General features: G+C 42.5%; 1 protein-coding gene across 2 annotated transcripts; it reads right to left on the reverse strand.

The window, feature by feature from the left end:
- Nucleotides 1–4,687: 4,687 nt before the first annotated feature.
- LOC131592501 (mothers against decapentaplegic homolog 4) lies at nucleotides 4,688–34,183 on the reverse strand. Of its 2 annotated transcripts, XM_058864049.1 has the most exons (11): nucleotides 33,890–34,174; nucleotides 24,051–24,416; nucleotides 22,965–23,139; nucleotides 22,524–22,553; nucleotides 20,761–20,976; nucleotides 18,641–18,751; nucleotides 16,827–16,877; nucleotides 13,235–13,418; nucleotides 12,116–12,284; nucleotides 10,806–10,944; nucleotides 4,688–9,651 (listed from the first exon to the last, which is right to left on the reverse strand). In XM_058864049.1, the coding sequence occupies exons 2-11, from the start codon at nucleotides 24,297–24,299 to the stop codon at nucleotides 9,440–9,442; spliced, it is 1,536 nt and encodes a 511-aa protein (XP_058720032.1). In that variant the 5' UTR covers nucleotides 24,300–24,416; nucleotides 33,890–34,174; the 3' UTR covers nucleotides 4,688–9,439. The 2 variants fall into 2 exon arrangements, with proteins under 2 accessions (XP_058720032.1, XP_058720034.1); XM_058864051.1 differs by lacking the exons at nucleotides 4,688–9,651; nucleotides 10,806–10,944 and having other exon boundaries at nucleotides 12,128–12,284; nucleotides 13,138–13,418; nucleotides 33,890–34,183.
- Between the last annotated feature and the right edge of the window lie 37,906 nt (nucleotides 34,184–72,089).

Consider the following 72,089-nt stretch of genomic DNA (forward strand, 5'->3'; position numbering starts at 1 on the left):
GTTTTCATTTAATATAGATTAAGTGTTAATAGAATTAAGGATAGTCAAGTTTTATAATGTTTAGGCTTGAATGTTTTTAAGTTAAGTTTTCTAACTTAGATATTCTTTTAAGGTTAAGTTTGCTATTTCCTTTTGTCATATGTAATTATTGTTGGGTTTAGATATTGTTTAATTTAAATTGTTTTATGTTTTGTTAGAGACACTTGTTTAAACTGCCAAGTATAGTTGTTTTCCTAGAGAGAGGAGGACGGCCACAGCTGAGACAGCTGTGATGGAACACTGGTGAACACCTGCTTGTGAATAGAAGTGAATGCAGTCTGTGACACCATTGGGAGTTCTATTGGTTGTTGCAATCTCTGCAGTTTTTGTTTTTCATAGCTTTCTTATTTTTCAGTGTTTCCAGAATTTTAAGAAGATGTATCATTGCTGAGGATCAGCTGCCATAGGAGAGACTTCAGATTAAACCAACTGCTGCATGGTTTAATTGGTCTGGTACCTAAGGCTCCTGATCATTTGCTTTGTACAAATGCATTTTAACAGTTTGTTGTGCTGTAAGCATCTCATAGCTGCTACTATTGAGAACCTTGTTTTAGAAATGAGTTAAGAGGCATCTTTCCAGTTTAAAGCCAGGCCCTGGCCAAGCCTTGACTTTACCTGGACAGAATGTTTGCCAACAGATCCAGATATTTTCTGTACCAAAAGAATATTTGAGTCACTTTTTGACTCAGCAATTTGACCCTATTAATATGACAGCTGGATCAATTTTGAAGTGGGCTTGGAGAATCATTTTCCGGAGGTGATGATCCAGTCCTTCACTGATTTTTTCTTTGTTTCTGTTTGTTTGCTAACTATGGGATGCTGGTGCAGTGTTTTAGTAATTAATAGCAGTTTTATACTATATATGTTATTAATAATGTTTAAGATTTAATTGATTTTTACCTGGTATAAGTTCTTATTAATTGTGTATATGGTTTTGTGTTGCTGTTTATAACAGAAGTACATCTCATTTTTATTTTTTTTAAGAAAAACGGGGGAAATGGATGCCCCACAAGCATTTAATTAGTGTAATTTATTAACTTCAAAGGGAGAAGTGCCTGTATTTTGTTGGCAGGTTCAGAAGGGTCACCTGTTCTTCTGACCAGACTGTGTGCCTCTGAACACACGAGATCCAGTGAACAGAGATGTCATCACACAGCCGTGCTACTCCAGACATGGATCAGAAGTGGACCTTTCAGGACACAGTTGTGTCTGAACACTATACAGACAGTTGCCAACAGAAATTTTATGTTATTATGATGTTGTGTCTCTACCAATTTTTCAGGTATCCTTTGTTTTAAGATTTAGAAGGATCTGAAGAACAACTTGAACATCAAAGCCCTCAGTCACCGATCAACTGCCAGCTGACATCACGGGAGCAGTGAACATTCCAGGACTGAATCGAGCTGGAGAAATTCTGTAGAAGATCTAAGAAGTGTAGAGACTCTATCTAATTGTATATAAAGCAAAGTGTAGTTGTGTGTTTACCCTTTCAGCAAATTGCTTTCACGCTTGGACTGCATATATACTAGAGCACGTGTGTTAAAAGTAGTTAGATAATAGTTTAAGATAAAGTGTTTAGCCTGTGTAGTAATTGTTATGTTAGTATAGACTTTTTGCTCTTAGCACAAGGACATGGTTGTGGGGAGTTTGAAGGCATGTGCTGCTTAGATCTTACTGATCATTCAGCTTCCATCCATAAGCAACTACAACAGCTACAGGATGGGTTACATGCCCTGAAAGAAGGTAGTGACCCCACTGGAAGTTGCTTCGCCAGCTGGGGCATCACTGGTTGGTTGAAGTCTCTTGTGTGGAAGGGGGACGGACTTTACTTATAGTGTTAATTGGGATGACAGTTTAAATTGTATGTTATCTTATCGAAAGCCTGGTTTGTGCAAAAAGAGAAAGGGGGAATTGTTGCTATATTTTATATATTAGTAAAGGCCTGTATGCACAAACCAGCCTTTGACATAAGTCATGATATTAAGGGCTAAAGTCCTTGAAACCTTCATGCAGAAGAGAGAGTAAAGTAAAACAATATCCTTGTGTGTAAGAGAAAAAAATGTAAACTGTGTGTGTTAGCCAATAGTAGCTTGCTCTGCCTGCAGACCCTGTAGAACCCTATAAAAGGTGTGCTAAAGATAGAAATAAACAGCATTCACAATTACTTCTGTGAAGACTGGTGAACAGCTTGGGGGTCCTTCAATACCTATTTGTCTGACCAGACCAACTGCCTCTGAAAACATGAGACCCAGTAAACAGAGAAGTCACCATAAAGCCTTAGTACTCTCAAGATCAGAGCTGCCAAGACACAGTTATGTCTGAAAACTACAGTTTCCAACAGAAGTTGTATGTTATCATCATAATGTTGTCTCTACCAATTTTCTTCAGTTATTCCCTGTTTTAAGATTTGAAAGAATGTGTTGTATGAATCTTTCTGACCACTCAGTCTCTATCCACGAACAACTAGAACAGCTGCAAAACAGGTTACACACCCTGAAAGAAGTTGATAACCCCATTGCAAGTAAGTTAACCAATTTGGACATTACTGAGTAGTCAAAATCTCTTGTACTAGAAGAGAAACGAATTCTTGTTATAGTATTATTAGATGTAGTTATTGTAAGCTGTATGTCATCCTATATCCCTAAAGGTCTGAAACGAATCGCGTCCAAAGCCTGGGTTGTGCAAAAAGAAAAAGGGGAAATTGTAGGAGAACATTTTAACAAAGCAAGAGCAGGATATTTTAGTCAAAGCCTGTCTGCACAACCCAGCTTTCAATCCAGATGACAATTCCAGGGACAGTGTCCTTGGAATTTTCCTGGAGCAGCGAGAATGAAGAAAAACAATGCTGTTGTGTACAAGAAAAGGAATAATAAACAAAATGTATTAGCCAATAGTCGCTTGTTAAGCCGTGCAAGCCCTGTAGGACCCTATAAGAGTGTGCTAAAGATAGAAATAAAGCAAAGTTCACTTTTACCTCCATGAGGACTCCGTGAATATTCTGAGTGGTTTTCCATTATTGTGATGGGTGAGAGCCCAGGATTCTTTTGAGAGTTGGGGGCAAAGAGGGTTGCTTCCTTCCAGTGAAGCGATTCATCTCAGTGGCCACATGGCACGATCCCTCTGATGAGAGATACTGTTGCCATGTGTTTTTTGCCCAGTTTTTTTTTTCCTTTGGCACCATGACTGGAGGTTACTGGCTTGCTTCTCTGCTTCTCTGCTGCTTGGAAGCCCAGACCTAGTATGTGCCATGCCAGGACCCAGGAGCACCCCATTCCTTGCTGGGGCCACTCCCTCTGCGCAGCCCAACCCTGGGACTAGCCATTGCCAGTGAGCTACCCAGGGTAGCGAATCCCTGCTCAGTCCCGCTGTTCTCTACTGCTGCTTCAGGGCTTCTTGCTACACTTTAACCTGACATACAGACATCATGCAACTTCTGGCACAGTCCTGGAGTCTCTGCTACACTTTGTCACCCTGGGTCTGCTTGACTCTGACATTCCAGCTTGCTGCTTCCGAGATTCCTGCTACAGCCCATTTTGCCATCTAGAGGGGCATTGAGACTGCCCCTGGGGGTTTGCAAAGGAAGCCCCATTTCTTTCTCTTACACTGGCTCACCTGCCATTACTGTGTGGAGGGATAGCTGAGCGTCCATTCTTTCCCATCTTGGTCAAGTCCACCATTACCATGTGGTTCCCAAGCTTGCACTGGAGCATCCCCTGCAGCCATGGGGGAATCATTACACCTGCCCTACTTAGCCAGGAGCCAACAGCACCCTTGCCAGCTGTGACCATAACTACATCAAAGGGGAAAGTCCTTGACATCTGGGAAAATCTGGTTTTGTTTGTTGTTGCTGCCATTGTTGTTTGTTTGCCTTGTTATACACACACACACACATATATATATATATAAGTAAAGAACTGTTATTCTTTTTCCCATATCTTTGCCTGAAAGCCCCTTAATTTCAAAATTATAATTTGGAGGGAAGTGGGTCATATTTTCCATTTCCACGGGAGGTTCCCACCTTCCTTGGCAGACACCTGTCTTTCAAACTGAGACAGTATATGTTTTTTCCCTTTCTCTCCCCATGGGATGCATCTGCTTATGGAGATGAGGAGACACAGAGCATTACAGACACATCACCTACCTCCTGCTTTATTCCTACATTGCATGACTTGTGGTGGTTGGTATTTGATACATTTATTGGGAAGAGCTCTGCAGCCTGACTGCAGGAGCAGGTAGAATAGAGCTCCTGTGCAACTTTTAACATGGGATGGCAATTACTCACCCACACCTGGCACTCATTCTGATCTCTGATACTTCCTCTGAGACCCCACCACGCACACACAACTTGGCTGGTGGCTTAAATGAAGTAATTTCCATTAACATGAACACCCACAGAACTGTTGTGCCCCACCAGCTTAAGGCAGATTGGACATTTCTACACTGGAAACTGACCTTGGCTTTGGGTTTGATACTAGTTGTACCCAAGATTCTGACATGGGACTCTGAGGAGGGACCCTCTGGAATCACAGCCCTGCTCCAACAAGCTCCCCTAGTCCTGACACAGTTCAAGACTGCAGCTAGCAGCTCCAACACCTGACCAGAAACAGGATAAAAGCTCTCCACTGAATGAAAGAAAGAAGCCAAAGACTTGAATCTTTACCTTTTTTAATCAAAAACATACTCTGTAACAGAATTTCAAGAAAGTTAACTACAGTATATTATTCACTAACTAGGTCGAACGAAAAACATACAGTAAGCTACGAAGGAACTACTGGGAATTCTCTTGACCACTTATCAAAAGGCAATGGCTGAAAGAAGAAATGCTTAATTAGGCTTTCATGCTTTAAAAAACCCCTCTCACAGCAGGTTTTGTGTTGTGGGTACTTTGTAGCTCTCAATCCAGCTGAATCACTTTGTCCTGCTACCAAATTTCACCAGAAAGACACAGAAAAAAGTACAGGAGCAAGAAAGTGCTATGTGGTTTTGGTGAAGTATAAGTTATACAAGTCCTGCAAATTTAGGAGCGATGTATCACCCAAAAGGCTCAACAGCAGCCAACAGTGCCAAAACCTCTTGAGATATTGTTGACAGTAGTTTTGCTTTCACAAGGTCTCACCAAGTGAAACTTTCATGTTGCTGAAAAGTCAAGTCAATTCTTGGGGACCTTAGCAGCACCATATGCAGCAGCTTTGAGTCAGCATGGTCGCACACCTTAGATAATTTTCAGAAACACACAATCAAGAAGTGTTTTGAAAGTGAATGACAATAAAAGGAGATGTTCAGCATCCAGCTCCTACATGACTGGTGGAGAAGCACTTTCCATTTTTGTTTCCTTGTCCAGGACCAAAGTGCCAATGAGCTGCATCAGAGGTTAGAAGCATGAGCACACAGCTGGTTCACACACATGCCTATGACAGGCAACTTGCAAATCTCAGTCCCAAGAACGCCATGGTCCTCAAAAACCTGATACCAGTCATGGAAATACTCCTGTTATCAGCAGGACCAGGCAAGACCACAACTTTTAAAGTCTTTCAAAACCAAAAGAAGGGAACCTCTCCAAAACTGCATCCTTAAAAATATCTGACAACTAAGCATCTTAGAATTTTATAGAGCAGATGTTAATTAGCATGAGGCCTGAGAGGAGGGGGGGAGGAAAGAGGATTTCTTAAATGAAGTCTGAATCCCACTTAGATGAAGAGCCATGTGGCTGTCTTTAACTGGTGGCGTTAAAGTGACCAGCAATCCCAGTCACTCTGTAACAGAGTAAAAATGCGAATTGAGGAGATGGTCCTTTCTAAAGCACTTACTCTTCAAAGAGGAGATTAAAGATGCCTCAATAAAGACCACTATCAAGACAACATTTGAAGGGTTTAGAGGCAGAAGCCCCTCCTATATACACTGATATACGAATTTTGTAATGGTTCCTAGTAAAAGAACAGAGGCAGTTGTTCCTGAGCCACACAGAGAGAATGCTGTCATCAGAAGTGTTAAGAGAAGATGGTCTCAAAGGTAAGGCACAGGAGTTGGACATAGGTTCGATGACTACTGCTGCTACAGACCTGTTTGGTGACTGGGGGAGACCACTGTCTTGTCTGTAGTGTAGGTCCCTCCCTAGAAAGCAGAAGGGTACTTCACAGGTCTTCAATAGGCCAGAGCTGTAAATGAAGTGGTTTATATCAGCCAGGGGCTCCAGGTCTCTGAGCACATCATTCTCATCAAGCCCAGAAAAGTGATGAAAGGAACAAACACTTTCAACCACCACTGTTTAGCAGTTATGGCTTCTTCCAAGGGATTCCTGTAGAATTAAGTATTTTTAAACCATTCCAGAGAAAAACTTTTCTCTCACACATCTCTACCATGTTAACCTTAAATGCCCTCACTTTCAAAACTAATAGTAACACAGATAAAGCAATCTAAGCCTTCTGGTGTTAATCCCAGCTCACCAGTACATGAAGTGAAATTACATAGTATTCCAGCACAATGTGTTTTTTGAGGAGCGCATATAATCAAGGGTGAGAAACACAAGACGCGATTTTGGAATCCTTGACATTCCTGCCTGCTGCATGTATAGGGGTCATCATGGCTATCAAGTAGCTGTAGCTCTTCTTCAACTCTCAGAAAAAGACATAAATGCAAGACTCAAAGATTCAGTGTGCTGCCACTAAAGGGTTTCTAATCCATTATGCACTGCCTTCTATGCCTTGTCATAAAAGTACAAAAAATTAAGTTAAATGCATATTAAGAAATAAGAATTAGATTCTCTCATTTTGACCTTTAACAGTTAGAACAGCATCTTATCAGAAACTGCCTGATGGAGAAGATTAATGCCTTTTAAGTATTTGTACTGCCTCACACAATGCTCAGATTTCTCCTGATGTGGAGCCTGCAATTTCTTGTTTCTGATAAACTCATCTGACATTATTTTGTTGTACTATTCCAAACATTTTGGGCTATCTAAATATGACACTCTAAGTGCAGACTTAAGGAGACTTGCAAAACATCTGCAAAGAAAACTAATCTTAAAAGTTAAATTTTTCCAGATCATAGTACAGGCCAATACACCAACAGGTGGAAGCAATCTTTGACTATTTTATGAAAGTTTGGCACAATCAAAGCAGAAGCAACTGGTACAGAAAGCTGTCTGTATATACAGATCAGTCATCCACCAAGAAAAACACCTTGCAAAGCCACAAAGTTAAATAGGGAGTAAGCTCATGTACTCCAAATTAACAGCCTGTTATAAGCAATTTATCAGTCAGGTTACATACTTTCCAAACACTGAGGCACCTTGAACCCAACAGTAAGTGCAGGGCAGACAATCTAATAGGGAGGCTGGCAAGAAAAACATGTAGTCAGGCTTTTAATTTGTTCCCCCAAATCAAGGTTTCTGTTGTGGATGAAGCATAACCAAGCTGCTGGTTAATAAGCTTCTCTGAGGATGTGGTCTGAATCCTCTACTGAGAGTGTTCCTCAAGTCTGTGAAGCAGCTTGCTTTGCAGACAAAATAGATCACTTTGGAGAGAAAGCAAAATGAAAAAGGTTTTCAACTAAAGGCCTTGAGAAAAGCAAATGCTATTTTTCTATACATCAAGAAGTTGCCATATAAGTGAAAAGAAAAAGTGATCTCATTAGAAGTTAGTCTGAAGAAGACAGCGCTGTTAGTGAAATTACAGAGAAAATGGATCCATTTCTGGCCATCACTCCTAGGTCATCTGTCTTCTGTACTTCCACACCTAAAAGAAACAATGACTGCTGACTTCATAAGAATCCCAACATATGGGAGAAGCAATACCTAAACACTGTGTGTCACAGCCCTCTACAGATTCCTGAAACTATGCAAGAAACTTGTCCAAAAGCTTTTGAATAATCTCTTCCAAGACGTTAACTACTCCAGCTGTGCTGACAGGTCAGCTCAGCACAGCACAGCAGGCAGACTGAATCTGCAGCACTTGAAGGACTTCGGTGTATGATCTTCTAAGCCTGTTTAATTAAGCTCCAACTCCCTACACATGCTGAAAAAGAAGGAATTCCTGCTTTCTCTCCATACCCCATCAAACAGTCAAAAAGATATATCCTCAGGACACACTTTTATTGAAAAGCAGTGGAAGTAAGAAAAATTGGACTTGTTCCTGGCAAATTTAAACCAACAAAAATTCCTACCACTATTGGCTACTGCAGGTTTTGCAAAGGAAAGGAATCCATCGCTCAAGATCAATGGTTTCAAGATGCAGAATTACATTATATAAGCAAACTAAATTTATAAAAATCAGGCTTTTCAGCATTTTATTTATACTATTAGCTAGAAAGAAAGCATACACATTATATCTGTCATACAGTCAATATATTTGCAGGTTTTTTTACTATAATTTCTCTATACAAAGTCATTGCCAATTGATACGGTCATTGATGGCATAGAGCTTAAAAAAACCAAGAGCTATAAAAACAAGTTTGCCATCTTGCCCTGAGTGGAAATGGTGAACAGATACAAAAATTGGATCCTAAACACTGATGCAATATTATACGTGATTTAATGGTATATGCAAGTAAAAAGTCATGCAACTTCTTTAAAATATCTGCCAAATTTTAGTTGAGTAAAATCATAGAAGTCAGTAGTAATTATGAAAATATGTTCCTGTCATTAGGTGCTTGTTATGCAATTTCAGTGGCAACTTTGCAGACTAGGTATTTCATGTTATTTGAGTACCAGCACTGACAGTATCCATTTCCTTCAGTGTTTTAAAACTCAGCTGTCTATATAAATAAAAATCTAAGATAGCTACTTTAAAAAACTAGTGAAGGAACAGCCACATTTCTTTTCCTTGCTATTTTTAATCAGTGCCAACAGCATATGTCTCATCCCCTCACTTTTTGGCAGCTTCTACATTTTAATCTGGAAAAATCATAACAAGATTGTCAACAAAATAAAGATGTCTTCTGTTAACTATTGTTCCCTAAAAAGAACATCACAAATCAGCTGGAACTTTAAAGTTGCTACAAGGTAAGTGTTTGTAAGTAGTAGAAGGAATTTTCAGATATAAATATATATAATATATATTCTGCATACAAAAGGCTCCTGTGAGACTTACCATGAAGATGCCATAATAGAGAAGGAAAGTTTCAAAGGGAACAAACCCAATACTATAAAGACTCTGTAAGGCATTTACCTTTCACTTTAAGCCTTGTATTATGACAATTAAGTTCTGAAAATAACTGAAATCCAAATTCTGCATGTATAATTTCTTTCTGCTTAGAGCAAGACGGCAAACAAATTTTTAAAACCTGGGTTTAGAAGATTAAGTAGAACAAAAGTAAAATATATCTTCAGGTAATAAACAGTACTGTATTTTACAATCCATCATCCTCACAATATAATGGCCTGCAGCAGTGCAGCAGAAGGATCTCAGTCTAAAGGCTGTGGGTCTGCAATAGGCATGGTATGAAGTACTTCATCTAGAAGCTGGAGGGCACGGTGTAAGTGAATTTCAATCCAGCATGGTGTCTCTTTGATGCTCTGCCTTGGGTAATCAGGTCCCCAACCTTTTACAAAACTCATCCTGAGTATGCATAAGCGTCGAAGGTCATCTACACCAATTCCAGCAGCAGCTGACAAACCTAAACAGAAGTTTCAAGTAAGTATCCAGACATGTTCTTTTATCATGTTTGTTGAGCCATTCCTGTTTGCTTGGCTTTTGCTTCACATACAATGCCCTCTCACCACAGCCAAGGCCAGTCCATATTTCTAGATCTCTGCTATAATGAATGCAGCAATTAATTTGCGTTTCTTACAATTAATTTTTTTTTATCATTCTGCAATCTTGGAAGGGTGCTGAAATATAAAACTCTATAATAAAGCAGATAGGATGACACCCAATGTCTTATGTGATACAATGCACATAACCCTTATGTAGAAGTAAAAATACACTTATTCTTGGTGTTTGCCAAATACTGCATTTTCAGCATAGGAAATCAGACTGAGCACCTGCAGGAAGCTGGATTAACAAACAACACTACTTACATGTAATAAAAAGATGAATACTGCTGTCTAACTTCAAATTGCCAAGTATGGCTAAGACAGAAGTTCAACACATTTCCCCAAGATGGCTTCAGCAATTTGTAAGATAGCTGGAAAAAGCTATGTGGCAATACAAGGAATACAGAAAACACTATGGCAAATAAAGCAGCCTGAGACATGTAAGTACTTACACTTTTAAAAGTACTTAGGTACAATTTCAAGAATCTAGAATTTAGTAACTAAGAAAACGCCAGCCCAGAATAACTTAAAAAAAAAAAAAATTTAAATCAAACAAAAAAACCCCACCCTCACACTCTTCTTCTCAAGGATCTTAAGTCTTCCTAAACATAGTCAAGGACTTTGTTACCAAGTAATCCCTATTGTTTTGAGTAATATTTTTATGAGCTTGGATCCAGCAGCCAAAAGTACCTCTGTTTAAAGTAATACAGTTATACTATTTGACCTTGCATATAACATGCTTTCTGTCATACTGCAACACTTCTTGCAGTACAATAAGCAGCCACTTCCGTATCCAACATTCCCTGAAGACTACAGAGTGAAAAATGGTGTGTAGAATGGATACAAAGTGAATGACTTACCACAATGTCATCCCAGCCCCACCTTACCCCAATCCTGCTATGTCATTTCAAGTCTGTCTATACTGTTGCAGGGGCAGTGGGTGGGTGCTGAGGGAAAGCTGTGTTTTTAGTTTTCAGGTAAGGAAAAAAGGAAACAAAGAAGTTAATGCACTTACTAATGGCTGGGGCTATTCCACCTACTGATCCTGGTCCAGGGATATTTCCTGCTACTGCTGCAGCTTGAGCAGCAGCAGCAGCTTGGGCCGTGGCAGCCTGTTGTTGCATCTGACGATGACACTGGCGTAAATCAAACACCTTTAAAAAGATGAAAATATTGAACTATTAAACTTACCAAAATCAATAAAGAAAATAATTTCTCAACTCCCAGCCCAAATAATCTGGACCTCTCTACTCTCCCAAAGCAACTTGCACAATCTCACCATACACTTGGGTAAAAGCAAACCTTCCCTGACTAGTTTAATTTCTAATAGAAATAATCCATTAAAGCTGATTCTTAGAGACTCTTCTTATATGACATTACTGCCACTGGCACTACCAGAACTTGGCTGAACCGAGCAGGCTACAGAAGTATCATGTGTGGGACTGACTGCAAGATCAAAGTCTGAAGGATACTACAGGTTGATAAAATCCTAACTTTTAAATCACAATATTTTTGGAAAATAGGCATATAAATAAAAATGGATGCAAACAAGTCCATCTTAATTTTGTCAGACTTTATTCTTCACTGTTTTACTGAAACGTGTTAGTCTATTTAAAAGAAATACCAGTGATTGACAGGTCTGAAGTTTCAGCAGCTAGGTTTTGGGTTGATGGCATTTTATATCTTTGTGATCAGGCTTAACACTAATATATATACACAGGAACTCTGTTCTCATACTAGAAAGCTTATAAAAAATAAAATCAATGCAAACTTCAAGCAGTTTAATTTAAAAATGTATTTTTACAAGTGTGACTTGTCCTAAATAAAGTTTCAAGTCTGGCAGAGGCACATCTAAGTAAGAACATCTTCAAAATAATTTGTTTCCATGCAATGTTCTGTGGCCTCTGGATCACTTCACATTCATAACACTAACATGCACTTTAACATACACTTTACACTTCTACTGCATTTATACATAATTTCCCAACTTTTCTTGTTTTGGAGAGAGAAAGTAAAGAAACAGATAACCTATGCTAAAAATTTCAGTAGCAATTAATTTAAATCTGTAAGGCTAAAAATCCAAAAAACTGCTATCAAGATTGCTTGTGACAAAATACAAAATTAGTTACTTTCGTAGTATCTAGATGACACTTTCAGTTTAGTCAGTTTTAAAAGTCATCTTAAGTGACTTGTCAAATGGAAATTTTTTTTGTTTTTTAAAGCCAAGTTACATTTATTTCAGTGTCTCATAGCTTCTCTAAAATTTACAAGACTCAAATATATGCTATTTCCCCTACAATTTTCATCTAAGAACATCAAACCAACCTTTATATATGCACTTGGGTAAATCTTGTGAACTGCATCCCCTGGTGCACGCCCTGCTTCTCTATCCAGGTAGTAACTCTGAACGAAGACCGCATGGTCACTGAGGCATCTAACCCACACATCACCTTCTCCTTTGCACTCCAACTGCACCCCTTTACCTATGTGCAACCTTAAAAAGAAAAACAGATCCAATGCATCTGTGTATAAATACTATAAATCAGACCTTTCCTAAATAACCCATAAACAGTTCTCCAGCACTCTGCTCATACAAGGACTTGAAATTGTAGTTATTATCTAAGGTGTAAGTTAGCATTTGTTATGCAGAATCTGTAAATTAAAAAAAAAAAACAACCACATTTGTAATACCATGTAAAGATCTATGGGAAACACAGAATGCAGAAGCAACGATATTCGAGTTGCAACTACCACAATCATTAACAATACAGAGTTGGGATACCAAACACACTCAGTTCTGTTCAGAAGTGTAAAATCACACAAGTATTCTAGAATAGAAAGTCAATCAAGTACATAAACAAAGCCACATTTTAATGCAGAACTGTATGTTTGTTTGGATCACATTATAGCAATCTAACATTTTGATTGTCACAATGAAACATTTCTTAAGACATGGAATAATTTTCTTCCTTTTTGTTTCAAAGGAGTGGAAAAAAATTTGAAAGATTGCTTCAGTTTCACATCAAAGCATAGCCTGTGCATGGTGAGAATGAATGAAAATTCAACTAGCTCTATCAATCTTCCTTTGCTCCTTTGACAAATCTATATATTGCAGTTATTCTCACATCACTCTCTAGTGTGAAGAACTAATATTAAATTTGCATATATAATGGCATGAGTTGATAATTTTATCCTTGAAGGCACAGCCTTTGAAAGCAATGAAAATCAACATGCTACTACTGCAAAGCTCTGAAGGGCTTTGTCACATACTTCACATTTTGAATGTGTTACAGGAGCAGCCTAGAAAAATTACTCTGGTATAGTTAATTCAGTTCAAAGAAACATACCATACTTGTGATTTCAAAAGAGAGGCACACACTGAAGGCAAACCAAAATATTTTCAAATACCACAGACATCTGGAGCTTTTGGGATCTGCAGAATACCTTGCCCTCTCAATGGCTTCTGTTCTATGCACGTTGGAAAGCTGGCCAAGGCAAAAACGGTCTCCTCCAGAAGGATCCACATATCCATCAACAGTAACAATTGGACAGCTTGAAGGGACCTTAAATGTTTCCCCAACTTGCACATCCATTTCAAAATATGCGATTGAGCACCAATATTCTGGAGCTAAAGAATATATACAATTAACTGACTGAAAGACACAAAAAACCCCAACAAACCTATTCAGACAATCAATTAAGCCTTCTGCAACTGCATTTGTCATTCAGACTAAGAGTGCACATTCACATAAGCAAGTTCAGATAGACAAAGACATCTACTAGCACAGAAAATTACTACATACTACAATGAACATGGGCTTGTCTTTTTTATTAAAGCACACATCAATGTGTAGAAGCCTAGGCAGTAAGGAGTTAATGCACTGCTATGCCTCAAACACTGATGACCATTCAAGCAGGCAAGTTAGAACATGATGTGCCTGGAAAGGGGGGGCCTTATGAAGGTATGGCAGCACCTTTCTGGAGCAAATTTTCCTGTTCAGGTCGATGGTGACAATACAACATACAGTGGAAGCTCAGAAGTGGGATCAAGAAGCAGGCAAGACCAATAGAGGGGGATCGAGATCAGCAGAGGAACTTCAAAGCCCCCAGACCCATTTCCAGAAAGGTCCAGAAGAACAGACTGCATATGCTAACTCATTTACATGAAGAGGGAAGAACTTAATCCCAGGGCAGGGAAAAATTACCTATAAGAAAGTACCCCCACAGAGACTAGGTGGCATCCCCAAGACACCCTGTCATCTGTATTGATGTTAGACCCAGGACTGGTGATCCCTTTTACTCTCTTTCTGATCTCCCTTTCATTTTTCTATTTTTTCCCCTCTTTATCTTTATTCTATTATTATTAGCATCATTATTAAGGGGAAAAATATATACCAATTTCCATGTGGAGTGCATAGTTTACTAATAAAACTGTGATGTTTTTTTTGAACCCTTTTGGCTTTTGCCATTCTTTTTTCACCACAGGCATCTACAAACCTTGGGTGCTCCCTTCCGTGTAGGGGTGGGACACAACACAATGCTAGGGTTTTTTGTAGATCTTACAAATCTCTGTACAGTTTATAATTCCAGTAAGATTTTGTAAGCCACCTGCATTCCTGCACTTTATGACTATAGCTTTAGCATAAAAAAGTAATACATATATGCCTATTCATGGCTAGGCTAGCAGAAACTAACTTTGAAACAGATCTGGCTTAAGATAGGAGTAATTACCTCCTATCCTAACTGAAGTCAGTTTTCTCTATCCTCCCTGCAAAGCAAACCAGATTTGCAAAGTAGGACAATGGGAGAAAAAGCAAAGATCACATAATGAACTTGTCTGCACACAAAGTCAGATATGGGCTAAAACAAGGAAGTATTAAGCAAGGAAGCAGAACAAAATGGCATGTTATAATAGCCAAGTGGTGCCTTTTAACTCCTACTATTTAAAAAATTGGCTACAAAAGAAAGATGGCAGTTAGAAGGAGGTATCATGTCTACCTAGACTTCAGCAAAGCCTTTGATACTGTCTCCCATAGCATACCCCTGGAAAAGCTGGCAGCCCATGGCTTGGACAGGTAACACTCCTCACTGAGTTAAAAACTGTCTGGATGGCTGGGCCCTGAACATGGTGGTAAATGGTGCCACATTCACTTGGTGGCCAGTGACTAGTGGGGTTCCTCAGGGCTCAGTATTGGGGTCAGCCCTGTTTAATATCTTTATTGATGATCTGGAAGAGGGGATTGAGTGCACCCACAGTAAGTTCACAGACAACACTAAGTTGGGTGGGAGTGCTGACCTGCTGGAGGGTAGGAAGGCTCTGCAAAGGGATCTGGACAGGCTGGATCAACGGGCCAAGACCAACAATATGAGGTTCAATAAGGCCAAGTGCTGGGTGGGTCCTGCACTTCAGTTACAACAACCCCATGCAGTACTATAGGCTTGGAGAAGAGTGGAATGGTTGGAAAGCTGTCTGACAGAAAAGGACCTTGGGGTGTTGGCTGACAGTCAGCTGAACATGAGCCAGCAGTGTGCCCATGGGGCCAAGAAGGCCAATGGCATCCTGGACAGTATCAGGAATAGTTTGGGCAGCAGGACCAGGGAAGTGATTGTCCCTCTGTACTCAGCACTGGTGAGGCCACACCTCGAATCCTGTGTCCAGTTCTGGGCCCCTCACTGCAAGAAAGACATTGAGGTGCTGGAGCATGTCCAGAGAAGGTCAACAGAGCTGGTGAAGGGTCTGGAACACAAGTCCTATGAGGAGTAGCTGAGAGCACTGGAGATGCTTAGCCTGGAGAAAAAGAGGCTCAGGAGAGACCTTCTCGCTCTCTATAACTACCTGAAAGGAGGTTTTAGACAGGCGGGGGTCAGTCTCTTCTCCCAAGTAACAGGTGATAGGACAAGAGGAAATCACCTCAAGTTGTTCCAGGTGAGGTTTAGATTGGATATTAGGGAAAATTTCTTTACTGAAAGGGTGGTTAAGCATTGGACTGGGACGTCCAGGGAGGTGGTGGAGTCACAATCCCTGAAAGCATTCAAGAAATGACTGGACATGTTTAGTGCAGTAGGACCTAAATACAACAGCCTGATTAGCCAACAGGAAGAAGAGCTCTTCCTGTGCTGTAAGTGGTACTCATTCATTATAAACAGCAGCACCCAACAGTACACCTATTTGCCTCAAGAAACTCTTCTGGTTTTATTAGAAAACAATAAACAAAGGTGACTAAATTACTTTAAGATTTTTATCTTCAAATAAATACTCATGGCTCTGAACACTGAATAGGATGAAATCAATAGTGAAAGAGATACTAAATAATGTGAAATACAATTCAGCTACAGTTAAGTTTAGCCAGCAATTATCAACATTTTTATTTCTGGTATAGATTTAGTCACTAGCCAATGAATAAACAAGTTAAACTTTTAGGCTTTTCAACTATGCAGATCTCCCTATGCAGGCAACAGCCTTGCTATTGCTAAAAATAGAATATCACCTTGTACCTACATGAGAGTTAGCTTGTACCACAAGACAAAACCTCCCTGGCTCCCTGAACTATTACCATTAATGAAGACTCTTGGAAAGAACAAGCTTTATGCAAAGATGAGGAACTTCAGCACCAAAATGCTAAGCAGCACAATACCTATCTTTCAGGGCATCTAGCTGTAGTGATGGACTAGATTATGGATCCAAGAGAACTTTGGCATGACCTAAACTCCATATTTCTAAGCAGGCAAAAAGTACAACTACAGGAACCTTGAAAAGTTTAGGATCAAGGACATTCAGAGTTCTGATACCTCCAGGGTAGGCACCAGCTCAGTGTTGAGGGTTGCAATCTTTGACTTAAACATCTCAATTAAATTCAGTTCACAGCCTATGTCACCATTCCAAGAGATGTCCAAATTCAAAACAAGACTTAATCACAAAATTCTTCCTCTTCTTTGGAATTTATACCTCTCAAATTTCAGAGTACTTGATACAAAACAATAATCAAACTTAAACCACAAAGTTATAAGTTAGCATTACATGTTAGATTTTACTCACCAGGATGATTTGATATAGGAGGCTGGAATGCAAGTTCATTGTGAACTGGCCCTTTAAAAGAAAACATGCCATTTGTTTTATACATGAGGAAAAATAATTTTTTCTTACTTAGCTTGTTTTCCTATAAAAAAAGACTTGTGAGGATGCTTGATGTTATAAATCCCAGTAATTTCTGAATCAATTGGCCTAATCTGACAGGGAATAAAAATGCCCACAGAAAAATTACTCTTAGACATTTCCTAAAAATTCAGAAGTTGAGTAAAGAGCTCCATTAGTATCCCAGGAGGAAAGGCTGCATGCTGCTCAAGGCAGACCCAGCTCCAGGAGATAAGAGAAACTAAATATGGCATTGAGATGTAAGAGAAATAGGACTTCACATCTGCCCCCAAGTTGTGCAAGGAAAGAATCAGTGTATAGAGGCAAGTGATACAAGTCTGTCAGAAACCACACTTCATTAGTTTCATCAGTCACAAAAGAAGTTGCCCAGCATGCTGTGGACTTAACCATAAAAAACACTCACTGAAGATGGAAAGAAGCCCTAGAGAAATCATTTTCTAAGAAAAAAAATTACAATGAATATAGCCTTGGTATTAGTCAGTTTAGTCTCTTGACTTTTATGAATTAACTGGGTCCCTTACAGGCAGCAGAGAACAAGGAGGAAAAATTTAAACATAGTATGACAAGTAAGACCAGCTTTTGCAACAAGATGTCAAAAGAAACACAATGCTGGTAGGTGTCAAAACATGTGACTTTCTGAAGTGAGAGATGGCAATAGCCAAGAAAAGCTCTATGTAGTACCACCAGCCAGTTATAAATAATAACTATGGAAAGATACATGCACTGAAAAACATTTATAGAGTATCTACAGCACCACTAAAGTTTTTTTACATCCTGGTATTTCTGACAAACTAGATGACAGATGAAGTGGGATCCTAAGACTAAAATAATGCAACTTAATAACTGTATCTAAACCACAATTTTCTTGATAGAGACAAGCTGAAAAGTCACTCTAATATTAACTCACAGTTTATTCTCCCCTCTGCTAACCATGACTGGTACAAATAGGTGATCGGGTTAAGTACTATATTAGAAGACCAAGAACTGTTCTAGCTTTTTGCCACAAAATTTAGAAAAACTTTAATTTGGGTGTTTTTTTCCCCACTATACCCTTGTAATACATATACTGTGCTAGACACACCAGCAGCTTGATCACTTTTTTCCTTCCCATCTCCTGTACCTTAAAACAAGAGATTCATTTTTATGTGCCAAATGTACTCATGAATCAGGCTGTGGCAAGACCAGTTTATTGACAAGTACTTTACTGCACGAGCTTTCACAAGGTTCTTTTAAACTGGCTAGGGTACATAGACACGTCTTCCAAAGTTTAATATGACTTGAAAATTTTCAGAAAATAAAAACAGCCAAGAACTTCCAAGTTTTGAAAGAAAAATATGCAAACAACACATTCTGAATCGACTTCCTTTTCTGCAAAGGAAATATTTAGTACAGGATTGCAAAGCCTTAAAAACAGAGGTTTAGAAAGGAAATGCTAGTTTTGTTGGGTATAGTAAGACATGTATAATATAGATGGTATCACTACAGCTATCTGAGTTTCTAATCTCTGCTGCTTTAACAAAGGAAAGTCCATCAGGCTTTTATACTTAACTGTCATAAAATACTAAACACAGTAATGGTAGGCCTGTAATATTAAACAAAAAAAAGAAAAGTATTTGGGGGTAAACAGTAATCACAAATTAATCCCCACCATTCAACAAAATTGAAAATTAAGTGATCTGGAAATCTGCACTACTTACAGTAATGCCCAGGATGCAAAGGTGGATGATGTTGAAGATGGCCATTCTGGTGGTGAGGTATGGTAGGTGTGTAGGCTGCTGTCCGACTTCCAGTCCAAGTTGTAGTACTATCTAGAAAAAGAAAGGAGTTGTTGGTTTTAAAAGGATTTTTTTTTCTGTATCTCACTTATAATCCTCTATTTCTCCTGACATTTGGAAACTAGTTTTAGAAAACTAAGAAGAATGCATATATATATATATATATATATATATATATATATATATATATACTCACTGTGATGGTAAGTAGCTGGCTGAGCTGTAAACCCATTCTGCTGAGTTCCTGGCTGAGGCCCTGAAGCAATCTGTAAGAGTCCATCACTATGGCTACCTGTCAATATACTGGTAGGTTGACCTGGTAAAAGAACACACTATCTATTCATGAACATTCCAAAATTTTAATTAAGAAGAGCTCAGCACTACTGGGTAGGAAAATACACTTAACTGGGGCAGTGTCTTAGGGAAATTTGAAGCAAGATGCTCTGCATCAACTAATTTTGACTCTGACACCCTTAATATTTTAAGGAGTAAAAGTATGCAAAGAAACATGTTTATCAAGTGCATCTTTGTTTTGTTCACATCTCATTTTTCAGTTTGAAAGGAAAGAAGAAAAATCAGGTTTTACTGAATAACATAGCTGGAATAGATTTGGTGTGAATCCAAACAGGCCAGCAGCAGGTCCAATAAGTTGTTTATTTTCAGCATGTTATAACTACTGTTCCTAAGGAGAACATTAATTTGTGTTCATCCAAAACATACTGAATGGTATTTTATTTTTAGAAATAGTTCTTGAATAGAGCTGCATACATAACTGGATTCCTTCCTGAGAAAGTTGCTGGGCTTTTTTCCTCCCAAGTAAGTATTTTAAGAATTATCTAAGCTTTAAAGTAAAACTACAGATATTTCAGAACAGGTTAACAGAATTTGATTTTAAGAGACTTCAGCTCAGCCATTAACACTAAATCAATCAGCAGTTTCACAAGTGCACTTGCACTCTCAAACTGATATGAGCTAGCAGAATTTAATACATTGAGAACTTGAACTAAAACCTAAAAATGAGCCTTTTTTCCTTGTCCACTTGGCTCCAACAATTATAGCACTGATGAGAAAAAGTTATTGATAATAAACTGTTGTGCAAAAGCAATACAATTAAACTACCTATCCTTTTTTCTCTGCTGGAGACAAATACAGACACCACATCCCAGCTTGGCAAAACCATCATTAGCTTTAACAAAAGAGTTGCCAGCTAAAATTCAAGACATTATAAAAACATAATTCCACCATAATTCAAATTCGATAACATGAAATCCATCATATTCACACATCTTTGATATTAAAGTGACAATGAGTATGCAAAACCCCTCCAAACTTCATGGTTTCCCTACATTAGGGTTGCAGGACGCTGTGCACATAATGCTTTACCGTCCTGCTGGAGTAAAATGTGAGGTTTGGTGTTGGCAAATCAGACTCTTCCACTTATATCAAATACACACAAAAAAGTAACAAAAAACTTCAACACAGCACTTCCAGACTCATGAAAATATTAATTAGGGTTGTCACTTTGGTAGTACAGTGGGCCATTATAAAAATAATCAAGTTAAAACTGGAAGATACATTTTGTCAATTGTGGAATACTAAAGAATTGCCTTAAAACATCTTGATACTGCTACCTTACAGCATATCTGTTTGTTATCCCATTTGCTATTGTGATAAAATAATAAAATTCTTCCATTTCTACAACAATAATGAAATAATAGCCATAATATTTTTGTTACTGGCCAATTGTTTTAACATTGTGTTACTGAACCTTTGGCATATTCAAGAGTCTTATAACAGTCATGTACTGTCAGTCTCATTGAAAAAAGACTGGGCCACTAGGAAAAGTTACTTAAATTATGCTCCAAGGTAAAACCTTATGTTAATGCTTATGAGATTGCCTAGATAATATTGCCACACACTTTTACCAGTGTAGTGTGGCGGCAGCACAGTTCCAATACAAGATCTATTTTGTCAAAAATCAGTGGTTATCTTTGAGCTTTCACATTTTCAGAGTTTAGTATTTCATATCATCTCAATCTTACTTGTTGAAGCCACAGGAATGTTGGGAAAATTAGTGGTGCTGGTAGTGCTAGCCTCAGTAGGAGCTAACATGGCTGGGGTGCTATAAGGCTCTGTAGATGCCCTGTTACTTGGTGGATGCTGGATGGTTTGGACTGAATGGCCTTCAGCAGAAGACAATGATGGCTGCCCCTCATAGTCATGAACATATTCGTCTTTCACCAGCATACTTGATGGAGCTGTGAAGAAACAAAGTGAAACATGCAAGGCAAATCTATTTTCAGGATTTAAGTACAGATTGTGCTACTACATTCAAGCAATAACAATGCCATTAAAACTAGTGGGGGGAGAACTGAACCTATATAAACATTGCTAAAGCACTCCACTAAATTACAAGTAAACACTTCAAGCCAGCAGCAAGAAATTTTGAAGCATAACTGAATAGAAAAGCAAACTGTTTATTTTGCTTACTGCTATCAAATAAGCAGTTTAGTCCCACAATAGTAGACTCCAATATAATTTTGTTTTCTAGTCCATCACTGTGTGATTTGACATGGTTAATAAAAGGGAAGAACATGCTTTTTGTCAAGCACCTAAATATATGTTAATGCAGTAGTTAAGAAACCAATTCCTAGTATACAAATAACAACATAAATAAAGCTCCTATGAAAAACAATTCATTAACACAGTACATATAAAGCTTCATGCATCCCGTAAATAAATTTAAGCAACTCCCATTCAAACTGATGAGAAACATCAAATTCACAAAGACAATATACACTGCTGCTCCATATTTAATAATGTAGCCACTAATTCAGAATATGCTACATACAGTGTAAAGAAATTACTACCATTGCCACTACAAGAATTTCTTTCTATATATCCTATTGAGCATCTTTAAATAAGAAATTACATTAGCTCCCATGCTCATTTTTAAAGCAGACCTAAATATATTAAAATCTGACAGTAATTTTTTTGTTACCTGCTGCAAAAACAGTTGTATGACACAAAAACATTTATGTATTTAACTGCTGGCTAGTAAGCTTTGATTCTGTACAAAAGGATCATTTTTCAGAAGACACATGTAACAATTAGCAGAGGTGAGCAAACAAGATAAAGCTTGTGAAGTTAAGTTTGTTGGGTGGGTTGGGTGTTTTTTAAGTTGACTTTGCTAAAAATATTGGGTAACCCAAATTTCTCTATGAATTTCTTCCTGAAGGAAAAAAAATCATTTTTGAAATAAAGCAGTTACCAGCTGCACAATCTCATTTCTGGATAATGTTCATCGGAGATTTAATGTCCAATTTCTCTCAAGTTTCAGAGACAGCAAGCATATTAGACTCCTTCATTGAATTGCATATTAATTACATAACTTATACCAATTTATTGTTAAACTACTTATTACATCATAAGCATCTATTATTCCCAATTCAATTAATTAGCATTTCATACAGGTGTACACGGTTTTGGGTGTCTGTGTTTTTTTATTAATTAGCAGCATTCAATGGTGAGAGCTTTGTTGTTTGGGGTTTTTTTTTGTGGGGCTTATAAGTTGTGAGCAATGAAAACAGAACATACTGACAAGCTCAGCTGAAGCTTCAATTTAAAGAATTTATCATTCCCCTTATATGCTACTTAGCTGGTTTTTCCAAAACCGGAGAGAAAAATGCATTTTTGTCTGCTCTCTATCTTTCCAAGGAGACAAAATGGAATAAACTGTGTACATACTGAAGAATTTAACACAGTTTGCGCCCATAGAAATGCAATAGTAAACAGAACTACTTACCAGAACTCTGTAGTGTCAGTCCTGAGAGATCTTAAAAAAGAAGAAAAAGAAAAGGAGGTGTAGAAAACTATTCAGAGATCTTCAAGAACTTTTGAACATTAAGTTTATAAACTTTACAAATTGGTACTCCAGACTACATATTATACCCCCTCTATCTCAACACAAGTCTCAATGATAAATTATTCCTAAAATACACATTAACTGCAAGAACTGTGTGCAAAGCCAACAAAAAGGCTTAAACAAAAGCCATGAATTGTTCTTTTAAAATTGGAATAAAAGAATAATTCCATTAAGAACATGGACAAGAGTATATGAGAGTAATTTATAATTAGATCATTAAAAATTAATGTTCCTAATTTAGGCCTGTATTTTCTACACTCAAAAGGAAAACATTTTACATTTTATTCCCACTGTTCCATTTTAAATCAAGAGTCTACTTACCAATGCCAGGCGACACTACACGTTCATAATGGTAAGGATTTACACAGACACTGTCACATTTTAAGTCAAAAGCATACTGACAATATTTAACATGCTTGAGTTCATTTTTATGAAGATCAGGCCACCTCCAAAGACGAGCATAAATCACATGAGGGAAGCCCTTACGACCAGCCACCTAAAAAGTTAGACACAAAAGTTGATTGGGAAAGTAGCAACACATTTCATTTTACTTGGTGAGGAGCAAAGCTGGAAGAGGACAAACAACAACACAACCTCTCTCCATCATCAAAATATGGGGAAAAAAAAGGTGATGTACAGTTTACCCAAGTTCTGTACTCAACAGAAATAAATCTCTATTAGGGTTTTGCTATGGTTAAATCAACACTGTGATTCTTAAGAAAAAAATACTGGATACAAAATGGCAGAAGCAGAATTTGTGCTTAAGGTAGCATGTATGGTCACCTTCCCCACCATGAATGACTAAGGAGCTTTGCCTCAGAAGAGGAACGAGGCGCTGAGCTACACTATAAGGAATTTACAAGTAGAAGAATGCCAATCCATTATAATGAAAAAAATAAAAATTAAAAAAATGCTTCTAGGGTAGACAGAAAGCTAGCCAGCAAACATGACATCTGTCCTGGAACAAGGAAATTGCAACCCAAGCTATACAGGTACTGAGTACTGATGATATAAGGCTAACATAAATCCTCAGTGCAGACTCCTTGGAGTACCTTCTTAGAATAGGTCTGTCTTTATACTTCTGACCAACATAGAGCTAACAGAAGCTTGTAGTGAAAATACCAGGAGAAACAGCTGAATGCATTATATAACCCTGGTTTTTACTGCCACACACATAGTCATTTAGAACGGCTGATCCAATGCCTTCTGCTCCTTTTGGGGAAAAAAAAACTCAAAAAAACCCTACTTCAGCAGTCCAGAGTTCCAGCTATAAAACATGCCTACAAACGGGGGTGGGGGTAGATTCAAGAGAAGAGCTACTCTTCCTCAACACTCTAGGATCCTGTGTAACTCACTTTTGCTCCAGCTTCAGTAGGAGGAAAATATCTGATTTTCACTTGTACTAACCTGAAGCCTCCCATCCAGCGTTCTCTGTATTGTAACACACTTGCTAGGATGTGCTCCATTTGTGGTTATAGCTGTAATCAAAGAATCCAATTCATCTTTTTTCTCCTTTAGTTTTTTAACTAAACTTTCAATTGCACGTTTTGCAAAAGTTTCACTCTCTCCACCTTGTCGATGGCACATCAAGCTGTGAACAATACTCAGACAAGCATCATTACTTGTTGGCGTGTTAGTAATAGACATATTGTCCATTTGTCACAGCTTTTTCTTTCAGATCAAATATCAGTTTTGGGGACTGTTATGATTTTCAAGCTGATGAACAAGAGATGATCCAAGTTAAGTGTTAGATGTACTGTCTCTTGGTAAAACCTAGGAGGAAGAAATATCTACATTAGATTTGTTTTTAACATTGCAGATCAGGTTTCTAAGAAAGTCTGTGGCTTTCTGCTTCTTTTATTTTCAAGTGCAGGATATTAAAAGCACATGACAAAACTGCATTTCTTGTCCCATGATAGCTAAAACATGCTTAAGACATTGCTTGCACAGTTTTAGATATAAGATTTATTCTCCTCTAGTAACAATATTTAAATAAAGATTATAGTTTATATATATGTACACATAGTATGTACATATAGAAATGTATTAAATTAATCAGGAAAAAGAGAACAGTAACAATGATTTCCTATGTTTTATACTGGCAGGATGAAAACAAGTGAAAATACTGGATGGGAATCAAGTGGCACTGATTTCAACAAAATCTGAATAGTGAATAAGCATGAATACACACCAGAATCATCTGTCATCTTCATTTAATAATCCTGTTGAAATAGTTGTTATAGATGACAATATAATATTGGCTTTTGCATTTATAGATTAACTTTTTGCATCACAAGTATTTTGATATAGTACAATTTCTACTTAATTCTAACTGCTTTTGTATAGTATAATCTGTCAGTATACACTGTATAGTTTATATGAATGGTAATGTAATAAATACATCGTGTCATAGGCATTAGCCAACTGTTAAAAACAGAGACTAAAAATACCTCTATGTAACCAACTTAAAGAATGGTGCAAAACTACTAATTTTCCTTACATTTGTGAACTGACACATAAGCATCTGGAGTGTGAAATAACAGGATAGGAACACAGGAAGACCTTATCTATAGAATATCCAGCAGGCATGTCAGAGATTAAAAATCAAACAAGACGATGTTATAAATACACATTGTGATATTGGCTTTTCGCAAGTATTAAGATTAATGTTATATGTATAATGTTAGAACAGCTTTTATGTGAATGCAGTCTTTTTCTCCTGCTATTAGCTAGAATTTAGGCGTAGGTCAGAAGAATTTTGGACGTTAGGTTTAGGTCCTGCCTGAACAGGCAAGATAACCTCCAGTGAACTGATGAATGAGGCCCAGGCTACTCAACACCACTATCAACGCTTACCACCTGTGAAAGAAGAAGCCAAGGCCCAAATTAAAAGATGATAAGAGAGAAATTAAAACTGCAAAGCCAAGAAATACGTGTGCTCTAAAAAGGCAGCTCCTAGGAGTGGCTATGCAAAACAGTTCCTGGAAAAGTTTGAATATGCATGAATCCACGTGGCAGGAATGGTATATAAAGGGTGTTCCCAAGACACCAGGTGTGCTCTTGGCAGAGAGCCAAGCACCTGGCCGTTTTAACCCTTTGTTTTATTATCTTTGTCTCCTATTGTCTTTTGGTTTATATTAAATCTTTTAAAATTTATCAGGAGAATGAACCTCATTTTTCACAAAGACAACCTGGAATATCAAGAGTTCCAAAGGAAGTTTGAATAATAAAACATATGAATATGCATGAGCCTCAGGAATGATACAGTATAATGTTATAAATTTGTATTGTGATATTGGCTTTCGCGGATGAATCTTATATGTTAAATACTTTTAGCTATGTATGTACTTTTTTCTTACTAACAAGTCTTAAGCTTAAAAGAATTTCCTAGGTACAATGCAAGGAAACCCCAGAGGGCAAGGACAGTGGGGCCCAAGCTGTTATCAGGAAAACAATAGAGCCCAAACTGTTATCAGCAAGACCAGCTACCCTCAAAAGAAGGATGAGGGGCCTATGCCCTTATCGAACATTTCCAGAGGAGAAGAAACCAAACTCCAAAGTAATGCTGATCAGCATGAATCATGATGACCAGCAAAAATAGTACTGACCAGCAGAAAATAAAATTGTACAAGAACATATCCTAAGAAGGCGGAACCGGGGAGGGAACACGCTTTGAATATGCATTAACCCCTCACAGCAGGGGAAGATAAAAGGGAGAGTCTCTGAGATACCAGGTGTGTTCCTGGCAACTGGCCAGGACACCCGGCCGTTTTAACCCTTTGCTTTATTTCTTTTGTCTCCTAATTGTCTTTTTATTTATATTAAATTATTTTTATATTTTATTAAGTGAATCTCGTTTTTAAGAATAAACATAAACTGTTTCAAATCTACAATGTGTCCTTTGGCTGTTTGCCAGGAGCACCCCAGCACTGGACTTTTGTCTCTTATTCCCTATTAAACTTTAAAAATCCTGAAGAGTTACTCTGTTTTTCACACAGTTCAACTATGTTCTGACCTCCGACCAATTCTATTTCTCTTTGCTAATCAGAAAAGAAAAAATGTACCTGGCCATTAACTTAATTCACATTTATGTAAATTAGCATTGTGTGTATATTTAGATATGAAGACCTCAACTGGCACATTTGTCTTTTCTTGTTTGGATCCAGCTTCTTCTGGATCAAGACCAATCGACTGAAGTCACTAAAAAAGCACTTCTGAATTGTCTCAAACAGAACTGTCTTAATTACACTAAACAAAAGCTCAAGACCAAGTCCCTCCTAATACACTTAGCCTTTAAACCTGTTGGGGGTTGGGTGTCCTTCCTTTTGTTCTGTCTCACCTATGGAATTTTTTCCCATTATTTTCGGGGAAACCTGATTGCTAGTACTTCTTGGGTGCTTGAAAAACACAGGGAGTTCAGCTGGGCCCAGTGGGGAAGGGGGGCAGGGGAGGGCGGGGGCAATTTGTTAAGAACCTGCAGTGGTTTCTAGTCATGAAGTCATTCTTCTCAAAGCCAGCAGACATGATCCTTTCTAAGTTTTCTTTAATCCACAAATTATAGTGGGCCTGATTTTCTTGATTTTGAATGAGACAATTACTACACTTTGTCTTGCTTTATACAGAAATATAGAACAGCAGGTTTTGTGCAGTCGCAGAAAAGGAGTCTAATGTGAAAAAGCTTCTCTGGTTCTTCAAGCAGCTCTGGCTTCACTAACACCATTCTATGAACTACGTGGTCTGACTTTCTTAAGAAACTGGCAGCAAATACATAGAGGTGATTTTACTATATTTACATTTTCCAAGTAAAGCTTAAAATATAAACCTTTTTGAAACTACCATGTTGTTCTCAGCAATGTAAATAAAATATATGTGATTACAGTCATTAAAGAAAAAACTGTTTGTTCTCAGTATCTGAAGAACACATCCAGTCAAAGACCTGTTTCTGAACTGGAATTTTCCATGTCATTAGAGGTACAGCAGTAGCAACTATTTATTGGAAACAAATGTATTGCACAAAAATAAGAGTGAGATGATAACTTAGAAAGTTAATGTATCACACAAATTACAGTATGACTTCCCTCCTTGCGTTATAAATGCATATTGTGATGTTGGCTTTTGGCAAGCATTAAGATGAATGTTATATGTATAATGTTAAAATGGCTTTGCTGTAATAGTCGATATAGTATGTTTGAACTGTCTGCTTAGTTAGGATAACCTCCAGTGAACAGATTGGGGCCCAGGCTATCAACACTCACCGCCTGTGGAAAAAGGAGCCAAAGCCCAAATCAAAAGATGATAAGAAAAGAATTAAAACTGCAAAGCCAAAAAATGTGCATGCTCTACATAGGCGGACGCGAGGAGTGGCCATGCAAAACAGTTCCTGGAAAAAATTGAATATGCATGAATCCACGTGGCAGGAATGGTATATAAAGGGTGTTCCCAAGACACCAGGTGTGCTCTTGGCAGAGAGCCAAACACCTGGCCATTTTAACCCTTTGCTTTATTGTCTTTGTCTCCTATTGTCTTTTTGCTTTTATTAAACCTTTTAAAATTTACCAGAACAGTGAACCTCGTTTTTCACACTTGTAAAAGGAATACTGCAACACAAATCCAGCACAATTATAAAAGGAAACAAACTCTTCCCTATTTAGTATTTTTTCTGCTTTCAACTTGAATACATCACATTTTGGTATACTTGGGAAAAAACACAGCACAAATCCTCCTCCCCTCCATTTTCAATACTTTTCTTTTGTAAGGATCATTCTAGACCTAATTTCTTCCAAAGGAAAACAATTACTTAGAAGTTTGAGTAAGATCATTTTACATAGCTATTAAAGTTTCTCCCTCAATACTAGCTTCTTTTAATGCTTCAAATCAATAAGCCTCTATTAAAAGTCAAGCTTAACCTGCCATTCATTCTCCACAGCAACTCAAATTCACATAAATCTCAAAGCTTACCAGCTAAAACAAAATAGAACATCATTTTCCTTAAATATAAAACAGCATCCCAGATAGATACACATAAATAATCACAAATAAGTGACTTGATAAAGCTACTAGCTAAAGGAGCTTTAAATAAAGAGATGCTTAAAATTAGACATGCAGCTCTTTTACATCCCTAAAACCATGAATGAGAATTTTGATGGCTAACTTTCAGAAGACTAAGATCTAACAAATAAACCTTTATTTAAGTGTAATGATCTTCAGAAATGCTGAGTCACCCCTCAGCTGCCACTGCTCTCAGTAGGAGCTTCTGATTCTTCAGCATTTTTGAAAGCCAGGCCAGTTGTTTAGGATTTTGAATACTGTTAAACAATGCTGGTGCATAACTGCACATTAATTCAGGAGCCTCCTTTTAGAAGTCACATCTACAGAAATCTTGTCTTTAATTTTTCAATTTTGATCCCCAAAAAGAGGATGTGGGTATCAATCTGGCACATATTGGTAAGTGTCATGACATATTTCCTCTGAAGCACCAGAAGCATTAGCATATTTTGGAGACAAGCCAAGTTTTTATGTTTTACAAATGGACACTACAGTTCAAGCTTTGGTTTACAGTCGAATACATAGGGCCAAATATATTGAGCAAAGAAGTTCTTAATTCCCTCTACCCAGGAATTTCATGGAAACAGAAATGGGTGAGAGAGTGCTTTGGGAAAAAAAAAAAAAAAAGGCAGAGAGAAGATTCAGGGAACATGAAAAAAAACAGCAGCAGGAGACAATGCTTGTAGTAAAACTCTCAGCTTCATTCACTAAGGAACAAAAATGTATTTTTCTCCATTTTGCTATAGTGCAATGTGAGCAGATCAGGAAAAAAAATGGACAAACAAAATGCTAACAAGTTACAAAGTTATAGAGAAGTACTTGATTATGTTTGGACTAGAACTTAAATGTCTTTTCCAACCTTAACGATTCTATAATTCTATGCTATAGAAAGTAATTTATTTCAAAAACTAGGTATTAACAGGTATAAAACAAGTGAACAACTGGTGTTCTGCAATACTAAGTATTGGAACAAGAATAAGAGCCTCTGAATAGGCAAATCTGTAAGACAAAAGAAGTTCAGATTGCCAGGTACTTAAAAACACCCTTGATGATCTGTAACAAACACACTATTATCTCAGAGAACTGATAAGAAACCATTAAATGAAACTCTTCCTTCAAGACTGATGCAAACTTGAACAAACACCATAATTCTTCCATACATCCTATATAGCCTGAAGACCTCACCTAAACTCCCATTAATGTGCCCTAGTCATTCAGCCAAGCAAATCTTGAAGCTAATCTGAAAAATCCTTTCCTCCAAATAATTCCCCTTTCCAATACTCTAATCTAGTTGAAATTTGCTGAGAAGTTACAAATCTAGATTTCTTAAAAAGAACTCTCATCTTTTTCTACATATTAAGAATGACCTTAAGCCACATTTTGCAATTTGAGGAGAATGATCAACCCCCAACTAGAAAAGGAAACAATATGCTTGCAGACAAACCAGGCAGTTATGGAGCTGGAAATCAGGGATGGAACCCAAAGGAATATGATCCAGGCAATCAGTAATCCAACATCTTGGGCAAGACAGGTAACCCAGGCCCAACACTGATATGATAAACCCTACTGTAAACAAATAGGGTAGTGAACCTGCCACTGATACTCTGGAATGTGATTTACTAGTAACAGCCATCCCAAACAGATTTCCAACATTTTGATAGTAGGCAGTAATGTGATGCTAACAAACTGGCTAATTAGAAAAGCATACAAATTGACATCTTGCTAGAACATTTCACACAAATAAAGGACAAATAAAGCTCTTGTCTCCAAAATTAGACAAACACAAAGATGTCAGAAAATCAGCATATACATTTGATAGCTTTTAACCACCAAAATATTACTACAATTTTGCTGATTAATAATGAAAAAAAAATAATCCATAAACCAATAAAACAAAAAGCAGCTCGTGATTTGATGAAGATGTGAATTACTGAACTGCAGATACATTCCAGCATATTAGACTATTATCTACTTGCCCAAAGGGTGAACAGGAACAAAGTGTTTGTAGACATAAGAACAATTAGCATTAAAGAGCAAGAGAGAGTACTAAGAAGGTACTACACACACACTGTCCTGTACAGTAAGAGCCAACATTCCCCAGAATACTATTTTTGTGTGCATATTTGAATCATAAGTCTCAATTCTGCTCATCTCACTGTCAGTAGCTACAAAAATTTAAGACACATGACAGCATAAAAGGAACTGGAAAAGAGTTTTAAGACAACTCTGAGTGGCAACTCTTTCATCTTAACATAAATTCACAGTTAAAAAAGTAGGAGCAACCATTTATTTGTGGAAGAAACTGATCTGATGTAGCTACCAAGTACAGCTCTCAGCATTTTTACTCCTCTCAGCTTCAACCTGTGCACTTCGACTGCTTTGAAAAGCACTTGAAAAATGCAACAGACTGATCCTATAAACATAGCAAACATTTCTGCTGCACACAGTTCCAGTATTCTTAATCTTGTTCAAGAAACTAATACAACAGTAAAAACACATCCCAATCCCTATCTTGTTTTTGAATGCATGGTGGGGCAGGACACGATGAGCAAGGTAGAGCTACTATGCTGATGTGACTACATACACATACATTTTAAATCCTATAAAGTTTAATTTTGGTTCCACTCCCCTCTCTTCCACATTTTTTATTTTTGAGCATACAGCTGAAAACAACTCCTCAATACAGACTTCTGTATGGTCAGAGAAGGAAGACTACTTCACCTTACACCATGAGAGTGGGAAAGGCAGTAAGCTCCTCTATAACTAGATCTATTTCCACAATATGGTTCTAGGCACCTAAACTACCTCAGTTGTGAGAGAGCATCCCTGGGGTCCCACTGAGCAAGAGGTCATCCCCTCCTCATCCTAGCACCTGGGGATGAGGACAAAAACCTGGAAAGGGCAAGAAAGACCACATTGAGAGCAGAATGTGGTCAAAATCCTTGCCATAGAACAACATAGTAAATCTGAACTGAACTCTTCCTCAGAGGATCCTGCAAGATTCCTCTTCTTGCAGAAGGCTTCCTTCAACAAGGGCAAATAGTAATTTGTCAAAAGCTCACAGAGAAAACAATTGTGGCTATGCCAAGCAATAAAAGGAAAAATCAAACCTTGCTCAGGCAAAAGCAGTGTGATTTTTCACTTGTATGCAATGTTTTGATACCCTAGCAATAGGTGTATTAGATAACATCTGTTCTTTATTGTAATCTGCACAGGGATAATGTTCTCTGCACTTCTTCAAACTTAAAAAAAAAAAATCACCTCTGGAAACACAGAAAATTCCAGCCTCAAGCAAAAGTAGATTTTTCCACAAGGTTAGCAACATAGAAAAAGTGTCCTAAAATTCCAGCAAAACCTTAACAACAGCACAGCAAAGGCTGCTCCTCATCAGGATCCACGGATCTGGTCTCAGCACACCTTTGTTCTCCACTAAATCTGTTGATTCCTCTCAAAACTCACATCCCTATTTGTTGGAACCCTGGGCACAGAGAATTTCATGCTTTCTGTGCTGACAGGCACTGACCCATAAGAGAACATTGTGTTTGACCTGAGGCCATGGAAAAGGCTTCCAAAATTGATAGATAGAACTGAAACAGCGACTGTGTAGTTTGAATAGAAGTGTGTTATATCACTCGGTGGAAAAGACTTTAGACTTTAAGGTTTTAGAATATAGTAATATATATGTAACAAGATGGAGGTTTTAGGGCATTAGCTTGCCTTGTTCTTTCACTTTTTTCTTCTTGGGTTTTAGGTAGTACTGTGTGATTGGATAGAAAAATCCGCAGTGCGGAACACGGGTGTTTGGTTATTGGGTTATAAGTAAAAATACATTAGTTGGCATTTTATAATTGGGTAGTTGACACTTAAAAAGCCTTGGAAAGGGATACCAGGGGCTCCATTTTCTAGACTGTTAGCTTAGTGTGCAGATGAACTCACTGTCTGTGAGAATGTAACATAGATAAGAAAAAATAAACAACCGAGTCCAAACATGAAAACCTATTGTGTTAGCTTCGCCTGAATGCATTATGTAAAGAGCCATCTACCTAAAAAAGGAATTCTAATTAGTTTGAGACACTGCTTTTCTTTAGGCTTCAGCTCTTTGAAATAAAGTTCCTATATCAATATTAAACATGCCTACACAACAAGCAAATCAAAAGAAGTTCATGAATGTTAAGTGAGAAGAAACTCCTTCCAGTCACAGTCCAACCAAGAAAAATAAGAGGGCCAGAAGGACAAGTTGCCTACTTGTCATGATGCTGGAGTACAAAAACACGTTTAGTTTTATAGGGCAGTATAGCTATTTCAACAACCTTGCATGGAATTATCTACATTACTGAACAAAGTAACAACAGTGCAGGAGCCTGAACTCACTCTTGCCTGTTGACAGTGGCACACTATTATTAACCAAGATAATTTGAGCAGTGGTAAGACACCACGATCCTACTCCAACCGTATGTTTGAGAACTAGCTTGCAGTAGCACAATTTGGGTACTAAATGATAACACACCTAACCCTCAACTAGATTGCCCCACAAATTAACCTGTCTTCGTAGGTAAAACATATAAGGCTCAATTATGCAGCAAGTCACAAACCCCACACAAAACCCACACACAAATAGGGATGGGAAGGAAGAATAAAGAAGGAACAATCTTAATTAATACCCCTTGTCCTGAGCAGCCCCATGCTGACTGAAAATTAGCTAAAAGCATCGTTCTTGTTTACTGCAAATAAGATGGCAGATTTCAAAGAACTAAACGAGAAGCGGCTCACATAAAACCACCCAGAGCGTTTTTCCAGCGTGCGGGAGAGAGGAGGAAGAGAGCAGTCTGGACGAACAGCACCGGAGGAAAGTTTAAATGGGAACAGGTCGGTTGGAGAGCCTTTGCCGGGATTTTTTAAAAAATAATACTAAAAGTTTGAAAGCGGGGCGATCATATTTTTTTTTTCTCGTTCAGGAAAAGAGGGGGAGATGGGGAAGGAGCCAGGGAGGGGAAGCCAGAGAAGCGAGGCCGAGAAGCCCCCGGGCGGCGGGTGGGGGGAGCCGCTATCTCGGCTGCCGGGAGCAGCAGCCGGCACGCCCCCGGGGCGGCGGAGCGCGGCGCGGCCCGGTCCTGCGGCAGCCTCGGCGGCGAACGGTAAAAGAGGGCGTGATGCAGACGGCCTCAGCAGGCAGGCGGACGAGAGGCGAGAGCGGATGTTACCTGGGCCGCAGGCGGCGGCGGAACGGCCGCTCTCCGGGCGCGGCCTGCGGCTGGGGTGAGGGGTGGCGACGGCTGCGGGGATGAGCCTACTCTCGCCTCAGCCGGCCCCGGTGGGCCAGAGCGGGCCAGGCCTCCACCCCCCCACCCTCAGGCCGGCGGTGCGGGGGAGGGGGAACCCAGGCGCCCAGTGACGGCCGTCGTCACCGTCGCCTTGTTGCCGAAGCTCCAGCCGCTCGCACTCCGCGGCCGCCTCCGACACGTCCGGACGCCACCGCACATGCGCGACATCCGGGTAACACTCTCCGCCGCCACAGCCGAGCACCTCCGCGCTTCTCTCGTCACATGCCACTATTACGCCTGCGCGGCCGTCGCCCCGCAATAGCCATGCAGCCGAAAACTGGGGCGGGCGGGGGAGCAGACAGGCAGGCAGAATCGGGATTTAATTTTATGGTTGGCGTCCAGCGGTGGCGCATCGGGTGAGGCAGGCAGCGCTTCTGCAACCGTGGCCCCAAAAAGGAACAGGTCCAAAAATGGAAGCCCAACAAATGCGCAGGGCCGCGAAAGCAACCCCCATAAATGTATACCCACGGAAATACAAGCCCCATAAGTGCAAAGCCCTACAAACACAACCCCAACATATGCACTGCACCACAAATCAGAATCCTAGAATGGTTTGGAATGAAAGATACTTCAAAGCGCCACCTCCTCCCCCCCCCCCCCCCCCCCCTCCGGGCAGGGACACCTTCCAAAGACCAAGTTACTCAAAGCAACATCCAACCTAGCCTTGGACACTTCCAGGGATGGGGCAACCACAGCTTCTCTAGGCAATCTGTGCCAGTTCCTCACCCTCACAGGAAAAAAAAATCCAAATATCCAGTCTAAAGCTGCTCTCTGTTGTCAGTGTTGGGTGGAAAGGGTTAAAAGTGTATGAATGGTGAGGAGGATGGTAGATTTGCTCAAGTGACCTTGCAGCTGGGAATGCCAAGGCCTGGAGAATAACGGTGTGGGAAACCCCATATATTATGTCCACTGCTGTTTATCTTCTGTTTTGAGAAGTAGAATTTCTGCTTAGAGACAACGTAGGCGTTTGGAGAGACTTGGAGGCACTCTCATGGACATTCTTGAGCTCCCTGTTTTGGGAGAGAGATCAAAGCTCAGAGATCATAAAAAGCACAGAGGACATCACAGCATGGTGCTAAACTATGCGTGCACGGGCCCTGGATAAATTGGTGCAAACAGCAGGTCTGCCACCCACTAGCATGGACTGAGCCTAATGGTGCCTGCACTCCTGCTTGTGTGTATCCACTCGAATGTTGCTTCAGGATCCCCTGGTTAGCAAGGTAATGAAATAAATTTACTCTTTGCACTTCAGCAGTGATTTTGTGGTTGTGTCACCAAAATGTCAGGTTAAATTAAACTCTCTAATACTATTTCTTTTAGTAATAGGGAGTATGCATTACTTTATTCTGGCCAGGGTGCAAAGAGATGGCTCTACCTACATGCACATGACTTTCAAAACTTTTCACTTATTTAATTTTTTTTAGCAAAAAAAATTAATGTTCATTGGTTTTAAATTACATAATTCTCGTCATTATTAGTTTTCTGTCTTATATTGGTTATTGATTTCTCGCTTCTCATGCCAATTAGTCCCTGTTATTCAGTCTTTTTATTATCTTTTTCCCAGACAGCGTGTCTCCAGCACTCAGGCTGAAATGTCTTTGTTAGTCTCTTCTTTATCTTCTGGTTACTCCAACATGTCATTGGAGGGCTATAAATTCTGGATTCCAGCTGTCCAGCCTTTAACTCTCCCAGGCTTTGTTCACTGAAACTTATCAAGGTTAGTTTAGCAAAACTTAAAAGTTTCAGTGATCTAATAATCACACTTCAACAATAAGAGTCCCTGAAAAGAAAGTTAGCTATGTGCTAGCCAGAGTGGAAAATTACACTGCTTAACTTCTTATGATTAATACACTGCTTATGATTAATTAAAACAATTTAAAAGTTAATTAAATCCATTAATTAGAAAAAATAATAAGAAAAGTTATATCATTTCCAACAGTTCTTCCAGATGCCTGCCTGTGTCAAGTCACACAGACAGTTTGAAACCATTGCCCCATGCCCTTGTCCAAAGTCCCTCTCCAGCTTTCTTGTCGTCACTTTAGGTACTGGAAGGTGCTCTAAATTCTTCTCAGAGCCTTCTCTTCTCCAGGCTTAACAACCTCAACTCTCTCAGCCTGACTCCATAGCAGAGGAGATGCAGCCCTCTGATAACCTACATGGCTTCCTCTGGACTCGCTCCAACAGGTCAGTATCCTCCCTATGTTGGGGCATCAAAACTGTACAGTCTTCTACGTTGGGTGTCACAAGAGTGGAGTAGAGGGGCAGAATCCCCTCATTTGACCTGCTGGTCACACTGCTTTGGATGCAGTCTAGAATATAGTTGGGCTCCCAGAAGTTGAAAGCCATGCAAATGTAACCCAAACAAACTCACAGCCCTGCAAATGCAAAGCCCCACAAATCGAATCTCAACAAATGCATTGGGCCAGAAATGCAACCACTTTTCTATTTTGCATCACCTCAAACAGCAAAAGCAAACTCTGCAAAGGAATTAATCTGTGTTATGGGGTGACTTTGTGATGCTTGTATCCCAAATCACCTTGTTTATGTGACATATTAAGTTCTGCACCTTTAAGACTGGCTCTGAGAGCGAACGGGGGGAAGAAGAAGCGTGCAGTTTGTTTGCAGAAACAACACTCACTCCACCGCATCCTGCTCCTGGACTGTGTTGTCTGCAGCATGGACAGACAGCAGGACAGAGCTCTCTTTTGCTGTTGGTTTTTTAGAAAGCTGAGGCACGGAAGATCCCCGGACTATTTTTTTTCCTTTTTCCTTGGATCTGTGCAAACCTGCTCTGTACTGAAAACCCAGAAAAACACCAGGAGCTCATGCCTGTGGTCCATCAGGGCCTGGGCCTTGGCACTTTCCAGTGCCAGAAGGATTGATAAGAAACTGAGCGAGCTGAGCTACACACCACAACAAGGACTTATCTGGATGTGCCATCTCTTTGAACAGCAAGAAGTTTTATTGTTTAATATTGTCAGGAAAACTAATCCACAAATACTTATGTACTTATATACTTGGCTTATGTCCAAAAAGGAGACTGGGGAGTCCTTTTACTTTATTCGAATAAAGGGAGAGGCCATGGGGCATTCCCCTGGGGTCTCTCAAATGTTTGGAGGATGCAGCCTCCTTTTTATCTTAATTTCCTGGCTGCATGTCCCTCTCTCTTTCCCCATTGGCTGAGGTACTTGAAAGGTACAGATTTCCTGGAGTGCCTAATATCTAAGATTCCCCTCTAATATATAACCCTCCCTCTTAATTTTTAATTCTTATGGAATTTATGGGTTTTCCCCATTGTTTCTTTCATCTTTCAATGCTATTTTTTATATATGTTCCCCAACCTCTCTGTAGCCAGTCCACCCAGCTGCAGCCCAGAAAGAGGGGAAGATATTATAGCAAGAACTAAAGGGACTAAAACGAGGCTCGCTCTTTCCTGAGATGGTATTCCAGCTTTATTCTGGGGATTGCGTGGAGAAAGAGGAAAAAAATTGATAACGCGCTCCTTTTTGAAGGCAGGGAAAGGGGGGAAGGGTTACAGTCTTAGAGCCAATGAGGAAAAACTGGGGAGTGAGAGGAATGACAGGTTTGTCTTTACAAACAAGCTGTGGGTCAGTTGATAAGGTGTACTATCAGTGAGAGACGACAGAAACAATGGGATAGATTCCAGTAGAAGATCAAAGGGACACTAAAAGAACACTATGAATTCTATAAAAGTTAAGAAGGGATTATGCATGGCGGGGGGGGGGGGGGAAAGGTATCACCGCCGGTATCAGGCGTTCCGGGAAGTCTGTACCTCTCAAGTACCTCAGCCTATGGGGAAAGAGAGAAGGGACAAGCGGCCGGGAATTAGGATAAAAAGGAGGCTGCGCCCTCCAAGAATTTGAGAGACCCCAGGGGAATGCCCCATGGCCTCTCCCTTTATTCGAATAAAGAAAAAGGACTCCTCTGTCTCCTTTTTGGACATAAACCTCTGGTGTTTGTGGATTAATTTTCCTGACAATTTTGGGGGCTCGGTCCGGGATATTTCCACCGTCCGGGGCGGCAGGCAGTGAGTGGAGCTGAAGGCGCGCCTCACCCAGTTTCGGTGATCAGCTCCCCTTGGTGGCGGCCGGCACCGGGCGATCGATTGGGTTCCCGAGACTGTCCAGGAGACAGACGAGTGGCGGACCAGGGGGGTCCGTGAAGAGTCCACAGGGAAGGACCACTGAAAATCTCACTGGTGAGTAAAATGGGATCTTCGGGGAGCAAGCCTGGGAGGGCACCCATGGAGGGTAGCACAGGCTAAACAGGGCACCCATGGAGGGTAGCACAGGCAAGCCTGGGAGGGCACCCATGGAGGGTAGCACACGCTAAACAGGGCACCCATGGAGGGTTGCAAGGGTACAGCCGGGAAGGGGTCTCGGCAAAAGGGATGACGATCCCACAATACCCCCGGAGAGTCCCTTGGGGAGAATGCTGAGATCTTGGGACAGATTATGCATTCACACAGAAGTAACTATAGAGAGAATGGTGAAATATTGTTATTATGTATGGCCAGAGTATAAGTTGCCAAATGGACTTATATGGCCACCTTAGAAAACAGAATTCATTTGTGTTGAGTTCTGTGAAGGTGTCTAGAGGAGAGCTGGAAAAGATGGATTAAAAGAGAATGTGGATTAATGTGGTTTGTACGGGCAGCAGAAGATGGATGGATTGTGTTAGTGTGCTGGAACAGAATTGGTTAATGGAGAGTGTGGAGAGATATAGTTAAAGCAGGGACCAAGAGTGGAGGTGCAGGACCAGGAGCACAGGCTGGGGGCCTGTGAGGCTGCTGGGACTCAGCACTGGGCAGTGCCTGACCCCACCGGCCCCGGGCAGGGGCAGCAGCAGCTGCCGGCCCTTTGAGGCTGCGGGACGCCCTGGCCGCCTGTGGTGCTGCCGGCCGTGCCCACCGGGAACACTGGAGTGGGGAGGAGCTGTTTAGACAATGTGGCAAGACAGGAACTGGCTCTGGTATTTGGTGTGTGGTAAATAGAGTGAGCACAAGGAGGAAAGGCGAAGGTGATGGCCTTTTTCAGGCCAAAGAGGGAAAAACCGCAAGGTCCAAGGGGTCCCCCGTGACAGAGAAGACGAGATGGGGCACAAGGAAGTAGCAGAAGCTTTCTCTCCCCAGCAGGGGAGACCCAAGCCAAACAGCGGCTGGGAAAAGATCAGTGTGCTGTCTTCAGGGCGTAAGACACTGAAAACGGCAATGTCTGCAAAATAGCCAAAAACAGCTGGACTGTCGAGAAAGTCCAGAAGATAAGATAAATGAATTGTTAAGTGTCAAAGGCTCTCATTATATCCACCAACCTAGAGCCGTTGTCAACTTTTAAAGTGAGTCTGGATCGAGGAGAGGTGTGTGTCTTAGTAAAAACAAAGACCTCTCGATTCACCTTAATTTTTATCCCCGAGGGGGAAAAATGTCTAAAGAATTTTTTTGATCGTTCAAAAGAGTTGTGAGAATTGTGGTTTCTTCTGTGTGCTCAGAAGTTTGAACACATCTTTCTCTGAAAGAATTGTAAAAATTGTAGTAAATTAATTTGAAGATTTAATTAATTTGTCTACATGAAGTTTTGTGCGGAATGGCTCCAGTTTGGAGGGGACCACACCCCTCTGCTTTTTGTATGTTTTGTTGTAAAAAGCCAGAATTGGCAAATTTCAGTTATGAAGCCAATGCGGCAAGTCATACCTTGTGGAGAACACGCCCACCACTCTGTAGTTTGTTGTAGCCTTAAAGCAAATTCTGTAGCTACAACCTTGTGAAAATAGTGTCCTATGGAAGGCCTGAGTATTTGTCATGCACTTCCTCGGTGGAAGTTATGGGAAAACTTTAAAGGAAAGTATCTTGTTTCTTTCCTTAATAAAAGTTTTAAATGTTAAAGGTTATAAAATGTTATAAATATTAGAGTTTCCTTAATAGAAGTTAATTTGTTAGTCACCTCCATACACCTAGGATGAACTTGATGCAAAAAATTGAGATGGAGAGTGGTTAGTTACAAAAAATAGAGAAATGTAATGTAATTAGCTTGAAACAGTGGCATTACTTGCTACTGAACTAAATCATGTTTATACAAAGTCACCTGTTTGCGCAAACTTCACAAAAGAAAAATGTTAAGAGAGTTTGCTCCACCCTCAGAAGTTAAGTTGTTGCAGTATGTGCATGATTTGCTGTTATCAAGAGAACAGGAAGAAAAGTAATGCAAAAGAAATTTTAGTTCAGGAGCATGAGGGAACACAAAGACCTGTTGACTATTTTTCAAAAATGTTAGACCCGGTGGCCAGAGGCTGGCCCCATTGTTTGCAAAACTGTGCAGCCACAGCTCTGATGGTAGCTAGAGCTCGAAAGCTGACAAAGGGGGGGTTACCAGATTGTTAAAGTTTCACACCAGATTAAAGCTTTGTTAACTGAGAGAGCCTCTAAGTGGATGACCAGCTCTCGGTTGTTACAATATGAGATGTGTCTATTAGAACAGGAAGATTTAGAATTTAAAAGCAAGGAAGGTTTTAACCCAGCCTCCTGTTTGAATGGCCCCGAGGAGGAGAGCCAAGGCAAAGTCCATGATTGTATTCAAGTAATAGATCTGCAGACTAGGGCAAAGAATGATTTGCGAGACATTCCATGGCCTGAAGGAGAAAACGTGTTTGTTGATGAGTCTTCAAGAGTAATAGAAAGAAGATGGTTTACAGGGTACTCTGTTGTGAATGAAAAGCAATTAAAAGAAGGGGAGAGGTTACCGCCCACCTGGTCAGCTCAGACAGCCGAGCTCTATGCACTCGTGAGAGCCTGTGAGTTATACCGAGACAAGACAGTAAATGTTTTTACTGATTCTAAATATGCATATGGTGTGATACATGCATTTGAGAAACTGTGGGAAGAGAGAGGTTTATTAACCTGCAGAAGAAAAACGTTAGCTCATAAGAACTTAATTTCCCGCCTATTAGAGGTGGTGAATTTACCAAAAAAAGGTAGCAATAATACACATCAAAGAACACCAGGCAGGGTGCTCGGAAGAGGCAATAGGAAACAGACTGGCTGATGAAGAAGCTCGAAAAGCTGCACTGTTGCCAGAAATCTCTAAGTTACTTCCCTTGCTCCCAGTAATTACCCCCTTGCCAGAAAAACTGTCTTTTCCACCAGAAGAACTTGAGATAGTCAAAAAGAGTGGGGCAGAAGAAAGAGGGGGTAATTAGTTTACAAGAGATGGTAAGCAGTGGATACCGAAAGCTTTAGCCTTACAACTGCTAAAACAGCTCCACGAAGGGAGTCATTGGGGCTCCCGAGAGATAGCAGAAACCTTCCTCAAGATGTATGTTGCTGTGAGTCTTTTTGTTCTAGCAAAACGAGCTGTTGATGGTTGTTTAATTTGTGCTAAGACAAATAACAAAGCTACAAAGAAACTGGCCAGGAGTGAAAAGCCTTAGGCCGTACGTCCCTTCCAAAGATGCCAGGTAGATTTTACTGAGATGCCCCGGGTGGGGAAATTTAAATATCTCTTAGTAATAATATGTCAATTAACAGGATGGCCAGAAGCCTTCCCTGCTGTTTCAGCAACCACAGGGTCAGTTATTAAAGTATTCTTGGAACAAATAATTCCAAGATATGAGATGGTAGAAGCAATAGACTCAGATAGAGGAACTCATTTTACTGGAAAAATTCTGAAAAGAGTAATGACTGCTTTAGGGATACAATAGAACCTCCACACTCCCTGGCATCCCCAAAGCTCAGGCCAAGTTGAAAGGATGAATGGAGAGATAAAAAAACATCTTCTGAAGCTAGTGATAGAAACCAAAATGCCATGGCTTCGGCTCTTACCACTGGCTTTAGCAAGAATAAGAGCCAGACCTAGAGAAGATATTCAACTATCTCCCTTTGAATTGATATTTGGAATTCCTTATCCTTGTAATTCTCAGCCTGGGGCGGGGGTAGAGATAAGTGATGTATATCTAAAACAGTATGTGGCTCAGATACTGTCTCTTGTGAAATCTCTTCGACAGGAAGCTCAGCTGACACAGACCCTGCCTTTGGACTTTGCTGTGCATAACATCCAACCAGGAGACTGAGTCCTAGTTAAAGAGTGGAAAGAAGCACCCCTAGTAGCTAAGTGGCGTAGACTTTTCCAGGTGTTACTGACTACAGAAACAGCCGTCAAGACAGCTGAACACGGGTGGACACATCACACTCGAGTCAAGGTCTCTAAAGCTCCAGAGATTTGGACATCTCAGCTGGAGGAGAAGGATGAGAAGCCGCGACTGACACTCCGCAGGAGTGGCCCGGAGCAGTAGCTGGTGCGTCGACATCGGGGGAAGCCCTGAGTGCCTACCCACAGACTGACTGCTGAAATAGTCTGTATGGGCATCCCTACTCTCAAATCTCCAGACACTGGGAGCCAATCCATGCTGTCATTGCTTTCTTTATGCTAAACTGTTTCTGTGCTTTCACTTGCCACAGGTGGTGTAGAAGACAACGTGAAATTGAAAATTAGAAATTAGATTGTAACACTATTAGAATGTCTCTCTTAATAATTTTACCTTTATATTTTCAGTTAAGTTAGAGTCTAAAGTGAGAAAATAATTTTTTTACTTTAGGAGAACAAGTAGCAAAAACCTTTAACCTTAAGAACTGTTGGGTCTGCGGGGGGCCGGGGGGATCTGAAAGCTGGCCATGGGTAGCCAGCCCAGTCGAGCCTAAATGGTGAGTTAGCACCCTGAGTGAAGTCCATAATGAAACAAGATTTTGGGACAAAGAAGGAAGTCCATGGCAGCTTCATTCTTCTGAAAGAGGCATTTATTGCCTAAACAGAACAGGGAGCACATATGTAGGAAAGAGCGTTTGTGACTGGACTTTATCTTTGGGTTTAGATTGTTGGACCCCCAACTGCCCTCCTTATGACTGTTCCAGATATCAAGGCAGATAGAATCAAACACATGTTAAACTCACTAATGGTAGCTGGGTAAGGTGTTCCTTCCATAATTACCAAAAAGATTTTGAAGGCTGTAAAGCAGTGAGGAAGGATAAGTTTTTTTGACCCTTTATTTTTAAGCTGCCCCCGAGATAATTCCACAAGTCCGACACATGTTGTCCGAGACTATCAGTAGAAATGGCAACACCGGAATGGAACTCGAACCCTTTTCAGTAAGTTCTGGTCCAGATCTAATAAAACAGATCTGAGATGTGATTGCAAGTGGAAGCCTCATGTAAGAGCTTGAAAATGTAAATATTGTGATTCTTATGGCAAGGCAACTATTGTTGGTGGACCACTAAGCCCTAGAAGCAAGCTGTATTTTGACCCACCAGTTGATGATGAAAATTGGAAAGGTCCCTTCGCTAACGGGACCTGAGCTCTAAAGGGGCATTACTGGATTTGTGGCCAAAATGCTTACCGCAAGCTACCCCCAAACTGGTCAAGAATATGTTATGTGGGGTATATTAGACCATTGTTCTTTCTGCTACCACAAGTTCAGGGAAATCAGTTAAGAATCAAAGTATATGATGATCTAATTAGAGAAAAGCGGTCCATTGATACATCCCTAGTTAAAAAGAGCACCCAAAAGTGGAGAAAAAATGAATGGCCACCTGAACGAATCATACAACACTATGGACCAGCTACCTGGAACCCAAATGAATTAATATCAGGTGCCAGAGAACCCATTTATAATCTAAATCAGATAATTAAGTTGCAAGCTGTCTTTGAAATAATAATCAACCAGACAGCTACAGCTCTTGACCTTCTTGCTGACCAGTCTACTCAGATGAGAAATGCAATATTTCAACATCGGATGATATTAGACTACTTATTAGCAGAAGAAGGGGGGGTGTGTGGAAAATTTAATGACTCAAACTGCTGTTTGCAAATAGATGACAATAGAAAGGTAGTGAAACAAATAACAAAAGGAATAAGAAAGTTAGCCCATGTACTGGTCCAAACATGGAAAGGATGAGAATGGGACATGTTTTCATGGTTACCTGGTGGCCTATGGGTCAAACAAATGCTTTTTTTCCTCTTATGTGTTGTAGCAACTCTAATCTTTTTACCATGCATGATCCCTTGCTTCATACAACTCATTCAACATGTGATCAAAGGAATGCAGGTAGTAGCAGTGCCTACTGACCCAGAGATGGCTACAAAAAAGCACAGAGTGATGCCCCTGCAAATAATTGCAAAGCCAAAAAAGACCCAAGAACAAGAAATTAAGTCAATGATAACTAAAGTTTGTAAAGACAATTATTAACAAAAATTAAAAGAGGAGGGATTGAGAGGAATGACAGGTTTGTCTTTACAAACAAGCTGTGGGTCAGTTGATAAGGTGTACTATCAGTGAGAGACGACAGAAACAATGGGATAGATTCCAGTAGAAGATCAAAGGGACACTAAAAGAACACTATGAATTCTATAAAAGTTAAGAAGGGATTATGCATGGCGGGGGGGGGGGGGGGGAAAGGTATCACCGCCGGTATCAGGCGTTCCGGGAAGTCTGTACCTCTCAAGTACCTCAGCCTATGGGGAAAGAGAGAAGGGACAAGCGGCCGGGAATTAGGATAAAAAGGAGGCTGCGCCCTCCAAGAATTTGAGAGACCCCAGGGGAATGCCCCATGGCCTCTCCCTTTATTCGAATAAAGAAAAAGGACTCCTCTGTCTCCTTTTTGGACATAAACCTCTGGTGTTTGTGGATTAATTTTCCTGACAGGAGGAAGAGATAAGGGGAAGAAGCAAACATTCTATATTTCAGGGGTACATTCTTTGGTTATACCATTTTCCTAAATGCATTACAACACCTCACACTTTTTTATTATATAAAATTTTTGAACGGTTATGAGCTTATCTTAATATAGAACATGAGTTTGTTCACCACTTGTGATTGGCAGGCTGTTTAGGTTGCTTCCGGTCCTCTAGTTCTATATGGTTGATCTCTGAGGTAGTAGAGACTAAATTACTGAGAGCCTTTAAAACTAAACAATGGACAATCCTGAATGATAGCACGATTAGAAACAGAACAACAAAAATCAACAAGATTGTGTTATAAATGCAAAGGCAAATTTAGGTTAAATAAAAAGAGAAATTTATTATAAAACAATTTCAATAAAGAACAAACAACGAGAAAAACCACAATAAAATGGGCAGCGCAGCGCTGGGTGGACAGGGTCTATACCAAAGGTATAGGTGTTCCCAAATCCACGATCGAGGGTTCTCAGGCCTGGGTTTTTATAGGGATTTTGTGTCCTGAGGCTAAATTCCAAGCAGGCACCATTCACCAAAGGTCTTTGATTGTTGGATGAATGGATTTCCTGGCATTGGAGAATAGAGTTAATAGATGTCCAGGCAGAGTCTCCTCATATGTAAAGAGATTCTGAATATTCCTTAATTTTATTTTAGTTCAGGCCATCAGGATGGAGTGGTTGGATCCGGGTTGGAGCCGATGGATATCTCGGCTGGGCTTTTTCCCTTTGTCCAGTCTGATTGCTTCCCCAACCGTGGTCTGCCAGGTGGGGTGTTCAGGTCCAGCGATGGGTATCTCCTCCGAGCTCGTTCCTTTGTCAGTCTGATTGCTTTCCCAACAGTGGTCTGCAGGGCGGGGTATCTCCTCCGAGCTCGTTCTTTTGTCAGCCTGATGGCCCGTGTCTTGCTCATTCTTTTTGGTTGATGGGCGCCAGCTAAGATCTTTGTCTGGGTGCCGGCTAGCATTGTTACCTCCTGAATGGGAATTCGCGACTAGATCTGGGGGAGGACTTTTTGGCTACACTGTATTTTCTATTTTATATTATTATAGCTACAAATATATTTATTTAGACCTTTACGAATTTTTATTCATAAGTTTATCTATTACAGTCCCCCGCCTAATAATTCATCACATTAAAAATTCGTGTTATTTTATTCAATTTTACGGAGGAAGGACTATATGTAATTTTTAATCACATTCGTTTTCCTCCCAATCCGTTAGCGAATTCCCACAATATTCTTGAGACAGGTTATATTTATTTTCAAAATTCTTTAAAGCTTTAATTGCGTTTTTGTTTTCTTTTTCTTCTTCTAATTTCATTAGTTTAGAGAGGGAAGTAGGTTTCCCTTGTGCTTTTTCAGGATCGATTGGAAGGGCGGCAATCTGCATTCCTTGCACAACAGACTGAATTAGTCTGATGAAGCAAGGAATTAAGCAGGGAAGGAAGATGATTCTGGCAATTGAACAGACTATGAAGAATACTAGCTTCTTCCACCAAGCCCCTTGCCCGAATATTTGGTCCCACCAGGAGGCTTGTAGGATTGAATTCTATTTTTGGACCGGTACATGTGCTACTTTCTTTATTTCAGCAGCTAATCCTTTTATTGTTTCCCCGTAATCGTCTATTTCCATACAGCACTCGGATTCATTGTATCTGCCGCACACTCCTCCCTCCTCGGCTAGCAGATAATCGAGAGCTAATCTGTTTTGATACACAAAAGCTCTCATTTGTGAATGTTGTTTTGCTAGGAGTTCCAAGGCTTCTGAAGTGTGATTGGAAACTACCTCTACCACCGCTTGCAACCTGATAAGTCTGTTGAGGAGATAAATGGGGGTTCTGTAACCCCAGCTGCCGTCATTTGCCCAAGTAGCGGGCCCATAATATTGAATAATCCTTTCGGCAGGCCATTCTTCTTCTTTCCACTTCTGGTTGCCTCCCGCCATTGGTAATTCCCGTTTTAATTCCCTCTTTTGTCTAGCTAATGTTTCAAAGAGGGGAGCTCCCAAAGACTTACTCTCATCTTTGGGCAAAGTAAAGAAAAAGGGCCGAATTATTCCGAGTGTGCAGGATCCTTTCTACCTTCTAGGTAACTCACTGTATGCTTTCTTTCTACATATCCAATATATGCCATCCGGTGCTTCTCAACCCTTGTTCGATTTTGCCGGATCATCCCAATATTCTCTCAGGCTTATTAATGCATGGAAGGGATTGGCCCCAGAATTCTTATACCAACAAAGTCTAATTATTTCTATCCATTCACAGTTATTATCCCGAGAGTGACTCCAATAACCCTCGGGTGGTTCAGGTTGCCAGACTCTTGTTTTGCTGTCTGAATTCACCGTGAGGGTGTTTATACACGGGGTATAACCTACCAAATCGGTGAATTCTTTTCCTTCTCTGCTAATGCAGAAAGTTCTAATTATTCTCTGATCTATCACCCATCCCTCGGGTCTTTGTGTAGTTTTAGATAATTTTAGGCCTTTCCATTTTAAAAGTTGTTCTGGGGTTAGTCCTTCTCCCTTCCATGGCCATCTTTCGGCCGATTTCAAGCCACCACATATCCAACAATTTGATAGACCTAATTCGGTGGCAATCTCTTGCATCAGGTCTATGAATAGGTTTTGGTTGGGGCTTGGTAATCCCCAGTTACTATATTGTTTTTCTAATTGTTCGTAATGTTCACTGAGAGAGTTTAGTCTCTCTTGTTCCAGCCTTTTTCTTTTATTCTCTATTTCTCGTCTTTTTAATTCTAGGGTTAGTTGTTTTATTTTGCTTTCTGGATCTAACCCTTCCTCATCTCTAGAAAAACAGAATACCTGGTCGAATTGCAAACACACCCGGTCGTCATCACTTTTTAACAAATCCAGAATTATGGGCTCATTGTTGAAGGAAGCTTTTGTTTCATGTTTCAAATTTCTACTTTCCCAATACATTTTTCTACCTATAGTACACGTTTTCAAGTTCGCTTTATTGTAATATAGAGGGTTGATTTTGTAGTATGCTATAAAGGTAGATTGCCTTTTACCTCCGATCCAGACGGTTTTATTACATTGACCGCAAATTGAGATCGGAGGGACTCCCCCCACCTCCCTTTTGTTTCTGAAGTGGGTTGTTTGGGTCTTTTGTTCTTCAAGAGTTTGAAACTGCCCGTCCTTAAAACTTGCCCCTGGGCGGGAACACCAAACCTCCCCCTCCAATTTACACAGATTATACTGAGTGCCATTAGACCAGCATAACCCCGCTCGTAGTTCCGGAGGACAGTTGATCATTCGTTCGGTAACTGTGGCAGTCCGACACTGCTCACACTTCCCCAGGGGACGCTCCCCCGGAGGTGCCTTGGGACTCGTTCCCTCGGCCAAGCACACGGCTAGACTCAGGACTGTCAGGATTCCCCACCATTGAATCCCTCTGCCTCGCCCTTCGCCTGTATAAGAACATACGGCGGGGATTGCCATCTTCTCGGCAGCAAGGACTGTCTTCAGGGGCCCTTGAAGTCCTTATGGCGTACCTTCTCTTGAAAGTAGCCCACCGAGACGCTTTGATCGTATCTGTCTTACACGGTACTTTTATCGTTCTGCGACACTCGATTATTAAAGGTTCTGCTTTACAGTCTAGTTTACCTCTCAACCCTTTTTGGAAAAACAGGAACCACTCGGGAGAGTCGAGTTCCAAAAGCCCCGCCCGGGTGGCAAGTATTAGGAAAAGGTTAGTTTGCTCCTGTTCTTTTTCTAGACACTTGGTACCCAATCCCTTGGGTTTGTACCCTCCCAAACAGTGAGCCACTCAAATCTGGTTACAATAAGCAAACTTGAAATGGACAAATGGAAAACAATAACAATCAGAATTAATACAACTTATCTGCCCTTCACTTGTCATTTGTGGTGATGCCGGAGTTTAACTTTCAATTCTCCCGGAGGGGTGGTAACTTTCCACTCAGAGGAATTGTAATCCGTTACTTTCTTCGCCCGAGATGAGTGTGTCTAGCCCCTTTCGGCAGTCCGAACCGCGGTATCTGTTGTCAGGAGGACGAGGAATGGTCCCTCCCAGTGAGGGCTGAGGGGAAGCTCCTTCCACGCCTTGATCAGAACTTTATCCCCAGGCTGTATCTGGTGGATTGGAAATCCCAATGTTGCACTTTGGGGAATCAGTCCTCTTTTCCTCAGCTCCTGTAAGTTTTTGTTTATGGAAATGAGATATGGTTGAATCTGCACATCCTCCACCTGAGGGTGTGCCACTGGCATTCCATGTTTATATGGCATCCCATATAACATTTCAAAGGGGGACAGACCTGTCTCAGAGTGTGGCATGGTTCTTATATTTAGTAGTGCAAGGGGAAGGCATTTGATCCATGACATTTTAGTTTCAATCATAAGTTTGGATAGCTGTGATTTTAACGTTTGATTCATTCTTTCCACTTGTCCCGAACTCTGAGGATGCCAAGGGGTGTGATATTGCCATCTTATGCCTAATGCTTCTGATAGTTGTCTGATAATTTTGGATGTAAAGTGTGTGCCTTGATCCGAATCGATATAATCTACTATCCCATATCTGGGAATGATTTCTTCTAATAAAATTTTCGACACCGTTTGGGCTGTGGCCCTTGCCCTGGGAAAAGCTTCCACCCAATGTGTCAATTTATCTACTATTACTAATAAGAATTTGTATCTACCAATTTTTGGTAGCTCAGTGAAATCCACCTGGATTCTTTCAAATGGCCTGTATGAGAGAGGGCGACCTTTCCAGGCTGATTGCTTAAATTTTGATCGATTTATTTTCTGGCATATCACACATCCTTGCACCTCTTGTTTGGCGAGTTCGAAGATTCCTTTGCACCCGAAAAATTTAAGAAATTGCTCGGCTAAAGCCCGAGTTCCCCAATGAGTTTGTTTGTGTAGTCTCCGTAGTATCCCCCTTGCCATTCTCTTTGGGACTAATTCCCTTCCATCTGGTAACCACCATTTTCCCTTTTCGAAGTTACCCCCTACCTTCTTGAATTCTTCTATCTCCCTTTCCGAAGGGAGCATGGAAACCTCTGGTGATTCCTTTGGGATTACTTCAGGGATACTTACCGTTAACAAAGCCGCTCGTTTCGCCTCTTTGTCTGCCAGGTTGTTTCCCCGCGTGTGGAATTGCCACCCTGTTTGGTGTCCTTTTACATGGACCACCGATATTTCTTGTGGCTCTCTGACTGCTTCTAGAATTTGTCTGATTATCTCCCCATGGATTAATCCTTTTCCTTTGGTATTTATCAAGCCTCTCTCTTCCCATATTTTCCCGAAGGTATGTACCACCCCAAATGCATATCTTGAGTCTGTAAAAATGGTCCCCCTTTTTCCTTTCAATCCCCGAAGGGCTTTTAGGAGAGCATATAGCTCGCAAGCTTGGGCGGATCAACTTGCTTTTAGGGGGCCTGACTCTACAACCTCTCCTGACATGCCATTTATTATTGCATACCCTGATTTTCGTTTTCCTTCAACAACTTTCGAAGAACCATCTATAAACCATTTTTCTCCTCCTTCTAATTCTTGATCTTCCAAGTCAGGCCTAACCTTGGTTTGCAATTCCACAGTTTCAATGCAATTGTGGAGTAGTTTTTCTGTTGGTTCCCCAAACAGGAACTGCGCAGGATTCTGTGCAGTAGTTGTTCTTAATTCCAGACTAGGTGAGCTGATTAATATGGCTTCATATTTCAGAAGCCTTGAATCAGTTAACCATTTTTCTGCTTTTTGTTGTAAGATATTTCTTACATCATGTGGGGTATAAACTATCAAGGAAGCTCCAAAAGTTATCTTTTTTGCTTCCCCAACCAACAGAGCTACTGCCACGATTGCTTGCAAGCAAGTAGGCCAGCCCCTACTAACCGGATCTAGGATTTTTGATAAAAATCCTATGGGTTTCCTCTTTTCTGCCCATTCCTGGGTCAGAACCCCTTGTGCTGTTTGCTCACTCACATCCACAAACAGCTGAAATTCTTTATTGGTGTCCGGCAAGGTTAGTACGGGGGCGGTTATGAGGGCATTCTTTAACTCCTGGAATTTAATTCCATCTTGCTCAGTCCATTTCAGTCTGTCAGTGTTTAGTCTCTCGTACAGAAATTTTACTTTTCCACTAAAACCTTCAATCCATTGCCTGCAATATCCCAGAAGCCCTAGAAATTGTCTAATTTGTCTTTTTGTTTTTGGGGCAGAGAGTGCAAGAATCCCTGCCACTCTCTCAGGGTCCAATTTCTTTTTCCCTTGAGATATCCAATGACCGAGATATTTAACCTCAGGCTCTGTGAATTGCAGTTTGGATTTAGATACCTTTAACCCCTTTTGTCCCAGAAAATTTAACAAAGCAATCGTACTCCTTTTCATCTTTTCTTCAGTTGTCCCGGCATTCAATAGGTCATCTACATATTGTAGAAGTTTTGTCTCATCCTCAGGAACGAATTGAGTTAGCAATTGTTCCAAAGCCTGTCCGAACAGATTCGGAGATTCCACAAACCCCTGAGGAAGGACCGTCCACCTTAGCTGTTGTTTTCGGTTTGTGTCAGGGTCCTCCCACTGAAAGGCGAAGTAATTCCTACTCTTCTCATCCAAAGGACAAGTCCAAAAGGCATCCTTTAAGTCAATTACACTGTACTATACATCCTCAGGTGAGAGTCTGTTTAGTAAAGTATAAGGGTTTGCCACCACCGGGAACCTGGTTCGGGTTCTAGCATTTACCGCTCTAAGATTCTGAACCAGTCGGAAACTTCCATCCGTTTTCTTTACGGCTAGGATGGGGGTGTTATGTTGAGACATGCAGGGTTCAAGGGTACCCCCTTTGAGAAGATCATCAATTACTTGTTTCAATCCCCTCCTCCCTTCCATCGGGATGGGATATTGTTTGACCCTTATCGGGTCTTCGGGGTCCTCTATTTCAATTTTAATAGGCTTAATATTTAGTTTTCCCACTTCCCCTTTTGAGTGCCACACTCTGGGGTTAATTTCCTCTTCATCCTTTGGAGTCAATTTGAATATCTTCACCACCAATTCAGAATTTTTAACAACAATATTGATACCCAATGCAACAATCATGTCTCTTCCTAATAAATTGTAATCCGCCTCTTCTACAAGTAACAAATTTCCTAAGCGAGTTTTATTTTTATATTCTATTTCCACATCTTTTATTACAGATACCTTAAAAGGATCTCCCTTGGCTCCAATTACAAAAACCTTTTCCCTGCTTGCCACACACCCCTCTGGCAATTTTTACAGAGTACTCCTTTCTGCTCCGGTGTCTACCAGGAAGATTACCTCTTGCCGTTGGGGACCCACTTTCAGTTTTATCAAGGGCTCCTTGGATGTTCCAGTCCCCAAATTAAAGAGCCCCAGACACCGCTAATCCTCTTGAAAGATTTTTTTCATCTTTTATCCTTTTCCTACAGTCCCGCTGAATGTGTCCTACCTTTTTACAATAGTAACACTTGGGAAGCTCTCTCCGTGGGGTAGGGGCTGCCTTGTGAGGGCCGTTCTGTTTTCTGGGTAAAGTTTTAAACTTACCATGCGTTTGCTCTTGCTTTTGAACCTCTTTGACTGCGGCTACTAACACCTTAGCCTGTAGCCTTTGTTTTTCATCCTCCCTTCTCATGTATATCTTTTGAGCTTCCCTCAGAAGCTCTTGGAGGCTTTTATCCTGCCATCCGTCAATTTTCTCCAGTTTCCTCTTAATGTCCTCCCAAGACTTTGCTACGAATTGTGTCTTGAGTAGGACCTCTCCCACGGGAGAGTTCGGGTCAGTCCCAGAGTATATCTGAAGACTTCGTCGTAGCTTCTCCACCCATTCTGTGGGCGATTCCTCTTTTCCTTGGCATTCCCCGAACACTTTACTAATGTTTTGACCTCGGGGAACCGCCTCCCTTATTCCCTGCACAATTATATTTCTTAAATCTATCATGCTTCGCCTGCCTTCTTCCGTCTGGGCATTCCAGCTCGGGCTCACACTGGGCCACTTTTGGTCGCCTGGTGTCCCCTGTGGATTGTGTCGATCCCAATCCCTGATACCGGCTTGTTTAATCATTTCTCTCTCTTCCTGATTAAACAGCGATCTCAGGATTGCCATAAGATCATCATACGTATAAATACTGCTTCCTAAGAAGTCATCCAACCTTTCAGCCACACCAAACGGATCATCCAGCAACCGCCCCATCTCTTTTTTAAATGCTCGCACATCCCCTGAATTAAGGGGAACATTCACAAATCCAATTACTCCAGGGGCTGTTGGTACTTCCCTGAGAGGGAACATCCGGTGTCTATTCTCACTCTCTCCCCACTCTTCACCCACCATTTTTGCTTTCAAACGAGTTCTACTTGCAGGAGGGGAACTGGGATTTGTGTGGGTTTTTTCCTTTATTGTTTGCGGGAACTCCGCCGCCACCCGGTTACCGGGAGGGACCCCTTCAGTTAAGTGTGAGGGTCCCGGCTGTGGCAGCCGGACTGGCAATTGTGGATAGTGTGTTCCCCAGCCTTGCACTAACAAGGACTCTGGAGAGGTTGTGGCCGCTGGGGTTTCCACAGGTGGGGGCAAAGGGAGTGTTGCCGGCACGACTGCCGATGCCGACTCCCCCGCTCGAGATGTGAATATCTCAGCAGGTTGCTCTGGGGAGCCTGCGGGTGCTGATGGCACCACTTGATCCACCGCAGAGGGTTCTGCCGGTCCGTGGTATGGAGGTGGTAAATGATCAAGGGGTTCCCAGGTTTCGGCCCTCGATCCACGTTTTTGTTTCACCGGGAATAACCCTACTCTGGCAGTTAACCAGAACTTGGCATATTCTTTCTCCTTGGGGTCCGAGGAAACCTTGCTCTCCACATAAGAGAGCAACTCGTTACCCGTCCACCTTTCAAATGTGCCCAATACAGGCCAAGTGAGGTGGTTTCTCAGTTCTTGCCCTCCCCAGACCTCGGCACAATACTGGATCATTTTTGCCTTAGATTTCTTTTTTCTCTCGGGGCAATTTTCCCAATATTTTAGCATCCATCCCAAGGGACTTTCCGGTGGGATGTCCAGCGATCCCTTCGCTTTCTCGGAGGGACCCTTTTCATTACTCTTCTTCTGCATCTTACTTTTTCTTTGTCCCATATTATTAAAAAAATATCTTACCTTTCCTGCGTTGTGTTCGTTCCGCCTTTGTCAGAGAAATCAAAGTTTGCTAATACTCACCTCTCAGTTAGCTGTACTGGGGTCTCTTGTATTCAGCACTTCGATTCTCCTTTGGACCTTTGCCTAGGTCCGTTGACTGAAAGGGTTTACCAATTCCCGAGCTCGATAGGACATCCCCTTCCCCTTTCAGCCCCTTGTGATCAGTCCCCCGGGACTCCCTTTCGTCACAGGTTTTTACAAGCGTGTAGAGAGAGAAGTTTTCCACACCGAATCGCTTCCTTCGCGGCCGGCCAATTCCCTCGTGGGAGGATGGAACTGCGGCCTTGAAGTCCGCACTCGCTCCGTGATCAGATCACGTCTCACACACACTCGCCCAATCACCCGCTCAACCCCACAGTACTTACAGCTATTTCCTGTCGTCCTAATTGGGAACGGCAGGAAGAACGACACGGACTCTCAGGGGAGTCAGAACAGGAGAGAGTCTCTAGTTTATTGCTTCAGTCATGTTATATAGACTAGTTCGTGGAAAGTACAGAAAGAAAACTCTTATTGGTTAGTAAAGTGCTGCATTACCATCATTGGTCAGTGGGGTTCACCACCCCCCTGACCCTCTCCTGCAAGGAAAACAAGAGAACAGACAAACAGCACCTGCAGGCTGTTTTCTGTCTTTGAGGATTGTTTTTAAATCCTCCCATGAAATTCCCAGGCTAGCTTCTCAGGCAGGTCTGGCAGGCCATGGGGCCTGCAGCTTGCTCTAAAGCTAGCCTCCACAATTCACCCTTTTGGTTTAGGAAAAAAATAAAAAATGTACAGTGTTTGTAACATCCTGCTGGGCCCTGCAGGAGGGAGAACAAACATGGCACAAGTGGTTTCTTTTACTAGATATTGGAATGGATACTAATTTGGAATTTTGGTTTATGATGATGTTTAAAGATTGTTTTCCTTGCAAGGATTTGACGGTTGAGTCAAATATCTTTAACTCAGTGAACTAATACAAAACATTGTTAGTCTGTTCAAACTGACAGTCTAACTTGTCAATATAGTAGTTTAAAAGAACACTAAAGTGGTACAAAGTGAGCAAATTTGGGTCTCGCAGGGATTGCAGGACTTTGGTGCGGTTCACCCCCTGCAAGGCGGGGTGGAACACGTGCTGGCCGGGGCACTGCTCGAGCCCCGGCACCGTCTCGCGGGGCGGCTCGGGTTCGCAGGAGAAGAACCTGGCAGCACAAGGCTGGCAGAACCCGGCCCGGCGCCCGTAGCACGGTCCGCGCGCGCGCGGGCCGCACTGACGGGCGCGGGGGGGAGCGAAGTTCGCTCCCTGTCCTCCCCGCCGCTTCCCCGCTGGAGCGCGGGCGAGCGCGGGGCAGCAGGGGTGTTGTGCAGGTCCCGCGGCTCCGCGCCGACCCTCGCGGCTCGCTCCGCGCGGGGCAGCGGCGGGCGTCCGCGCGGGTGCCGCGGTCTCGCGCTGCTTCCGGCGGCACAGAAGAAAGGAGCTCACAGGGCCCGCGCGCGCGAGCGAAAGGGGGGCCTGGGCTCCCCCCTCCTCCCCCGCCGCTTTTTGGCCGGCACCTTGGATGGGAGCGGGGGGAGGAATGCTCGCCATGGCCCCGGCCCCGGCTCCAGATCCGGGCTTCGGCTCGGCTTTTACGGGGTTTTCGCAGCCGGCCGGAGCCAGAGGGCCTGGATGGCCGCCCGGCCCGCGGCCGGTGGCGGCGGGCGGCGTCCTGAGTTAGCTTTTTCTTCCTTCTTTTCCACCTTTTCTCTCGTTTTTTTCTCGCCGCTGCTGCTGCCGCTGCCGCTGTAGTTTTGCTAGTGGTGGCGGCGCATTTACAGCGGCGGCCCATGGTACTCCGGAGCCGGCGGTTGGCGATCGGAGCTCGGGCGCCCCGGCGGCGGCGGACCGCGCTGCTCCGGCGACGGGGCCCCACGCGCTGGGCTTGCGTTTTCGCTCGCGGTACAGAAGAAAGAAGCTCGGCTGCGGCCGCCCGCGGCGGAGGCTCCGCGGAGGGCGCAGGCAGAGGGGGCTCTCGCGGCGCTGGCGATGGCGGCGCCTGGGGGTGCGGTGAAGGCAGAGCTGCGCGATTTCTGCTCTTTTGTTGTTTTTCTGCTGGCAAAACTTGCGCGCCGAGCTCCGCGGATGGCGGGCGCTCAAATTTTTCTGGAGAGGGAGATCTCTGGCTCACGGACTGCTCCTGCCCGCTGCTAAAGTTCTCTAAGGGTCTGGGCAGAGCTGAAGGACCGCCACACAGCTCGGTTTCACTGTTTTTAGGCTGGCACTGTTCCAGTGCCTTAAAAATCACTCCCCAAGTTGCTGCTAAGCTGCACGCACTGGTATCTCCCGCAGCCAGCCTAGTCCACAGGTGGTCCCCCACTGACCACCAAATCTCAAGGTTAAACACATCATTCACAGTCATAGCAAACTCCTGTACTTTCACCCAGTGGAACAAAGCGCGTATATCTTCTTCAGGAATACAGAGTCCCATGCTCAGCAAGGCGTCTTGCCGTGCAAAGCTGACAAGTTGCTCGTCAGCTAAGTCACAGTTCTCCATTATGAAAACTTTTTTTATCTTGGCGGCTCTGCGAATGCAATTATGCAAACGTTATCGGCTTGGACCTGGGATTTCAAGCTCTGCTTCACCAAGATAGGCCGTTCCAAGCCCACTCTCTGGCAGGCTCCACTATCCCGTTGGTTAGAAACCAGCTTCCTCTTGGAAAGCCCGGGAGAATTCCACTTTCCCCTCTAGGGGGAAGGGCTGGTGTTTTTCCCGCTCGCTGCTTACCCTCAGGGGTTCAGCGTCACGTCGGTTGTCTTCAGACCTCAGGGGTCAGTAGATACAGTTCACGTCGGGTTACCGGACCTCGAGGGGTCGGCTGCACATCACGTCGGGTTACCAGACTTCGGAGGGTCGGTTCATCATCACGCGGGGTCACCAGATGTCGTCCTAATTGGGAACGGCAGGAAGAACAACATGGACTCTCAGGGGAGTCAGAACAGGAGAGAGTCTCTAGTTTATTGCTTCAGTCATGTTATATAGACTAGTTCGTGGAAAGTACAGAAAGAAAACTCTTATTGGTTAGTAAAGTGCTACATTACCATCATTGGTCAGTGGGGTTCACCACACCCCTGACCCTCTCCTGCAAGGAAAACAAGAGAACAGACAAACAGCACCTGCAGGCTGTTTTCTGTCTTTGAGGATTGTTTTGAATCCTCCCATGAAATTCCCAGGCTAGCTTCTCAGGCAGGTCTGGCAGGCCATGGGGCCTGCAGCTTGCTCTAAAGCTAGCCTCCACAATTTCCTGCGAGGGCGTCTTCGTGCACTGTCGACTTTTTACGAGCTACCAAGCCGCGGCTTTCTCGAAGGCTCCGTGCCTTCCCAAGCTCTCAGGATCCGTCTCTCTTTTTATTGTGGTTTTTGCCTTAGCCTAAATTTGGTTCGGATGTCGGAACGAACTGCGGAGACTCTCGACTCACCAGGCCGCCAAAATCAGCGGGGGTACCCGTTCTGGACAGCGAGATTCTCCCGCAGTTTCTCCGATCCGAGTTCACGGCACCAATCTGTTATAAATGCAAAGGCAAATTTAGGTTAAATAAAAAGAGAAATTTATTATAAAACAATTTCAATAAAGAACAAACAACGAGAAAAACCACAATAAAATGGGCAGCGCAGCGCTGGGTGGACAGGGTCTATACCAAAGGTATAGGTGTTCCCAAATCCACGATCGAGGGTTCTCAGGCCTGGGTTTTTATAGGGATTTTGTGTCCTGAGGCTAAATTCCAAGCAGGCACCATTCACCAAAGGTCTTTGATTGTTGGATGAATGGATTTCCTGGCATTGGAGAATAGAGTTAATAGATGTCCAGGCAGAGTCTCCTCATATGTAAAGAGATTCTGAATATTCCTTAATTTTATTTTAGTTCAGGCCATCAGGATGGAGTGGTTGGATCCGGGTTGGAGCCGATGGATATCTCGGCTGGGCTTTTTCCCTTTGTCCAGTCTGATTGCTTCCCCAACCATGGTCTGCCAGGTGGGGTGTTCAGGTCCGGCGATGGGTATCTCCTCCGAGCTCGTTCCTTTGTCAGTCTGATTGCTTTCCCAACAGTGGTCTGCAGGGCGGGGTATCTCCTCCGAGCTCGTTCTTTTGTCAGCCTGATGGCCCGTGTCTTGCTCATTCTTTTTGGTTGATGGGCGCCAGCTAAGATCTTTGTCTGGGTGCCGGCTAGCATTGTTACCTCCTGAATGGGAATTCGCGACTAGATCTGGGGGAGGACTTTTTGGCTACACTGTATTTTCTATTTTATATTATTATAGCTACAAATATATTTATTTAGACCTTTACAAATTTTTATTCATAAGTTTATCTATTACAATTGTCTTGACTATCGAAGTCCACCATCCTGTGAATCCCCAGCCTTTGAACAGCTCACTAAACCAGTCCTCGGCTTCTTGCTTCATTTGTCTGATCAAGTTCTTCATCTCTCGGAGGGCTCCGTGGATGCTGGGAGCTTTTGAGGTCAGGTTTAGGCAGCAGTCCTTCAAATTCCTGGCATTTGTGTCCATGCAGCAGCAGAAGAAAATCTATGTCTGCTTGATTTTGGAGCATGGTTTGTCTGGTAATTTCTTCGTCTTCGAGGAGGGAGCTGAGGGCAGCTGATGTTAAGTTTGCCTGTGTAACTACCCAGCACTCCAAATGTCCTAATTCACCTAGTGCCTTGGCAGCTGCAACCCATAGAAGAAATATGGATGCAGCAACTCTTTTTGATTTTGCCCAATGAAAGATGTCAGAATAGCAATTTGAGTCTAAAATATCAGTGCCTCTTTTGTGGATTTTGTGGGTCAGATTGTCTTTCGGAATCCATTTAATAATTTGGGTTTGCTGGGTGCTAACAGGGACAGCCACCCAAAAGTACATGGCCTTCCTCGAAGGCGCGATGGGACTCCTGCCCATGCTCTATCTCTGCAAATCAGAGATATACATTTAGGGAGGATTCTTGGATGTCAGCGGCAAGGATTGTCCGCTAAGACTTGACTTAGCGTACCACACCATTGTTTTGCTTTGAATTCTTTTTGATACAGGATTATGTGGTGGTATAGTTTTGTATCTGACAGCGAATTGTAAATGAAGTGAACACAAAAAGGTGCAGGGGAGGAACCCAGTAGCTCTAATTCTTGAGGCTCCTTATTTGCCTTGGGCAGTACTGGTAACCACTTTTCTATAGGGTTCTTCACTGCCACAGCCCGCTGCTTACGGGTTTCATGTGGCTGGACGCTGTTTGTTTTGGAAATTGTATTAAACTTGGGATCACTAAAGCTGGCTGGAAAGTCTCCAGCCTGCAGTGGGATCCCTACCAGACAGGTGGACATAGGGTCTTCTGCTGCTGCAGTAGACAGGCAGATATTGTCTTGCTGGACTGTTTGTGCCAGGGTCACCCAGATGTTCTGTTGTGGCTGAGGGACGATCCAGGCAGCTGCCAGGCTGCTCAGAGCGAGCAGGATGACAGCTGAGGTAAGGCTCATCATGGGTTTGAGTGTGAGGTAGGTCTTTTCTAAAAGAAAAGAAACAAACATTTTTAAAGCATATTCACAGTCAGGGTGTGAAGGTCAGAGAGTAACCAGAGGCCAGGAAGGTTTCCTCTTGCTTTCCCAGTGACGTATTTTTTTGGAAGAAACTGCCACTTGTCTCTCTTCTTTTTCTGCTGGGGCTGGGTTTTTGGGAACAAAAGGCTTTACCTATTTCTGAGGTATCCATCGGGGGCCTGTAGGGGTAGACACAGACGCGTAACCACACCCTCAGGTGACAAGTTCATAGGGGCCCTTGGTTTGCCAGGTTTCTGGGTCTCTGATTAAAACTGGCGGATGCTGTGACAACTTAAATTGATCACCACTGTTAAAATGCCAAGCCACAGGGGGACTCATGTTTTCAAATGAACAGTTCAGGAAATTGATGGTAAACATAACTTTCCAAAGCTTTTGTTGTGAAGACCTCCACACTGTTCCACTACTTTGCCTGGCTAGGACTTGTTTGAGCATCTGGTGTGTACGCTCGATCACAGCCTGACATGTGGGGGAGTGGGGGATGCCAGTTTTGTGTTCCACTCCCCACTGCTGGACAAATTCGAGGAACTCCTTGAATTTATACGCCATTATCTGTTTTAATTTCCCTAGGGATCCCCAGCACTGAAAAGGCCTGTACTAAGTGTTGTTTGGCATGTACAGATTTTTCTCCTGCATGAGCAGAGGCATACACTGCTCCTGAATATGTGTCAATGCTCACACATACATATTTAAGGCAACCAAAACGGGGAATGTGTGTGATGTCTGTCTGCCACACTTCACAGCTCTCAAGGCCACAGGGGTTAACTCCGATACCCGGTGATGGCACAGCTTGGAGCTGGCAACTCGGACAGGTGGCCACAATGGCTTTAGCCTCACCCTGTGTCAGCTGGAACTGACGGATCAGTCCTGGCACATTTTGATGGTATTGCTGGTGGCTCAGTTTAGCCTGTTGGAATACATCTGGAAGATGTACCTTTTAGGCTGGGGAAGCAAGTGAGTAGTCTTTACAGTTCCCCTCAGCGATTTCGCCTGATAAATCAGTATGTGACCTCACATGCATCACATAGAAAGGATTGTCGTGGTTTTAAACCAGTAACTAAAAAATTACTTATTTTTTGCTGTGAGATATGGATTAGAATAAGAGCAAAACAAGCTTAAACTTAAAAGGAATAAAGACAGTTTATTAACAAACTACAAGAATAAGAACACCAGAATAAACTTTCAGAAAACTCTTTTATCTTTCACTACTTGACCATTTTTTTGTACACATTATAACATAGAGACAAAAACTTTAGAACCTTGGTGGTCAAAAACAGTCTTAATTTTTGCTAGAGTCTTTTTATCAGTCTTTGTAGAGAAACAGAAGTCTCTTTCTGCCAATCTATGGAGTTTTTAGAGTTCACTCCTCCCATTCACATCACTTCGAGGTGTGCATGGGTCAATGAGTCTAGGGATGCCATTTTAAGGATAAGTTATTTAAAGGTAGAAGTCTTCTTCATCTGTTTCTGTGAGCCTTCCTGGAAAACAGCTTTCTTCTTGCCCCTTCAAGGCTTCAAAATCTTCACTTTACTCATTTCCAGCAACCCACAGTATCACAACCACTCTCTCTTTTCTCTAAAGTCTACACTTTGAACACTCTATTCCTCCCATACTCTAGTCATGAATTAAAGGAGTTTTTTAAACTACTATTGTCCATCTCCATAGCTGTAACAGAAAGATATTTCAGCTGTAAAGCATCTTCTTTTTCTCTCTTTCTTATTTAAACTTAACTCTTTTCCTCACTGTTTTTTGGTGGTTCTATGATGTCTTTTGCATGTTGATTGTCTCTCTTTTTCTGTCTTTCTGGGAAAAAAGAGTAGTCTGTTTGTTTATTCAGGTAGTAAAAGAATTAAAAGCTTTAGAAAAGCTGCAAGAGTTCATAGTGTCAGGTTTCAGTTCAGCAACAGAAACTGAAAACTAAACCAAGCTGCCAGGCTCTGCTTCCTTTTCCTCGCCCCCCCTTCCCTCTCGTCCTCTGCGGCCTTCTTCGGCTGAGAGAGAGGGGGGGGGGAGTGGAGGAGGCTACCACAGAGCCTGGTTACCTTCTCAGAAGCTGGAAACCAAAGAGAGCAAGGCACTTCTGACTGTACATCTTAAGGAGGTGTTTACAAGTTGAATTCACTTTTTAATGGTCAGAACTGCTGTCAATTCTTGGAAATGACTGATAATTGGTCAGGAGGAAAAACTCCCATCAGCCACTAACAGCTTCAACTTCCTTAATTTTCGAAGTTGTCTTAAAGGTAAAGCTACCTCATGACAAGGATGCTCTCGAGTTGAAACCAAGTGAATCAGTTTTGAGAGCAACCTAAAGAGATGTTCATTCTCAATGTCTTTGAGAACTGCCTGCTCTGCTCTGGACACGACCCTTGCGACGTAGGCTGAGTCGATAACCAAATTTATCGGTTCTGAAAACTTCTCAAAGGCTCTCATGGTTGCAGCCAGTTCAGCTATCTGGGGTGACCCCTCCACAAACTCAACATCAGCTTCCCACAGCTGAGTCTGTGGATTTCTCCAAGTCATCACCGACTTATGAGATGCCCTAGATGCATCAGTGAACACTGTAAGAGCTTTGAGTGGCCTCCGGCTCCTTTTCTCACAAGGAATGAGGTGGAATTCCTCATGAAACAATTTGTGCGATGGTGCGTGGACTGATATTTGCCCACTGTAACTGTCCAGAGGTAACTGAAGGTTAGCATTGCTCTGCAGCAGATGCTCAAACATCTCTTTGGTCACTTTCTCAGGGGATTGTTTGCCTTCTCCAGAAAGTCTGACCAGGAGGTGAATACACACAAAGTCACAACCAGACAGTTCCCGCAGCCTCACCCTGGCCTTTTGAATCAGGTGAGCCATCAGCTCTTGTGGCTTGGTGATGGTTTTGGGTCGTTGATGGGAGAGGAAGATCCACTCTATGATTAAGAGTGCATCTCTCTACCCCTTGGCCCATTGGAATATCAACACATGTAAGTGTGGTAATTTCCCCAGGACAATAAATTTGAAAGGCAGGTCAGGCTTGAAGCGATGTGCCTGTCTTTCTGTCAAGGCCTTTTGTGCTTTTTCAATAGTGGTTTTTGCTTCTGGAGTCAGTTCCCTGGGAGACAGCAGCTCTCTCTCCCCTTTCAATAAATTGAGCAGGGGGCTCAGGTCTTCATTAGTGAGACCTAGCCATGGTCTTACCCAGTTCAAGGACCCGCACAGGGAATGGAGATCCGCTAGGGTCGCGGTGATCTCCAGGCCCAGGTATTTCCAAGGTAGCATCTTTTGAACTTTGTCCTCTTGCAGTTAGAATCCAGCAGAGGTTAAAACTTTAACCACTAGGTCAAGTGTGTCTTGCAGTATAGTGTCATTGGGACAGCACACTAACATATCATCCATATAGTGCAAAATGATGGCTTCTCTTTTTTCAGTATGAACAGGGGATAACAATGATGTCACATACCACTGGCAGATAAAGGGACTGGCCTTCATCCCCTGAGGCAATACTCTCCAGTGGTATCGCTTCATTGGGGCTTCCCGGTTGACTGTGGGAATGGAAAAAGCAAACCGTGGCGCACCTTCCAGGTGCAGGGGAATTTGGAAGAAATAGTCTTGAATGTCTTGCACTGCCAATTGCCAATTTTGTGGAAGCATTGTCGGGGAGTGTTGTAATCTTTCTCCCCGAAGGGACCCCTCTGTCCCACCCCCCGTGGTGAGAGCCTGCTCGTCTCAGGGCACAGGTGGCGGAGGGGGTCCTGGAGTGGATACAACACGGACTCAAAGTATCTAGACACAGGAGGCTCAAACTTGCTGGAATAATCCCGGGTTTATTGTCTGTCGTCCATCCGGGGCAAGAGAGAGACCGAAATGCTCTGGGTCTTATCTCTTATACCAGGGGGCAGGGGTGATTAGGGGATGCAGGGAGGTCACAGCCAATGGGAAGGGGGAAGGGAAAGAAGGTTTTCAGGTAGGAACTAACATTACACAAACCAGAGCTGAGTTTTACCCTTGGGAGGTACCAAGATTTTTAGATGCACTACAACACCTCAACGTTTTCTGTTATACAAAAATGAGAAACATGGATTTGAGTAAGAGGTAGGTTATTTCAAAAATAAAAAGGAAACAGAATTTTTTTTAAACATATTCACAGCCAAAGTATGCAGGTCAGAGGCTAGAAAGGTTTCTTCTTGCTCTCTTCACTGGCGTCTTCTCTTGGAAGCAACAGCCACTTGCTTCTCATTTCTTCTTGCTGGTGCTGGATTCTTTGGAACAAAAGGTTTTACCCATTTCTGAGGAATCCATCGGGGGCCTGAAGGGGTGGATACACATGCGTAGCCATGCCCCCAGGTGACAAGTTCATAGGGACCCTTGGTTTGCCAAGTTTCAGGGTCTCTGATTAAAACCGGTGGATGTTGTGGCAATTTAAACTGATCACCACTGTTAAAATGCCAAGTTAGAGGAGGATTCATGTTTTCAAATGAGCAATTTAGGAAGTTAATGGTAAACAGAGCTTTACAGAGTTTCTGTTGTGGAGAAATCCACACTGCCTCGCTACCTTGCCTGGCTAGGACTTGTTTGAACGTCTGGTGTGTACGCTCGATTACAGCCTGACCTGTGGGGGAGTGGGGGATGCCAGTTTTATGTTCCACTCCCCACTGCTGGACAAATTCAAGGAACTCCTTGGATTTATACGCTGGGCCATTATCTGTTTTAATTTCTTTAGGTATTCCCAATACGGAAAAGGCCTGCACTAAGTGTTGTTTAGCATGCACAGACTTTTCTCCTGCATGAGCAGAGGCATACACTGCTCCTGAGTATGTATCAATACTCACATGTACATACTTAAGGCGACCAAAACTGGGAATGTGAGTGATATCTGTTTGCCACACCTCACAGCTCTTAAGGCCTCGGGGATTAACCCCGATGCCTAATGATGGCACTGCCTGGAGCTGACAATTGGGATCGGTAGCCATGATGGCTTTGGCCTGATCCCGTGTCAGCTGAAACTGACGAATCAGTCCTGGCACATTTTGATGGTATTGCTGGTGACTTATTTTTGCCTGTTGAAACACATCTGGGAGACATACCTTTTCGGCTGGGGCAGCAAGGGAATCAGCCTCCTGGTTTCCCTCAGCGATTTCACCTGGTAACGGGGTGTGCGCCCTTATATGCACCACATAGAAAGGTTGTTCTCTATTCGAGACCAAGTAAATCAGTTTTGAAAGCAACCTATAGAGATGTTCGTTCTTAATGTCCTTGAGAACTGCCTGTTCCACTCTGGACACCACTCCTGCTACATAGGCTGAGTCAGTAACCAAATTAATTGGTTCTGAAAATTTCTCAAAGGCTCTCACGACCGCAGCTAGTTCAGCTATCTGGGGTGACCCCTCTACAAACTCAACATCAGCTTCCCAAAGCTGAGTCTGTGGATTTCTCCAAGTCATCACCGACTTGTGGGATGTCCCAGATGCATCAGTGAACACTGTGAGAGCTTTGAGTGGCCTCCGGCTCCTTTTCTCACGAGGAATGAGATGGAATTCCTCATGAAACAATTTGTGTGATGGTGCATGAACTGAAATTTGCCCACTATAGCTGTCCAGAGCTAACTGGAGGTTAACATTGCTCTGCAGCAGATGCTCAAACATCTCTTTGGTCAGTCTCTCAGGGGAGTTTTTGCCTTCTCCAGAGAGCCTGACTGGGAGGTGAATACCCATAAAGTCACAACCTGCCATTTCCCGCAGCCTTATCCTGGCCTTTTGAATCAGCTGAGCCATCAGCTCTTGTGGCTTGGTGATAGTTTTGTGTCTTTGATGGGAGAGGAAGACCCACTCTATGATTAAGAGTGCATCTCTCTGCCCCTTGGCCCATTGGAATATGAACCCATGTAGGTGTGGCAATTTCCCCAGGACAATAAATTTGAAAGGCAGCTCAGGTTTGAAGTGGTGTGCCTGTCTTTCTGTCAAGGCTTTTTGTGCCTTTTCAATTACAGTTTTTGCTTCTGGAATCAGCTCCCTGGGAGACAGTAACTCTCTCTCCCCTTTCAATAAATTGAGTAGGGGACTCAGGTCCTCATTTGTGAGACCTAGCCATGGTCTGACCCAGTTTAGTGACCCGCATAGAGAATGAAGATCTGCTAGAGTTTTAGGATTACCAATAATTTCCAATTTTTGAGGAACAACAGTCCGTGCAGTAATTTCCAGGCCCAGGTATTTCCAAGGTGGCATCCTTTGAACTTTGTCTTCCTGCAACTGGAATCCAGCAGAGGTTAAAACTTTAACCACTAGGTCAAGGGTATCTTTCAGTATGTTGTTATTGGGACAGCATATTAAAATGTCGTCCATGTAATGCAAAATGATAGCCTCTCTCTTTTCAACACGCACTGAGGACAGCAATGACCCCACATACCACTGGCAGATGAAGGGGCTGGCTTTCATCCCCTGAGGTAATACTGTCCAGTGGTACCGTTTCATTGAAGCTTCCCTGTTAATTGTAGGAATGGAAAAGGCAAACCTTGGTGCATCAGCTGGATGCAGGGGAATTTGAAAAAAACAATCTTTAATATCTACTACTGCTAGTAACCAATCTTGTGGTAGCATGGTTGGGGATGGCATTCCTGGTTGGAGAGATCCCATGTCTTGTATTTTTTTGTTTATTTCTCTTAAATCTTGAAGGAGACGCCATTTATCTTTCCCTGGCTTTTTTATTACAAACACCGGGGAATTCCAAGGGCTGGTTGTTTCTACTATGTGTCCTTTAGCCAATTCTTCTTCCACTAATTTTTCTAGCGCCCCAAGTTTTTGTTTGCTGAGAGGCCAGTGGTTCACCCAAATTAGATCATTATCTAGCCAAGATAATTTTTGGACCGGACGCTCTACAGTGGCCTCTATCAAAAATCCTGAGGTGTCTCAGGAATTGTTAATTTCACCCCCCACTGCGACATGGTATCTCTCCCCCACAAGGGGCACTTGTAGTCAATTACAAAAGGTCGGACACTAGCTATTCTACCGTCCGGACCTTCGATCTGGACGATATCTTTAGCAACTTTTGCCAGTTTCATCCCTCCAACACCCTGTTTTTTTCCTGCCACCGGTTGTAATTCCCAATGTGAGGGCCACACCTTCTCCGGTATGATGGTCACATCTGCCCCAGTATCGATTAACCCTTCTACATGGAGATGTTCTGATTTATGTGTTAAATTACACCCCATAATGGGCTTGTCTTCACCCACTACTTCTGCCCAGTAGACTCCTAGTGCTTTGTCATCTACTGGGACTTCTGCTGGAACAGGGATCACCTGGGCTATTACCTGCCCTTTGTCTATATAGAAAGGTGGTTGGGGGCACCTAGCTAAGAGAATGAGATGTGTTAGGTCTCCCATAATTGTCATGGGAGCCACCTCAATCTCTATTGGTGTGTGTGCTGTGTCTCCAATAACAAAATACCTACTATCCAGTCCAGCCAGGTTTTGTGAATTATCCTGCAAATCTACTCCAACGACAGCCCAGCGGTCAGATCTGAAACAAAAAGCTTTAGAAGTTACAAGTCTGAATCGCTTTTGCGGTTGCCAGACCTTATTAGGCAAACGTTTTTCACAATTATATTCTTCCAGTTTTTCACCCCCCTGCCCCCTTTTTATTAAAGGACAGAGATTTGTTTCCACTTCATTTATGTCTGCGCGCTGAATGGATAAGCGCTGTGATGTAAGTTTTTTGGCAAGCTGGTATTCGTGTGTTTCTGTTGTTTTAAAGGACAGTTTTTAGCAAAATGTCCCGGTTTTCTGCAGTGAAAACAAATTCGCTGTTGCTGGTCAGACGTCTTCTGTTCACTCCTTGTCTCAGATGAAACTGCAGCAACAGGTCTTGGGGTGGTCCAGGGAGGTCTCTTTTCCTGCGAAAACATCTCTGCTTTCCTTGCACAGGCTGCTGATATCTGTGCAAGGGTCGGAGGGGGATCCATAGGCAAGCCTAGAATAATTCTACGACAGGATTCATTAGCATTTCTCTGAGCAAGTTCTTTGACTAACTCTGCCTGTACTACAGGGTCTTCTACCTGACGGGACACTTGTTCTCTTAATCGGTCTAAGAATTGCAGGAATCCTTCTGAAGGCATTTGTTTTACATTAATATAACTGCCCTTAGTGTCAGCTGTAGGTAGCTGGGTGAAAGCCTTTTCTGCAGCTGTAGTGATTTTATCTATCAGAGCTTTTGGCAATGCCCTAGTTTGGTCCTCAGGTTTTTCCCATACTCCTTCACCACATAAATGCTCCAAAGTAATAGGATTATTTAATAAATCTACATTTTGGTTATCAGTTTTTAATAATTCCACCAGTATGTTTTTTAGAAATCGTTTCCATGTGTTTTCCCATAAATCAAATTCAGATGGTGTAAGCAAACACCTAAAAAGATCTTTAATATCTGTAGGAACTAAATCATTTGAGGTTAATGTTGTTTTAACAATGCTTTTAAATATTTCACTATTACGACCAAATTCTCTTTGTACTTTGCAAATTTCCTTTTTGTCTTGGTATGAAAACGGCTTGTAAGTACGATTCTGTGGTCTTGTTCCAGTAAAAGTTACCGGAGCAGCAGTAGGGAAAAAAGCTGAGTCCCAATCATTTTGTTCCCCGTTCCCGGGAGTTATATTGAACCGGCAGGGGGGAGAGGTTTGCCCTGCCCGGGTATCGGAAAGGCTCGCATTCCCCCATCCCCCAGGGGCACCACGTGGCTCTACAGGGGGAGCAGGCTGAGAGGATCCACCCTTCAATCCCCCGGGGCGTCCCCCGGGGTCATCAGGGCAGTTTGCAGCAGCACAACCACACCTGCCTTTGGAATGTGGTGAGGCAACCTCATCTCCCTGCTCACTCCCAGGCCCGCCCCCTGGACCATGGGAACTGGGAGGGGCTCCGCCCCTCACCCCCCACTCGGCCTAGCCCCCAACCCCGCCCCCGGCTCCCGCCCCTACTCCCGCCCCATCTCCGCCCCCCGGACCGCCCCCCGGGCCGTGGGAACTGGAAGGGGCTCCATTCGGCCCAGCCCCCAGCCCCGCCCCTGGCTCCCGCCCCATTTCAAGCCCCCGCCCCCAACTCCCGCCCCATCTCCGCGCCCCAGACCGCCCTCCGGACCGTGGGAACTGGGAGGGGCTCTGCCCCTCACCCCCCACTCGGGTTCCCGGGTTCCGCCCCCCCCACGCCGGGTCCCGGGGGTCCAGATCCCCCCACGCCGCGTCCCGGGGTTCCGCCCCCCCCCACGCCAGGCCCAATAGGCAGGCACCCCCCATCGGGGGGCAGGGCCGGGACACCCCTCCCTCTGCCCCTCTGCAGGAGCAAGGGGTGTAACTCTCTCCCTCCCCACCCCTCCTCCCCACGGGACAGGGGGCGGAGGGATAGGGGATAGGGTTACAGCCTGGGGGGGCAGGGTCATAGGGTGGGGCCAGGCAGGGCTGGGGGGTGGAGCAGGGTGGAATGTCAGGGGGAACAAATAGATTGTGATAAGGGTTATGGGTGGAAACCGGTGGGTGGGAGGGATTATGGGTAGGAGAAAGGGGATACAATGGAGGATTCACCATGTGGCCAGGAAACACATGGCCAGTGCTATTTTGGCTCTCAGCCATGTGGGTAAAGCAAGGTACATTTTCTGTAACACTGACAGGGTATAGGGAGGGAGCCTTGATGGCTTGTGAGGCAGGACTGGGTGACTGAGAGAGACACACCAGACTAGAACTTGCATTGTTTGTCTCAGGTATCTTTTCTATTAGGGGAACAGAGGTTTTGGGGGAAAAGTTAGGGAAGTTAGATGGATACTGTGGTGCTTGTTTGTCTTCCGTTTTTATTTCTCTGTTAACTAATTCTTTTCGAATTAAAAGAAAAACCAGGAGGAATTTCAAGGCCGATTTGTCTCCTCCTTCTATTTTTAAGGTTAATAAATTTCCAATTTCATCCCAGGCAGTTACTGAATCTAATTTCAACAATTCGATCTGTTTACTTTGCTGAGTCAAATATGATACAAACTGTTTTATCTTATGTTTTGAAATTTTTACATTTGTGGTTCTTAAAAATTTCTGTGTTTTTTGTGTATGACTCCTTTCTTGAGTGCATAGCCGGGATCCCATTTTGGAGGTCACAGCAGCTCTGCACACAATCTGTCTATTTTCCCTACCACAGAAAACAAGGTTACACCAAAAGGATTACAATTAAACTCACACTGTACAGGCAGCAGGGAGAATTCCCTCTCCCCCCCCACCCCGTCTCTGCCCATGGCTGGGGAACCCCACACACTCGGGCCTGCTGCCGCTGGGAAGGAGTTACACAGAACACAGTCCCCCAGGGTCTGTTTCACTCTCCACCCCTCCCAGCCCGGTGTCGGAGTTCAATCTTACCTTTTTCTGTCGTTTTCTGGCAGTGGAAAGATACTTGTTGCCCTGGAATCGGTCCCCTGGTGCTGGAGGATTTTCGACTCCTTTTCGGAAACTTTTTTTTGCTGTATTATTTAAACTGCATCCAAAGTCTCCAAAGAACGGCTGGCCCTGGCTCCGATAAGCCTTTACGTGGGCTTGTGCAGCCCCTTGTCGGGCGCCACTCTGTTGTAATCTTTCTCCCCGAAGGGACCCCTCTGTCCCACCCCCCGTGGTGAGAGCCCTGCTCCTCTCTAGGCACAGGCGGCAGAGGGGGTCCTGGAGTGGATACAACACGGACTCAAAGTATCTAGACACAGGAGGCTCAAACTTGCTGGAATAATCCCGGGTTTATTGTCTGTCGTCCATCCGGGGCAAGAGAGAGACCAAAATGCCCTGGGTCTTATCTCTTATACCAGGGGGCAGGGGTGATTAGGGGATGCAGGGAGGTCACAGCCAATGGGAAGGGGGAAGGGAAAGAAGGTTTTCAGGTAGGAACTAACATTACACAAACCAGAGGTGAGTTTTACCCTTGGGAGGTACCAAGATTTTTAGATGCACTACAACAGGGGTGGGCATTCCCGGTTGGAGTGATCCCATGTCCTCAGTATTTTTGTTTATTTCTCTCAGATCCTGAAGGAGATGCCACTTATTTTTCCCCAGCTTCTTTATCACAAAGACTGGGGAATTCCAAGGGCTGGTTGCTTCTACTATGTGGCCGTTGGCTAATTATTGCTCTACTAAGTTTTCCAGCACCCTGAGCTTCTGTATACTTAAGAGGCCACTGTTTTACGCACACTGGATTGTCATCCAGCCACGTCAACTTTTGGGTAGGATGCTCTACAGTGGCCCCCTCTAAAAATCCTGGGGGTTCTCTGGAATGGTTAGTTTGATACCCCACTGGGACATGGTGTCTCTCCCCCACAGGGGACACTTATAGTCAGTGACAAATGGACTAGGCAATCTTCTGTCTGGGCCCTCGACCTGAACAATGCTCGTAGGGATATTTTTCAATTTTACTCCTCCAACACCCTGTATTTTGCCCGCCACAGGTTGCATATCCCAATGTGAAGGCCACAGCTTTTTGTGTATGATAGTCACATCTGCCCCAGTGTCAATCAAATCTTCCTCATGGAGATGCTCTGATCCATGGGTCAGATTGCACCCCATAATGGGTTTGTCCTCACCAACCACTTCTGCCCAGTAGACTCCTGGTGCTTTATCATCTACTGGGACCTCTGTTGGTACAGGGATTACCTGGGCTATTATCTGCCCTTTGATCAAATAGAAGGGTGGTTGTGTGTTACCTCTGTCTCTCTTTTCTTTGCCTCCTTTGGGCTCTGTTCTCTGTGGATATATCTTTTCTTTAGTCTCTCAGCCTTCTCTGGGCTCAATTCTCTGTGAATACAGCTTTCTATAGTCTCCCAGCCTTCTCTGGGCTGAATTCTTCTGGGATCCTCCCCCGTGGGGAGTTCCACTTATCTCAATCTTCATTATTCAAAGTAAACTCTCGAGCTCGTTAGAATCTTGTTTCTCGTGTTTATTGAAGGATCCTCACAAAGCTTAACAGGTCTCTCTCTAAGCTGGTTACAAGGTTAATCTTTGCAATTTGGTACATTTCTTTCTTCTGATGGTACAAACAAGGCCTTGTGGCACACTTCATGTCTGATACACAAAATGGCCCCGAATTACGCAGTTCTTTTATCTTTATACTTATTTTTATCCAATTAACAATAGACACGTATATTATTTTTCTTAATGACTCAATGACCCATCACCTCTGTGATGCACTGCGGCATTTTTTATCCAATCACTAACTACTACCCAAAAACCTTCAGGAGAAGAACATGAAGAAGAAAGAAGAAGGACAAGAGACAACACCCTAAATCCTCCATCTTGTCTCCTGTTCTCTAAACTACTTTTTTACCCAGTGATTTAAGAAACTTTCTAATCTACACACCTACTTTTCTTATCTAACTTTAGTATTTGTTTTCATGTATTACTATGAAAATATGCTCATGAATTTCATATTATATGAAATTCAGTGTTCTCTTGAATCTCAGAACTAAATATTAAAAACAAGGGCACACAGTCTGTATTTCAGACTCCAACAGTTGTGGACATCTTGCCAGGAGAGTGAGGTGTGTTAGATCTCCCTTAATTGTCATGGGAGCCACCTCAATTTCTTTTGGAGTGTGTGCTGTGTCTCCAGTAACAAAATACCTACTAGCCAGTCCTGCCATGTCTTGTGACATGTCCTGCAG

The sequence above is a fragment of the Poecile atricapillus genome, chromosome W (genome assembly GCF_030490865.1).
Source record: "Poecile atricapillus isolate bPoeAtr1 chromosome W, bPoeAtr1.hap1, whole genome shotgun sequence".
Classification (NCBI taxonomy): domain Eukaryota; kingdom Metazoa; phylum Chordata; class Aves; order Passeriformes; family Paridae; genus Poecile; species Poecile atricapillus.

Excerpts from the sequence above, each read along its gene's own strand:
- LOC131592501 (XM_058864049.1), bottom strand. The coding sequence starts at position 24,299 with ATGGACAATATGTCTATTACTAACACGCCAACAAGTAATGATGCTTGT. Across the intron at positions 13,419-16,826 it reads TCCTATATCAAATCATCCTG|CTCCAGAATATTGGTGCTCA; the intron begins GTGAGTAAAATC and ends TATATTCTTTAG. Across the intron at positions 10,945-12,115 it reads ACCCAAGTGCATATATAAAG|GTGTTTGATTTACGCCAGTG; the intron begins GTTGGTTTGATG and ends ATCTTTTTAAAG.